Source organism: Arvicola amphibius, chromosome 6 (assembly GCF_903992535.2).
Source record: "Arvicola amphibius chromosome 6, mArvAmp1.2, whole genome shotgun sequence".
Classification (NCBI taxonomy): Eukaryota; Metazoa; Chordata; class Mammalia; order Rodentia; family Cricetidae; genus Arvicola; species Arvicola amphibius.
The window spans coordinates 9,491,283-9,562,934 of NC_052052.2; the positions used below are offsets into that span (position 1 = coordinate 9,491,283).

Sequence of the window (71,652 nt, forward strand, 5' to 3'; positions counted from 1 at the left end):
CACCTAGTATAACTCTGTTGCCCTAGGTTCGATCCCCAGCACTGCATGAAACAGGCATTATGACACACACTTGTAATTCTAGCACTCAGGAGGTGGAGCCAAGAGGATCAGAGGTTCAAAGTCATTGTTAACTACATAGGGAGTTCCAGGATAGCCTGGGCTACATGAGAACTTATTTGAAGAAAAAAAAAATCAAGGGGTAAGAAAAAAAGGAAAGAAGGGCGAGAAAGAAGATGGGAGGAAGAGAGGGGAAAGAAGAGAAACTGTGAACAATTTTGTCTACCCGAGGAATGAGAAGCTGCGGACAGCCGTGAACACGCGCGTCGAAACAGGGAACCCAGAAAAGCTGTAACAGCGGTAACCAGTCACCATGCCACATTACTGACAAAGAGTGACTGTTTGGGTGACGCTTCACCCCAGCCCCTGGCATCCATTTTGAAAAGTTTGAGTGGAACTTTCCATTCCAGGCCCCTCCCCTGGGAGTTGCCACAGTTTAGACTCCACCTCCGAGAAAGCCCGCCAAAAGGTGATCCCTCCCCAGAGAGGGTCAAGACCACTCCCACAGGCTATATAAACTGCTTCTCCTCCTCCTCCTCCTCCTCCTCCCTCCTCCTCCCTCCTCCTCCTCCCCCCCCCCCCAAGGAACACATGGTCTTCCTGGTTCTCTCCCCTTTCTGTGTTTTCCCGGAGGGCCACCCGAGACTGCTGGTGTCCATTAAACCTGAGCTTTTTCTAATTTGTTTTGATTTGGTCTGATTTGGATTACTGCATTGGCGAAGAGGCTTATCGGGCCAAAACAACGTTTCATTAACCCGTCTCCAGGTAGCTTTCATGTGTTCTAGGGCTAGTCACCCGCAGTCTGGGATAAAAACCTTCAAAATATAAGGTATGACTGAGGATCACGAGTTCAAGGCCAGCCTGGGGTACACAGTCAGACTCTGCCTCAAACTAACTAACAAACACTAATGGAATACAAGCAAATACATCACAGCTAATACAAAATCAACCCATATCCCTCACTTCTGTCATAGGTGGGGTGTTGTGGGAACACAATTTGCTCCTTCAGCCAATAGCTTTTAAGATACCAGCCTGCTTGGGTGTGGTCTCTTATGCTATAAAACATGTGCTCACTCTCTTGCTTCTGACTCTCTTTTCTGGCTGCGGGATTCTGTTGCTGTTCCCTGTTCCAGCAGAGGATTGTTATCTGTGAGACTACCCCTAAATAAGTAACCCTTCATTATTCATTAAAAAAAATTAAAACAAGCAATAGAACTTCCCTCAAGGGACTGGCAAAATGGCTCACGGGTAAAGATGCTTGCTGCCAAGCCTGACCAACCTGAGTTCAATCTCCAAGACCCTGTGGTGAAAGGAGAGACTTTGGAAAGTTGCCCTCTGATCTCCACAAGCATCCTGTGGCACATGAATACCAATTGCAGATAAATAAGTAAACAAACAAATAGTACATAAAGTTGTATGAAATCTGGTTAGATTGGCTGTGTTGTGTGTCTTTTTTTAAAAAAATTTCTTACTGTTTTTTATGTGTATCATACATGTCTTCACACATGTACAGGCAATGCTCAAAGAGGCCTGAAGAGGGTGACATTGGACTCCTTGGAACTGGAGTCACACACAGTTGTGACCTGTTGTGTTGGTGCTGGGAACTGAACCTGGGTCCTCTGGTAGAGCAGCCAAGGCTCTCACTCACTGAACCACCTCTCCAGTCCAAGTTTTTTGTTTTGTTTTGTTTTTGTTTTTGTTTGTTTTTGTTTTGTTTGTTTTGTGTTTTGAGATAGGGTTTCTCCGTAGATCAGGCTGGCCTTGAATTTACAGAGATCCACCTGTGTCTGCCTCTCAAGTGCTGGGATTAAAGGCGTGTGCCACTACCACTTGACTCCAGTTCATGTCTTTTGTATCTTAACCTGATCAAATGTATATAACTTTATCTTTTTTTAAAGATTTATTTATTGGTTATATACAGCATGTTTTCCTGCACACCAGTAGAGGGCATCAGATCTCATTACAGATGGTTGTGAGCCACCATGTGATTGCTGGGAATTGAACTCAGGACCTCTGGAAAAGCAGCCAGTGCTCTTAACCTCTGAGCCATCTCTCCAGCCCATCCATTATTCTGTGCAGCATCACAAGACTGTGGCTTGCCAGCTAAAGTTCTGGCGTCTGTCTTCAGTGGGGCTACATGGCTTCTCCCTGACTCTGCCTCCTTTCTCCCAGCATTCAGTTTAGCTTTCCCTGCTTACCTCTGTGCTGCCCTGCCCTGCTATAGGCGCAAAGCAGTTTCTTTATTCACCAATGGTATTCAGAGCATACAGGGGGGAATCCTACATCACAGAGGGATTTTAACTTCAAGGTCAGTGTGGGCTACAATAGGGAAATCAGAAAGACTTTTGAGCTGGCATCTTGGAACATTAAAGACAGCACAAGCCCTTCTAAGCCCAGAGCCCCAAAAGATGGCTTGTGAGATGCACAGTGAGGAAGAAACACCAGAAGAAGGACTCATTAAAGACCCAGAGCCCCGAGACTTGTATAGTTCTAGAAAGCCCTGGAACTAGAGAAACAGTGTGTGTGGAAGGTGGAGGGCAGGAGACATGGTCAGAATGTTGTGTGGTGGGGAGATGTGCGCTAGGGGAAAGGGGTAAATTGTTGATATGGCCGTGCCAGACCCAAGGGAAAATGTAGGCTGTCCCAAGCTAGAAAGCATCTCCCCATTTATTTCCCGGAGTGAGGCTCAGAGGCAACTGGCAAAACCTGCTTGGGGGTCTAAGTATGAATTTGATAGTGTGTGCAGAAGATGTCCTCCATGGCTTTCTCCCCCGAGATATTTATGGCCTGAAAACTGACCCCCTATAGAGACTGCTTCTACTGAGATTGGCTAAACCTGTATACCATAAGCCCACCTTCCTGGTTGAATCACCATGGAAACAAACCTCTGGGCGTGTCATCAAGAGGGGGCTTCTGCACCAGCATCCATCCCTCCTCTCCTCTAACTGTGGATGTGACCAGCTGTCTCCAGCGTCTGCCACCAAGCCCTCTCTGCTGGGAAGGACCGGACCCTTCCGCTGTGAGCCCAAACAGACCCTTCCTCTCTTCCCTCTGTAAGCTGTTTCTGTCAGCAATGGGAAAAGTAACTGTTGCGGGCACACCCTACCCCCTTGCTTCTTTCCTTTAATTGTTTTTTTGTGGGGGGGGGGGGACACACAGCATCTCGCGTAGTCCTGCTGAGCCTCAGACCTGATAGGTAGGTGGGGATGACTGGACTCTCAGTCTCACCTGCCCCTAGCATCCATCTCTCTCTGCTTCCTCACTTCCAGACCCAGTGTGAGCAGCTGCTTTAGACTTCTGCTACCATGGTGGACTGTCACCTCGAGCCACGAGTCAACCCTTCTTCCTTAACTAATCTCTGTTGATATTTGTTCAGCAGGAAACAAAAGTAACGAACAGAGTATGGAAAATAGAACACTTGACTGCCTGCCGCTCCTGATGTCCACCTCAGGGTCCTCGCTCACACCCTCCTCTCCTTCATCCCTTCCTTCCTCCCCTCCATCCTCCCCTCTGAGGTACTGGGCATCTTGGACCTTCACTTTGTGCACTCCGTCTCATTCTGCATCCCTACCTGAAGGACCACAGCTCCTCCCAAGTATCCATCTCCCCAGCTCTGAGTCCACTCTCTTCCCTGTGGCCCACAGAGTGTCTACCACATGGTGATGGTAGTCACATAGCTGTCATAAAATGAAGACATTTGTCAACTCCAGCCAAAAAAACGGGGCTCTGCTCCAGCCGTGCAGATCTGAGCCTAGACCTTGACCTGGAAAAGGAAAGTGTATTTCTAAACAACCAGCGCCTTTCCCTCTCATTAAATGTTTAAAAAAGAAGAAGAAGAAGAAGAGAGAGAGTCACAAAAAGAAAGAGCAGAAGCTGACATCCGAGGCTGTGGCACCCAAATTGTAGGCTGTAACTATTGTTTACGCTATATTTGTCCTGTCTCCTGGCATCATCCTGGGGACAGGAAGGAAAATGTCAAGCCATTGGCTTCCCTGGCCCAAGCACCACTAACTGAATGAGTCCGTGTTGCCCCCTTGTGGCCAGGATGGGAACTGCATTGACCTTCTAAGCAGAAAAAGCAGTCCGATGTGAAAGTAAATGGTTCAGTCAGAGAAGGTGAGCCGTGCTGAGAGCCTCCCTGGCTCCATTAGCCTGGACTGCTATTTACTGGCTGGGTTGCATCAAAATCCCAAGGTTGCCTACACAGTAGCTGGGAGAGACCTGTCCCAGACAGGCAGCTGGCATCTCTGGTCCAAGGACAGGAATACAGGGCCTTTTAAAACGACTTTTAATGTCCCCCTTCACAAAACGACTTTATTTACCTGCCGCATGGATGAAGCCTAAGAAAAACCCACATTTAACGTGTAATTTAGAGCTAAGTACACAACAGACGTCCGGAGTTTTAAAATTAGCCAAGTGAACTGAACGCTGGGTATTATGGTTGCTTTCAAGCGCCTGAGAGTCTGACAGGGAGACATTGCCTGGAGCAGATTCTTGATAAAATAATCAGGCTCTGTCACTCCTGGGGACGAAGGGGACACTGCTTATAAAAGGACCTGCTATCCCAAACCTTCTCCATTCGTGTCAGCGAGAAGAACTGTCTGTGTGTCCCTGCCACACACATGGGGTGCCCTGCAGTTTGCACAGATTAAAATGAGATCCAGAATGATTTCTGAAAGATTTTTGAATATCTAATTTTATGAATGTATCCCACCCACTTAGCTTCAAAGCCAGGCTCTCCATTATCCTGTCTCCACCCTACACAGGGTGAATAGAGAAAGCGTGTACAATGAAGAGGGGCTTCCCAGTGCCTACTGGTAATTCATGCTAGGCCTTCACATTAGTAGCCAAAGCAGAGGCTGTGAGGATGGTTCAGTGGGTGAATGTGCCTGTCTTGCCATCATGAGGACCTAAGATGTATCTCCTGGCATTGTGGTACACACTTTGTAATCCCAGTTCTAAGGAGGCAGAGATAGGACGGTCTCTGTGGGTTGTGGAATAGCCTATTGGTGAATTCTACAATAGTGAGAGGCTCTGTCTCACAAAATAAGCCGGACCGTTGACCTTCACACGCACACACACACATACACACACACGTACACACACACACACACACACACTAGGTTAAGTGTGAGAAGTGCTTTTCTTCTATGCTCTTCACTCTCATTAATTCATAGAATCTTTACCATATGGCTTTACAGGGCCAATATGAGCTCCATTTCCTGAAGGAAGGGGCTGAGAAATCAGGGAGGAAAAATGACTTGCGCATGATCATCATCTTAGTTTGGGTTTCTATTGCTGAGAGGAGACACCATGGCCACGGTAGCTTTTATAAAGGAAAACATTTAAACTGGGACTGGCTGACAGGTTCAGAGGTTTAGTCCATTCTTGTCAACCAACCAGAGGAAGGTTGGTGGAGTGCAGGCAAAAATGGTGCTGGAGAAAGAGTCAAGTTCTAAATCCAGATCAGCAGGCAGCAGGAAGAGACAGTGGCATTGGTCTTGGCTTGAGCATCTGAAAACCTCAAAGCCCACCCCCAACTTTCTCCAACACGGCCACACCTCCAATAATACCACTCCCTATGGTTCTATGGGGGCTATTTTCATCCAAGCCACCACAATCACAATGGAGGAAGGTGGGACCAGGATTCACAGTTGGACTTTCTCAAAAACCCTTTGCTGTTTTCTTCAAGAGCATGTAGAATCCAGGGAAGTTGTACCTCGGATCATTAGTTTGTTGACATTGTAGGGAGCCAATCAATAGCAATCCCATGGAGCTTGGACATACAGTTGAGAAATATGCACCATGTTCCTGTATCCCCAAACACGGCAGCTTCAACAACAGATGCTTATTGTCTCAGCATCCAAAGTAGGAAAATAAAAGATTAGTGGAGTAATGATGGGTAAGTGTGTTCTGAAAGACTGTGGACAAGACTCCAGCCAGGACTGCACTGAGCTCAGGGGTCCCCAGAGGCTAAGTGATTTGATGCTAAACTCACTCTCTGGACTATTGGCATGGGCTATAAACTACATGGCCTTAGCCCAGGGAAGCTCACACTTGGAGGTTGGTTTCCGCAGAGCAAGTGATGAGGAAGGGTGGAATAGAAAGGAATGGAAGGGAGAAGATTGGCAGGGAGGGAAGGAGAGGTAAGTACTCAGAAGTAATCCACTATCCCTGTTACCATGGGAACCACCTTGATACATTATGGCACTCTTTGGGGACATGAACAATTATTGGATACTATTTTGGAAAGTGCCCACTTCAGAGACAGAGAGGTTAGAAAGACAGAACAAAACTATGATTTTAAGCGGGGTGGTGGTGGCGCACGCCTTTAATCCCAGCACTTGGGAGGTAGAGGCAGGCGGATCTCTGTGAGTTCGAGACCAGCCTGGTCTACAAGAGCTAGTTCCAGGACAGGCTCCAAAGCCACAGAGAAACCCTGACTCGAAAAAAAAAAAAAAAAAACACAACAACTATGATTTTAAAATACAGTGATCCAGATATTGTGGCCTGTACCTGTTATTCTAGCACTTGGGAGGCGGAGACAAGAGGATCACCATGAGCTGAAGCCCAAGGTGGGCAATAGATTAAGGCAATGTCTCAAAATTTAAAAACAAAATAAAATAACAACAACAACAACAAAAATCCCACTAATACACACACAAGAGGCTGATACCACAAATTCAAAGCCACTGGGGAATACATACCAAGTACAAAACTAGCCAGGACTATGTGGTGGAACTCATTTTGCTGGTTTTTGTTTTTCAAGACAGGGCTTCTCTATGTAGCCCTGGCTATCCTGGAACTTAACTCTGTAGACCAGGCTGGCCTCGAATTCAGAGATCTGTCTGCCTCTGCCTCTTAAGTGCTGGAATTAAGGCATAGTAGGATCCCCATCTCAACAAAAATAAATACTGAAAATTAGCAACAAAGGATATGGCTCAAGACGTTGGGCCACAAGGACTCCTTCGGGGCTATCCATGACACAGACATATCTAGCCACCTGGTCACAGGTGACTCTGGAAGGCAAAGGAGCCAGGTAGGCTTTATGAATTTGAAAAGTGGAAGAGGCTTACTGAAGGTATAGTGACGGTGCCCCTGGCATAGGGACTTAACAACCCAAAGTTTTTTTTCAGGGTCCCCAAAGATGCCATTTGCCCCAAGACAGCAGCAAGTAAATTTAAGAACACTATTCCCACATTCCCAAGAGGTGGGGTGGGTGGTTTTTGATCATTCGATGGGTTATGGGTAATTGTCATTGTTTAGGGTGGTTGACTGTAAGTTGTTATCAGTAACAGTTAAAAGTTTTGTTTTTTTTTTAATGACAATGAGACAGTAGCACCAATCTACTTCAGAGAAGACCAAAGAAATTCCACATGGAATTTACTTTCTTTGTGGCAAAAGTTAGCCATTGGGCAAGAAAGTGCTTTTGCCTTGATAGCTGGCAGAATGTTGTCCTAATTGAACAAGCAGGACACAAAAGAAAGGACTGCTGAACTTTGCCAAGACAAGGTAGGACAGCCCTTCGGAATAAACCTGCTTCACAGAATACTCTGTCAGATATGCTAGGCCTATAGGCCAAAGTCGGATGCCCACAACATTGGTCAGGTACCTTGGCAGCGCAAGTTTACTTCTACCGGTTTTGCCGCATTAAAAACACCAAGGATGATGGGAACAGGGAGGCATGCGCCAAGGCTCCAGAGAGCTGGTGAGGCCAGGCAATGGATGACAACGGTCAGATTCCTGGCAAGGAGGAAAGGGAAAGCCATTGTATGAAAATATGAACATGAAACCTAAATTGCAAGCGGATGTTAGAAATGCCAGGACCGTGGGGTATCTGACACAGGAGAGTTGCAGACACAGGTGGGAGGTAGCCAGGGGAGAAGAAGACCTGGAAGGCAGGCCTGTCTAAGGCCACTGGGTTGTGACTGATTCTTGATGAATAGACCAGCAAGGCCATTGGTCCTCTTATTCCAAGCCATGTGTGTGGTAGCCTTTTGTGGCTGCTGTTTCTCAGCTCTGCTGGTGGTTTCTGGTCATGAGGTCTGAAGCCTTCCTGCCCTTCTATCAGGGAACACTGGCTCCTCTCACAATCCCTTCCCTGCTACTTCAAGGTGCTAGGAAAGTCTTCTCTGTAGAGCAGTTACCTATGTTACTTCAGGGTCTCCTTTAGGGACCCCTCCATATACTGAGCCACTGCTATATGACCACACACTGCTCTGCGTGCAGGCTGTTAGGTGGGGGTGTCTGTATAGCAGGACCACCTGCCTTTGCCATGTTCTTGAGATTTATCTTCTTTCCCCACCCCCAAGCCTTGGGCTAGCAGCTCCCAGATCAAGCATCCCAACCTCCCCACTTTGTTCACTTTGTCACCCCTTCCTAGAAGACAGTGCCACATACCACATGTCACATATGGATTCTCTCTAAGCAAAACCCCTGTGAGACAAGCTTACCGGGTTTGGCTATTTATTGTAAAAAGGATGCTTGAGTCTGTTGGACATTCTCAGTTTGACTTGATTATTTCAGCCTGTTTTATTGCTGAGGATTTTGGAAGCCCATTTTGAAAACCAAATACTGGGTACCAAGCCCTTTCTCTATATAATCTTATGTCCCCCAAACTAATCTTCCCAAAGGAGATACTCTGACTGACTGGTTTGCAAAATGAGGGTCAACAGGGGAATTTTATTGTTTAGGTAATCTCAAGTTTTATCATTACATGGGGTAAACGGGTATATACCACCAGCACCTGGTGAATTGATTCCATGGATGTCCCTAAATATCTTATAATGCCCAGGGCATGACTTCATAAAAAGGGATTACCAGGTCCCAACTATCAATAGTGCCAAGGTTCAGAAGCCGAGCTGTGGCTGAGCAGTGGGAACATCCCAGATAAGCCTTTTCAAACCCCGTCATCCGTCAGCAGTCACACAGTGGATGTCTGTAGCTCCCTGCGTCTCCACTCAGCTCCTGTGGCCCCTTCTCACCTCTCCTCCAGTGGAACAACACTCCTCTGACTGTCCTTCCTGCTTGTTTCTTCCTACATGTTCCTCTTTCTGCTCGCCAGGCTCTCTGGTCTTGCATCAGTCAGCAGTCAGCTGAAGGTGACTGTCTCCTCTTCAAAGACTGCCTTCCTTCCTTCCTTCCTTCACAAAGCTCTCTGCCACTACACTGTCCTTCAGGTTTTGAGGGATGGGTCGTCTGTTTAATTGATTTTGGTTTTTTGAGACAGGGTTTCTCTGTGCAGCCCTGCCTATCCCGGAACTCACTCTGTAGACCAGGCTGGCCTCAAACTCAGACATTCCCCTGCCTCTGCCTCCCGAGTTCTGGGATTAACGGTGTGTGCCACCACATCTAGCTTGGGTTTTGTTTTGCCAAGAAACCTTTCAAGCAACTTGTAAATGTTACATACCCTCTGTGCACACTTTAAAATCCTTAGAGATGCTTTGGGGCTGTGACAGTTATTTTCCTGCAATGCAACAAAATAACAAACACACACACACACACAGGAGAGAGAGAGAGAGAGGAGAGAGAGAGAGAGAGAGAGAGAGAGAGAGAGAGAGAGAGAGAGAGAGAGAGTCCTGACCTATGTTCTCAAGGCCCTTCAGGAAACATGGAGTTATTCCTTTGGCCACAGATGTATGAGAGGAGAGGAGTCACATTATAGACATCAGGGGAATTCACGCTGTTCAAAAAGGAACACCCATGAGTGTCACCATGGCAAACTTGGAAGAGTCTGCAGTGTCCACTCCGCATGCTGACGGTGTTGTAAACAAGCAAGTTAAAGGCAAAATTCTTGCCAGGAGAATTAATGTGCAGATGGAGCCTGTTAAGGCCTCCAAGAGCCGAGACAGCCTCCATAAATGGAAGGAGAACAATCTGAGAAAAGTGAAGCCAAGGAGAAGGCACCCAAGTTCAGCTGAAGCGCCGGCCCGCTTCTCACAGAGAGGCAGCCTTTGTGACAAGGGAAGAACCCTGAGCAGCTGGAGCCCATCCCTGCGAATTCACGGCTCAGTGCACAAAAACAGCCCTTCAGATCGGCAGAACCACAGACTCTGGCGATGGCAGATACCTGGAATCCCAGCACCTCCTCAGATAGTAGAGGCAGGAGGGTCGGAAGCTCAAGGTCATCCTCTGCTAGGAGTTAGACTCTGTCTCAAAGATGGACAGATAGATGAACAGAAAGTGAATCGTTCATCACAAGCTTAGTAGCTGCAAAGATGGAACTCCCAGCCCGGGCATATATCTCAGGTTAGTCAGCTTCAAGTCTCCAACACAGCAGCAACCCATTACTGATGCCTGCAGCTGCCTGCTCAGCTCTACAAAAGATATGAGTATGTCTGTGTGTATTCGTGTGTATGTATATGTGTATGCATATAAATGCAGACACTTTAAAATAACCTCTTTCAGATTGTCCTGTGACTCCACACGTGTGCTATGGCACATGAATACTGATAGCAAACAAATAAATAAATTTAATTTTAAAGTTTAAAAAGCACGCCGGGTGGTGGTGGTGCACGCCTTTAATCCCAGCACTCGGGAGGCAGAGGGAGGCGGATCTCTGTGAGTTCGAGACCAGCCTGGTCTACAAGAGCTAGCTCCAGGACAGGCTCTAAAGCTGCAGAGAAACCCTGTCTCGAAAAAACCAAAAAAAAAAAAAAATTTAAAAAGCACAGAACTCCTTAAAGGTAGTCCCAAAAGTTAGTGATAAGTTTTAACTGTTATTCTGCTTAGAACATTTTTTTTTTTTTTTTGGTTTTTCGAGACAGGGTTTCCCTGTAGTTTCTAGAGCCTGTCCTGGAACTAGCTCTTGTAGACCAGGCTGGCCTCGAACTCAGAGATCCGCCTGCCTCTGCCTCCCGAGTGCTGGGATTAAAGGCATGCACCACCACCGCCCGGCTCTGCTTAGAACATTTTAAGCAGATACACTCAACATGGGAAAATAAAATCTTTCATAAGACCCATGCACATAAACTGGTTTGCTCTCCCCACCCCACTCCCCACTTTATACTTAACTTAGTTTTCCATTTAATCATAGATTGTGTTGAATGAATCAGTAGAAAATTTCTCTTCCTAACACTCTGCTGGTAAAGCAGTCTTCCTTATCAAACGGGTTATCAGATCAGACAGTCTTGTCAGTCTGCCTTTGTTTCCTGTCTGACGTGACATGTTGTCACACCTGTCTTGAGACAGCTGACAAGATAGAGAGGTTAGGCGGAGCAGTACTGTGTGCTTGTTCTTGTGTAGAGCCAGGCTGTTCCACCCGTTGTGTGATGTTTTACATTTTGGACTCTTTTGGGGAGCCCACCGCCCAGCTCCCAAGTAAATCACACACAGAGGCTTATTCTTAGTTATGAATGCCCGGCCTTAGCATGGTTTGTTTCTTGCCAGCTTTTCTTATCTTAAATTATCTCGACTTCCTTTTGCCTCTGGGCTCTTATCTTTCTTTTTGTTGTTGTTGTTTTTGTTTTTTGAGACAGGTTTTCTCTGTAGCTTTGGAGCCTGTCCTGGATGGAACTAGCTCTTGTAGACCAGGCTGGTCTCAAACTCACAGAGATCCGCCTGCCTCTGCCTCCCAAGTGCTGGGATTAAAGGCATGCGCCACCACCGCTGGGCTATCATTCTTGCTTCTGTGTATCTTACTCTCCTTCTTACTCCATGGCTGGCTGGGTGACTGGGTGGCTGACCCCTGATGTTCTCCTGTCCTTGTTCTCTTGCTCCTCATTCTCCCTTCTCTCAGAGTGCTCCTTCTATTTATCCTCTCTGCCTGCCAGCCCCGCCTATCCTTGCTCCTGCCTCATTATTGGCCATTCATCTTTTTATTAGTACTATCAGGTGTTGTAGACAGGCACAGTAACACAGCTTCACAGAGTTAAACAAATGCAGCGTAAACAAAAGTTACACACCTGAAAATAATATCCCCCCAAATTCATTCTTTCCTTGACCCTTGTCATCCTTTCTGCTTTGGCCGCCAGGGCACTGGAGGCAATTATGAAATTCCAGAGCCAAGACACAGAAGAGGCGAAGACACAAAATGAAAATTATAGACACTCTTGCCATCTGCATTGAAAATAACACAACCGCTGGGTGGTGGTGGTGCACACCTTTAATTCCAGCACTCGGGAGGTAGAGGCAAGCCGGATCTCTGTGAGTTCGAGGCCAGCCTGGTCTACAAGAGCTAGTTCCAGAACAGGCTCCAAAGCTACAGAGAAACCCTGTTTGTGCGGGGGGGGGGGGAGGAGGAACACAACCACCAGGCCATAGTGGTGCATACCTTTAATCCCAGCACTTGGGAGGCAGAGGCAGGCAGATCTCTGTGAGTTCAAGACCAGTCTGGTCTATAAAGTGAGTTCCAGGACAGCCAGGACTTTCATAGAGAAACCCTGTCTCGAAAAACAAAATAAAAACCCACAAAAAACAAAACAAACAAAAAGAATGATACAACCTTGGTAAAAAAAATTCCCTGTTTTAAAGCTGAATTTCACACTTAGCAGAGACATCTACTTGCCAAGAAAGACACAGCCCACCCCACCCCACTCCCTAAGCCTATAGAGGCTGTTCAAACGCTGTGTTCCATTGCCAACAACAGGCAGTTCCTCAGCCCAGGTAAGCTTTAGGGAAATGGAGTTTAGTCAAGGGCTGTATCTAGTGATAGCTTTCTTAATATCAGAATTCCAAGGTGGTACATGACCTGCAAAAAGACAAGAGATTCAAGGGTGTGCTGGTGTGCACATGTGTGCTCAGATAACTGTGTATGTGACTGTGTGCATGTGTGGTGTGTGAGTCTGTGTGTGTGCACGCACACCAGTGTGGTATTGTGGGATATGTGTGCATGCCTGTGTATGTGCACACCTATGTGTTGAGAATGTGTGTGTGTAGTATGTGTGCAGTCCTGTGTGTGCCCGCATATGTGGTATGTGTGCACATCTGTATGGTATGTGTGTGGTGTATGTGGTACACGTAGTACCTGTGTGTGTGTACACACCTGTGTTGTGAGTCAGTATGTGGTGCCTGTGTGTGTGTGGTGTTTGTCTTTCTGTGTGTGCACACCTGCATTGTGAGTGTTTGTATTGTGTGTGTGGTGTCTATCTTTCTCTGTGTACACCTGTATGACGAATGTGTATATGATGTGTCTGTCTCTCTCTCTCTGTGTGCACACCTGTGTTGTAAATGTGTGTATTGCGTGTCTGTCTCTGTCTCTGTATACACCTGTGTGGCAAGTGTGTGTAGGTGTACATGTCTGTAGCATGTGTGTCTCTGTGTGCATGGTTGTGTGTGGTATGTGTGATGTCTGCATATGTGCCTGTACATGTGTGTGTGTGTGTATTCATGTGTGTGTGTTCTAGGTTGTCTTTGTTCTGAAATCGCCAGGACTCCATCAAGAGGTCCCGACCCTGACAAGCACATCTGAACTACCTTCCAAAGGTCCCACCTCTAAATGATACAATCCGATGGTTTATCCTTTCCACACCTCACAGAGGAGATTAATTTTCAACACAGGAATCCTTTGGGGACAATTTCCAAACCACAGCACACAACAATTTCTCAAATTGTACTTTTGGTGTCCCGAGTGGGATCTGCATGCCCGGGGCAACACTCTGTCCTAGGATTAGGCATAGCTGAAGGCTTTGTGTTTCTATAGCAAAGCCCAGAGGAAAAAACCAGAGAACAGGGAAGTAGATACATGTTAGAAAAGCGAGTGTTGGTGAGCCGAGAGTCTGAAATGGATGCCCTTGGCTCTCCCTGCCTGTGAGTCCCTTTAGAGGGTCAGTGCTCCTCTAGGGATTCCGTACCACTCAGAAGAAAGCTGATATCCTCCACTGATGCATTTCTTCAAGATATTATTTTCTATTATTTCTGTTATTTTTATATTTATCAATTTTACTTATCTTTTCTCTTTCTGACCCCATCATCTGTCTCTTTGAAACACAAGGTTCAGAAACGGGAACCTGAAAATATGGCCCCCGGCACATCCTGGGAGCCCAGTACCTTGCTGCATACACTCCTCATTTGTGTAGCACATGCTGACCTTACCCTAGAAATGACTAGGTGACCACAGTCCCTGCACCAGGGAAGGAAAACAGAAAAAAAAAAAAATCACTTGAATAACATCTCCCAGAAGCCCCCTGGTGCTGTGTGACACTGGGGCCTTGCAGAGCAAGAAGAGGCCTGGCTCACTTTAGGGCCTGCAGGCAGTTGGGCAGCAAGGACCCTGCTCACACAAAGCCCTTTTCTCCCAGCTTTATTAACTTCTAAGCCTTTTCCTGTTTGCCTGTCATGGCCAAACCCACCTCTTGGCAGACAGTGAGTCTGAGTATTTGAATTAGATTCCTGAGCAGTGATTAAAACAGAGTCGGGCCCTTAACAAAAGAGGTTCTAAAACAGCAGCAGCAGGGTCCGGGCTATACTGTAGGGCCTTCACACCAGCCTGTGGGCCTATGACCAGATCTCTGGGCAAGACGCTGGGTGCACCAGGGAGGACGGACCGTCCAGGGTGGGATGCGGTCTGTGATACTGGCACTCAGCTGTCTTTGTGACAGCCAGCTGCTGGCCAGAGCAGCCTGTGTGAAGCCCGTGCAATGTGTCCCGCCTCGAGGATCAAGGGCTTCCCCACTGCACAAACAGTACAGAGGCCTGTTGATCTGGATTTGAATAATTTCCTCATCATTCCAAGAAGATAGCAAACTCTTTAAATAGATCATAGAAAGACCACACAATATTCCTTGTCTTATGAAAGCCACGGGGACCCACCTCAATCACCAAAGACTGTCTCGAATACTCTGTCACAGGGTGGGAGAAGTAACAGAGTTGGTAGAGGGCTTGTCTAGCAAGCAGGAGGCCCTGCATTTAGTCCCCAGTTCCAGATAAAAATGGGGTGTGGTATGGAGTGCTAGTGTTTCCAGCACATGGGAGATAAATAAGGGGAGATCATGAATTCAAGGTTAACCTTGTCCACATTTGTAAGTTCAAGACTACCCTGGGTTACCTGGAACCCTGCCTTCCCAAAAGAAAACACACCCTCAAAGTGAATGATCCTGTGTGTGGATCAAATGATCAACCATGCCTTCCCCACCCATGGACTCTGCCCCTCCGGAACTGTAAGTTAAGCCCTTTCCTCTAAACTGCTTTAGGCTGTGGTATTTTATCACAGCCACAGCAGTTAATGCAGGCTGTTGGGATGGGCTGATGAATCAGATGTTTCAGGGTTCTAACTTTTCCTTCTCGAGCTGTTGCAAGAACACCAACCTTCACAAGAATCCATCTTACTCTAGAAAGGAAAGCAAGTCTCCTGTCTAAAACAAACACTTGCTTTTCTTTCTATAGCCTAGGCTGGCCTTGAACTTGCTATGTAGACAATGATGACCTTGAACTTCTGATTCTCCTGCCCTCACCTCTCAAGCGCTGGCTGGATTTACAGATGTGCACTGTAAACCAGCTTCTTAAATGCTGGGAATCCAACCTGGGGCTTTATGTTTTCTAGACAGGCACTCTGCCAACCCAGCTACAGAGTCCCAGGAACAAGGTCAAACTGTTATCCCTAACATCTTACCTAGCATTCCTGGGATGGATACAAAGGCACCGGGAGTGGGACTGTGTGGTTTAATGACTGAGCACTACCACACCACAGCTGGAAAAACAAAAAAGGAACTTTAGTCCAGGGTGCCAATGGGAAGGGCATACTGTTAAGGGCAGAGGTCCACCCAAGTAGGGTGTTCTAAATTCAAAAGCCTTGACTAAAGGCTCAGAGGTGGCACTCAATAGGTGATGCATAAGAAAGATGCCAGGGCACTCCTGTGCCCAGCAGCTAGGAGGGCTCATCTACATCCAGTCATCAGGAAACATCCCAGACTCCTGTCAGGGGCATCCTACAAATACTTAGTCTGCCATCTTCATGAAGTGCCAAGTTCATGAAAGACAAGGAAAGACTCAGTCTTCTGGAATCTTTGGAAGACAGGACAGCAATTATGGACCAGGGGCAAAACAAAAGCAATTTTTAAGTTGTTTAGAGATGGGGTCTTGTTACCCTGACCAGGCTGATCTCAAATTCTTTGGCTCAAGTGGTCCTCCTACCTCAGCCTTGTGATCCAGCTCGGACTTCAGGTGACCACCACCGTGCCTGGCATGCTGAGGCTCAAACCCAGGATTTTCTCCATGCCAGACAAGCCCTCACTCCCCAATCAAGAGCAGTGTTTTAATATTAAATTTCTTAATTTGATAATCTTGCTGTGACTATGAAGGAGGTCTTTGATTTTAGGAAATTTGCACTCAAGAATTGAGGACTAGAGGGCATAATGTCTCTATGACTCTCCCTGTGACTCAGAAATACAACAGTGCCTGTCTACACACCACAGAAGAGACTGCTGAGTCACGAGCGTGTAATAAGGCAGAACAGAAGCAGGTTGGTTAATATAGAGGAAGGGTATAAGGGAGTTCTGGAATATTCCTTCAAACTCTTTTTTTTGTGGGATTTTTTTTGTTTATTTGTGGGGGTTGATTTTTAGAGTTTCTTTGTATAGTCCTGTTATGCCCAGATCCACGAAGTCCCCCAATACCAACAAAGAGATCAAGTCCTATATGTAAAAGCAAAGAGCCTCTATTTTATACAAGTTTGCAAACTGGGTCTCTCCACATGTCCAACGTATTGAAATAATCAAAGAGCCCCGAGCTCACTTAGAGTTGGGTTTTTATAGTAGTAAAGGTGGGGGTGAGGGATTTCTAAGGTTCAGGACCCCTGATTGGCTGACATTTGTCTAGGGGTGTCCTGGTGAACGTGTGCTGGCAGGTGATCCTATCTACAATGATTGGAATGTTAGGCATTTCCTTTGGATGGTGCTTGGGTAATCTAAATTTGTGGTCCTTCCCGCAACCAGGTACTGCTTCAGGGTAAACTACTGAGACTCAGGCCTCCATTAAACTTATCGATGGCTGAGTCCTACTCTGGCAGGTGATGATGGTTGGAAGTAAAGAACTTCCTTTGGTGGTCTGTTTCTATTTAGCTTATCATGGCTGGCCCTACACCTGGCTGTTCTAGAACTCACTATATAGACTAAGCTGACCTCAGATTCAGAGATCCACCTGCCTCTGCCTTTCTAATGGTGACTAAAGGCACGAGCCACCATGACTAGGCTCAAACTCCCCCTCCCTCCACTTCCTTCCTCTCCTCTTTGAGACAGGGCTTCCTCTGATTTACTACATAGCTGAGAATGAAGTTGAGCTTCTGATCCTCCTGCCCCCACTTTACAAACACTAGGATCACACCGCAGGTATGAGGGTACCACACACACCCAGTTTATGTAGCAATGGGGTTGAAAACCAGGGCTTTGTATATGTTAAGCAAGAACCTCTCCCTTCGAGCAACAACTCCCCCTCCTCTTTTCCCCTCTCCTCTCCTTTTCTCTCCTCCCTTCTCCTCTCTTCCCTTCCCCTTTTCTCCCCTCCCCTCTTCTCCCCTCTCTCTTCTCTGTTCTCCTCTCCTCTTCTTTTTGGTGCTGAGGACCGAATCCAGGCTCTTGCATATTCCAGGCAAGCCAAAACTTTGAAATTATGACAGAAAAAAAAAAAAAGCTGAGAGGCTGAACATGTAGCTCACCGGAAGAGCATTTGTCTACTATGAGGCCCCAAGTTCAGTCCATGGCACCAAATAAATGAACGAATTAGTTAAGAGATAAATAAATAAATAAAACAAAGGCAAAAGAAACCTAAAAAAGAGTCTTGTATCAAAATTATCAGCATATATGTAAAACAATCCACTGATAAAATTCTTTACAACTTTTAATGGTCAGTTTTATCAAATCAGGTCAAAAAACATTTTTCAATTACAGTCAATATTCACTGTATTGTTGTTTATTCTTAAATTTCTTAATATGTATAGTGTGGGAGCCTCTTTTGGAGTTGGGTGTATAAAGCCTATGAGACAATAAAGGCCAGGCGAATCTCAGTAATTTCTGGATGCCTCCCAACTCTATCAGCTGTCTCTAGTCTCTTTCTTAATCCTCACACTTCCCTCCAAGCACAGACAAATACCTGGGCAGGACTGATGTTGTTGCCCGATGTGGGATATGACAAATGTCCCTCAACCATGAGTCATATGGCAAGTATATTGCCAGCAGGTATGTCTGTGCACTACATGTGTGCAGTGTCTGCAGACATCAGAAGAGGGCAAGCTGGGTGGTGGGGGTGCACCACCATTAACCTAGCACTCAGGAGGCAGAGGGCAGGAGGCTCTGAGTTCGAGGCCAGCCTGGTCTACTAAGTGAGTTCTAGGACAACCAAGGCTACACAGAGAAACCCGGTTTCCTGTTTCAAAAAAAGAAGGAGAAGAAGGAGAAGGAGGAGAGAAAGAGGAAGCTGAGGAGAAGGAGAAGGAGAAGGAGAAGGAGAAGGATAAGAAGAAGAAGAAGAAGAAGAAAGAAGAAGAAGAGAAGAGAAGAAGAAGAAGAAGAAGAAGATCCTCCATTGGATGTTCCTCCATTGGATGCTCCTCCTTTGGATACTGGGAAATGAACTTAGGTCCTCTGGAAAGCAGCAAACACTCTTCACTGACAAGCTCCAGTCCCACCTTATTTCTTTTTCTGAAATGCTTAACATGTTTCACATCTTGTTCAATCAGTCTCCTAGATCCATGAGTTCACTAATTACGGAATAATATTTAGAGAGGCTGGACATAGTGGCACACCCCTGTAATCCCTTGGTAAAGGAAACAGAAGTAGGCAAACCTCAATTATCTCAGGACCAGACTGGTCTACTTAGGAAGGTTCCAAGCCTAGGCAGAGCTCTAGTGAGACTGTCTCAATACCTAGGAGTGGGCATTGAACATACACAGGCGTTTTCCTCTTCCCCTTTGCCTCTAAACAATATAGCACAGTAGCTATTCATTACACATAGTACTGGTATCAGCATTGGTTATTATGAGTGACCTAGCTGTGCGTTAAGCTCATGGAAGGATGTGTTAACATAAACCTGCAAATACAACCCCTGTTGTTTTGCATTCGATACAGTGGCGGAACCCTAAGCAACTGCTGTCCCAGCTGGCAAGCAAGTCTGTAGCTATTAGCAGAGGTTTGGGCAGGATAGAGCAAGACAGAAATTCTGTTCTGTCAGGCACCCGCTCTATTACAGCCACCAAGGGAAACTTTATCTAAAAGTCTATCTTTTTTTTTTTTTTCTTTTTGAGAGAGGGTTTCTCTGTGTAACAGCCCTAGCTGTCCTGGAACTAGCTCTGTAGACCAGGCTGGCCTCGAACTCACAGAGATCCGCCTGCCTCTGCCTCCTGTGGTTGGGATAACGGTATGCACCACCAACCCAGCTCTATCCTTCATAGAGTTTGGGATTCAAAGGCTGAGGTAAAATCCTGCTAGCTCAGAGAAGCTGAATAGCAAACAGCTCACCTTCTCTCCTTGCTCTCATCTCCTGAGAAAAAGGGGTGATCCTTCTGTTCAGGCCCCCACTAAAACAACCCTCATTTTCCACATAGTGACCTCCTTACCACTTCCTGTCCGCTAGTTGCTGAACTCAGCCTCCTGACTCTCCTGATCAATAAAATTTGATTCGTTAACAAAGCAACAGAAGCAAATGTAACACACCTCTCTACAGTTGAAATAATATTCCGCAACAAGCCCCACTGTCCTTAGGGACTTGAGCATCCATAGATTATGACATCCCTGGAACCAGCTCCGCACACAGTGAAGAATGACTGTGTTACCAACTCTGTGATGGAGAATAGGCACCTACCTAGTTCTTCAACAATTCTTGGGGGACTTTGGGACTGAAATTGCTGTACGGTCCCACTGGAACAGAGGGCCTGGATGACTCTGACAGCTGGAGGGGCAGTTGGCATCAGGGAGATCGCTCGGGAGCAATGGGGACTCTGGCACTTAGAGGATACCCGTGGGTCAGAATTTAAGCCGGTCCCCACTCATGGAACAGCAGAAGCTGGGGTTCCTGGTTGGGGGGGGTCTCCATGTTGAGTACCAGTGCATCAGTGGAACTGTGAATAAATCCAGTTTCTGGAGTGCACAGATTGGGGGGCCCCTCATAATCAGGCTCAGGTGAAGGTCGGCCAAGAAGAGAGAATGACCCCAACGCTTACCTTCGTTTCAGGTAGAAATCCATGCCCTAAGTCAAAGAAAAACGGTCCCCTTAGAGCCGTTTCAAACACTTCTTCCTAGACACTAGTGTTTAGTGACCGTTTCCTGATGAGCACAAACAGTACCAGGAGAAGAAAGAGACTGGGAACTCAGCGGGCCCCTGGTAGAAACAGCCGCCACCAGGCTCAGATCCTAGCTGTATGCAGAGTTTCTCGGCAGCGGGAATCAGAATCTCTGCTTGGCTAGAATGCAGGATTCTGGGGTTCATGTGGCCCCCCGGCTCTTTCCAGCAAACCGAGGTGTTGTGAGTTCACAGCCTCACGTTATCCCTGGTCCAGCCCCAGCCCTAAAAAATGACTATTCAGGAGTCACAGAAATGCTTCGTGTCTTGGGGGAGTCAGCTGGAGGAGTTTCAGTCCCAGAACGCTCTGTGTCTTCCCAGGCACCCTGCAAAAGTTCAGTCAGCTGCTCTCCAGACTGGGCAGAGGCCTCAAAGAATGCTTTCCAAATTCTTCCAGCGTCAGACCCCAACACTACCTTCAGCATCTCCCAGGACAAAACGGTCCCATCCCATCTGTGCCATCTTAGCTCTGTCTATTTTATTCAAGACCCAAGAGTAACAATAGGCTCCAGCCCTTATCAGCCACAGAAAAGACAGGTCTTTTCCCTACCCATTCATTTCGTGTAGGACTCGACATGGTTGTGGTATGTTCTAAACGAGTGGTTCTCAATGTGGGACCCCCGCTCATCCTTCGTTTAATGATGAGGACTTTGGAGTGACCCCATGACCCATGTGTTAGGCAGCCCTCCAGGTGAATCAGCGCTAAGCCATTTTCCTTGAATGCTGTGATCCTAGTTGAAGGTTAACGGAAGAGCATGATGAGATAGCAAGGAGAGATTTTCAAATGGTGGGGCTGTGGGCGTCTTCTCAAGGTGCCTTCTCTACCTCTTTGTTCCTTCAGTCTTCACACTAGCTGAGTGAGCCACAGGCAGGAAAGACCCCTGTGGTGCCAAGCTGGATTTCACCTTTTAGGCTTTTATGGCTCTGTACTCTCCTGGGCATCTTCTGCCCAGGGCTAAAGGTGATCTTTAACTTGCTGTTTGCCTTGTTGTGGAATGTAACCCCCTCCCCCACCTTGTCCTTCAGTGACCCTTCTAGGGGCCCACCCCACACACCTGGTTATTCAGAAGGCCAACATGAAGACTTATTTCAGACTCTTCCAGTTCTCTCTCTGTTCCCAGAACCCCAACATGATTCTGTTTCCACTTTTGGACCCTCCTCCATCCTCTACAAGAAGGGTGGGAGACCAGCCTTCTACAACCTAGACACATCCCTAGGACGCAGGGAGCGAGGAGCAGGGGGGTAAGATTCCCTGGATCCTTCATCTACTCCTAGAGCTTGACTTTCTGAACCTCACTCTGTAACCAGGCTGTCCTCAACTCACAGAGATCTACCTGCCTCTGCCTCCTACTGGACTAAAAGTGTGTGCCCCCACCATCTGAGCTGTTAAATAATCTTGGTTCAGGAAATAAAAGGGCTTCCCTGGCAGCCTGAGCTTGAGCCTTAGAACCCACATGTGAAGGTAGGAGTGAGCCAGCTCCACAGAGCTGTCCTCCGATCTCACACACACAGACCTGTCATGGGTCCCTACACACATCATATACACACATGTGCATATGCGTGCACACACATACACACACATGTACCTAAATAATTTTAAAAACGTCTATTCTTGAAATTCTTAAAATGAAGGTCTATGCCAGGCAGTGGGGGCACACGCCTTTAATCCCAGCACTCAGGAGGGCAGAAGGGAGGCGGATCTCTGTGAGTTCGAGGCCAGCCTGGTCTATGAGAGCTAGTGCGAGGATAAGCTCTAAAGCTACACAGAGAAACCCTGTCTCAAAAAAAAAAAAAAAAAAAGATGAAGTCTATTTAGAACTAGGTCACAGACCAAAGGATGAAAATAGCCCATTGTCACCCTCATTGGGATACTTTGAGGACATTCATCCTTAAGTTGTTTTTAATTTATTTTCGTGTGTGTGTGTGTGTGTGTGTGTGTGTGTGTGTGTGTGTGTAACTGTCTAGTCAGAAGCATCCTTTGGGGGGTCATTTCTTTCCATTCATCATTATGGGTCACCAGGTTTGGGGGCTGAGCCTTCTTAGGGCCCATCTTCAGATGCTTTTGTTGAGTGGAATTTATAGCATCTGGGCGTGGAGTCAAGACCACCTCCCCAGCCCAGTTCTTAAATTCCAGCAGGTTAGAAGGGGGATAAAGAAGAGCTCTCTTGCTGATACCCACTCCCTGAGACCAAGGAGAGATTGTTTAAACCAAGAAAGGGGGATTACTGGTTAAATCCTGGGATTAAAATGGATAACTGGAACTCTTAGTTCCAGGTGAGTGGCCACCCATTAGATGACACAGCTGCTCACGTCTCCAGGTGAAGCCACAATGTCCCCAGTATCAGGAGGGGTCACGTGCTCTGCCATTCAAAACTGTGTAAGTCACTAGGGCCAAGCACCCTAGCAGGCCAAGCGCCCCAGCCAGACCAGTACCCCTCCTAGACAGGTACCCACAAGGCCAAGTACCACACTGGAAGCCAGTTGTGGGGGGACAGGCACCCACCACCACCCGCACATCCATGTGCCTTGGATGAGGGTTCAGTTAGTTAGCACGAACTGCCTCTGACTTACCCAAACGACTGCCGTTTTTTTTCCTAACCATCACATTCAGTATTTACAGAAAAAAAATTAAAAATCCTATGTGTGATTCTAAAACCAAGGAATGGGCCACACGGGCTACTGTGTGAGTCTCCCTTTAGCCCAGTAAAAAGGAAAACGTTGGTTTTGTGCTTTCCCCTTCAAAAACAGAATAATAAGTACAGTAGAAAAATAAATGAAAAATTATAAAGCAGAACTGTTTACTGCCTGTGTCCCCTCTTTCTCCTGTGTTGGGAACAGTCAAAAGCTTTTTTTTTTTTCTTTTTTGGCCTGGGGTTGGGCCCCAGTGGCTGAGGCCCTGTAACTTTAAACCTGGCCTGAGGTCATCTTGTGATGCTGGCCAAACAGAGTCCGGGGGCGGTCCTAGATCTCTGGGCTGGGACCACCTGACGCCCACCCGCTCCCGCCCCGGGTTGAGAGACTTAAATGCTGTCTACGCCGAGAAGTTGCCAGCTGCCAAGTTTGCTGTTCTTGCTGCTGCCGCGAGCCAAGGAAGCCCGGGCACTCTCCGGGACTTTTGCTCACCGCCCTCCAGCCTCCTGCAGAGTTCTTCCCGGCTGGGCCTGTAGTTGCGAAGCCTTTTTTCCATCTTTTCACAACCACAAAAACCACTAGCTGCTGAGGCTCCAAAGAGATCAAGATGTGGACGGCGCCAGTGTTGTTCTGGGTTTTGGGGAGCGCGTGGTGCTGGCACTTTGCGCAGGGAGGTAAGTGTCCCGGCCTGAGTGGCTACCAGCACTTGCTGGTGGGAGATGAAGGGAGGCAGGGGTTGCCTGGGATCGGAGAGTGCCCGGGAGAAAGCTGGGGCAATTTAGATGGGGCCAAGTCCCCAGGAACAGTCAGTGGGTGCGGAAGTAGTCCGGATCCACAGGTGGTAGGGGTGCGGAATGTCTCCCTCCTCCCGGGGGCGCGGGGTGGGGGAGGACTAATGTCGTGGAGCTGGAGGGTGATGCCAAAGGAGACTGTACTGGCCCAAAGAGCGGGGTATTAGAGGAATAATTAATGTCTCTGGAAGAGAGGAACAGGCGGAAGGACAGGCTGGAACCAGGGGTCCCATCCTTGGGGACAGACCGGATGGATGGTAGCGTGGGTGAGAGGCGAAACAACTCGGAGTAGAGGAGGGGAACCAAGGGCTGCTGTCTTTCGAGCAGCCTTGTCTCTGCCTCCTTCCTCTTTTGACTCCAGCGCTGGGAATGGATGGAACTCTGGGCGCCCAGCATCTAAAGCTGTACCTTTAGCTCCAGGTAAAGATGTATCTGGAGCTTCGCTGTGAGCATTGAGGTGTAAGTGTGGTTGAGGCCAAGGACTCAGTGGCGTTAGTAAAAGACCAGTGGAGCTTAGATGCGCTCAGTTGGCAAAGTCCTTGCCTTGCAGGCCCGATGCTCTGGGTTCCATCCCCAGCAAGGTGCAAAAACCAGCGTAGTGATGTTCACCTGTTGATCTCAGCGGGGAAACAGAGGCAGGAGGATGAGCGTTTTCAAGGTCATCCTGGGGGCTACACAGCGAGTCTGAAAGCAGCCTGGGCTTTAGGAGCAAACTTACCCTGTTTTACTTCTTGCCTTGCGTTTTTAGTTGTGTCTGTTTCCCTGGGGAATCTATGCTCTAACTTTGATCCAAAACATCACCTGCTCCTCAGCAAGCTAGTGATCTTCAGAGATGGAGCCCTGTCCTTCCCGGGAAGGAAGTGGTCTGTGTGAGACGGGTGAGCCTATCCTCGGCTTCTATAATTCTCCACCGACAACACCTACCTAGTCTTCGGGAAATTATACAGCACGCACCGGGCGGGGCTGTCTGCTTCAAAGAGGCGAAGCTACTCTTTATGGTGCTCAGGGCTATTCCTGGCAGTCCTATCTTTGAAACTTCTCCTTGCACTAGGATGATATATACAGTTCTGTAGTTCAGTTCTATTTCTGGTTTGGCGAGACAATGCGTGCAAACGGCATGGCTTTTCATTCGCTCTAACCACATCCGAGGAAAGCCAGAGACTGGCTAGCATCCTCTCAGGCAAGGGTAGGCTGCAACTCTCAGAAGCCAGTTCCCAAGGTGCTCCTAAAATGTAGCTGCTGTTCGGTCTCGTCTAGAAAGAGTCTTCGTTGTGCTATATTAGAAACTGTACAACCAAAGAAAGAGGCCTGGTAAAGAAAGGGGTGGCCATGTGGCCAATGATATGCAGGCTGTTCTGCTGCAAGATTGAAGCCTATAGGGGTTTTGTCTGGGAATAATGAATATGGATGAGCAACACCATTGAGCTGAGGTATTATTGGAGAGCCAGACTGGAGGTGATTGTGGTGTGCTAATTCTATTAGGGTCATGTGCCATGATTTAGTATTATAATCCAACCCCCTTTGCCATCTCTAAAGTCTTCGTGGATTCTAAAGAGGCCTGTTGTCCTCACATCTGGCATCTTCTTCCATTGCCAGGCCCCACCCTCGCTCTACATTCATCCAAAGCTTGTACCCGAGGGCCTGTCCGTTAGGCAATTAATTTTTGTAAGATTCTGAAAGTCGCTGTTTGCTGCTAACCCATGTGTGCTCTTCCGGGACCAGTCCAAACAGGATTAATCATGTGGCAAAGAAATCATCCTGTGATTTCCCTGAAGTTCTTGCCAGTTTGGGGGAGGTGGGGAGCTGGAATCCTCATGGGTTGCTGAGGGTTTTTGGTGCAGAGGCTTTGAATAAAGCTCCTTCTCTTAGAGATTCTGCGGGGGAAGCTTGGGCTTATGATCCCAACCTAGGTTCAGAAGGGAAAAGCACATTTGAAGATACATGTTCGGCCACAGAAGGCTGAGTGTCCCCGTAACCAACAGTACTAAACTCAGTTCCCCACTTACTGACTCAGTGCTGGCACAGATAGAGACACCCAAATCTTGGCATGAGTGAGGATGGCCCTACCTAGTGGGCAGGACACCACTTCGTTGCATTCCCATCCCCCACTACATTCTAGGAATGTCACCAGACTACCTCGTTTAATCCCCGACAACTCCTGTAAATTATACACTATTATCTCAGAAGCTGCCAGAACAAAGATTCAAAAGCAAAGTCAAACTCCTCACTACTTTTGAACTAAAAAGAAAAAGAAAAAGAGACAGTTGAACTTGACACCAAAGGCGGACTTCGCTTTCAGTCCCTTAAACGTGAATACAGACTTTCCCAGACTTCTTTCAGTTATACGCTCCCCACACTGGAATCGGTGCATCAAAATAGATTGCATACGCTCCCCACACTGGAATCGGTGCATCAAAATAGATTGCCTTAATTCCATCCTGCTCACAGGTACTAAATACCTCCCAAGAGGGTGCGGCAGGTTGCTGGGTGCAGAAAAGCCGAACGTGAGCTCGGCCGTCCTCGCCAACCAAGAATGAACCTGTGCTCCGGATTGCACTGGCTTATCTGAATTTTTGTCATAGTTCTGGCTTCTGAGAACAGGCATTCCAGGTTACAACTTGTGGAAGTATTTCGGGGGAGGCTGAGAAGGGAGCAAACTCAATACCAGTCTTTCCTGGAACCTTGCAGAGGTTCCTCAGCCCACCATCTCATCGCTCAAGGGAACCCTGCTTATCCTGAAACCTCTCACTCAGGGAAGAAATCGATGGGGTCTTGTTAGAGGAGGGTCCATGACTGGAGAGGCTGAGATACTCTCAAAGCTGATGAGGATGCTCACAGAATTCTCGCGGGGTACACAACAGATTAAGCTCCCTTGGCCTGCAATTCTGAGTACTTTGTCAATAGATGTCTTGAAATGTGTGTGTGTGTGTGTGTGTGTGTATGTTTGTGTAGGCCAAATCTTCCTCAATGACTCTGCACCCTATTTTAGAGACACTGTCTCATTGAACCTGGGGTTCACCAATTGCTAGACTGAACAATGGCCCTTAGGAATCTGGTTGCCTCTACCTCCCCAGTGTTGCGGTAACAGATGCACCCTGCTTTTTGTGTGAGTCTGGGGGTTGGAACTCAGATCCTCATGTCTCATGGAGAATACTAAATGAGCCATCTCTCCATCCCCTGGAAAGTTCTGGGAAAGGAAAGTGATCAGGCTTTTCATCCAAGATCTAATGCAGGATAGAGCCAGGTTAGGAAACAACTGGCATTCTGCCAAGTTCATCCAGGGCAGGAAATGGAGGTGTCTGTTTCCTCCCACATGTCTAACCACAGTGCCTGGCTGTCCGTCATCCCAGCCCATTCACGGCCAGCCAGGTGACGGGAAACTCGACCATTAACGGAAAGAGTAGAGCAAGGTTAGAGAGACAGCTGGGCGGATAAAATGCTGTGCTAACAAGAGAGCCTTAGTTTGGTTCTCAGAACCATTTTAAAAAGCTGGGTGTCCCAGCACTCGGGAGGCAGAGGCAGGCGGATCTCTGTGAGTTCGAGACCAGCCTGGTCTACAAGAGCTAGCTCCAGGACAGGCTCCAAAGCCACAGAGAAACCCTGTCTCGAAAAACCAAAATAAATAAATAAATAAATAAATAAATAAATAAATAAATAAATAAATAAATAAAAATAAAAAAGCTGGGTGGTAGCAGGGATTTGTAATCCCGGTGCTAGGAATGCAGTCAGCCACATCTCCAGGCTCTCTGGCCAGCCAGTCTAGCCCAATCCACAAACTCCAGGCCAGTGAGATACCCTGCCTCAAAAAATAAGATACCTAGAGAATAATACCCGAGGTTATCACTTGACTACAAACACACACACATGCACGCACGCACATATACCGGTACGTCTGTGTTTATATCTGGTCTCGTGTCTGCCTCAGACAACAGTTTGTATTTGGAGGTGAATATGGCTAAGTTCAGAGGGAGACTTTTGACCTTGGCCAGCTGATCACTTCCTTGGAGAAACAGAAGACAATCATTGTAGACGCAAGGCAAAATGAATGCAGTTTCCAAAACAAGAAACGTATGCAAAGGATGAAGGAGAGCTTGTGATTTCTGTCCAGAGGGTCAGAAATTGGAGAAATGCCTGGAGAGTATGGGCAGGTCAGCCTGCACCCCAGCGGGGCTCTGAGAGCGTCTGTTAAATTGGCAGGGCACAGGGGAACGCCAGTAGTTTGGAGTACAGTTGGAGGCCCTGGAAGCAGGGGTGCAAAACGTGTAAACAGTACTGAGGAACAGGGTATTTCCCAGAGGCCATCACTGTGTTTTCTCAGGGGGAATAAAAGACAGCAAACAAACAAGGCTGTAAAGCAGAGGGGAGTGCCCCACCCGAGGGAGAAAGGACTTAGTTTGCTTGGGTTCTCTAGAAAGGGAGAGAGAAGCAACTGCCCTGCCCAAGGAATTTGCTTATTTGGCAAATACTTACTGAGTCCTTGCTACGTGGAGCGTGGTGTTATCCTGCTTTGAGCTCCTAAGGAGAGGTCCGACCCGGCAGCCTTGGGGAGTCTGACCTCAGGGTGGGTCCTTGAGCATCAGAGATCTTGATTCCCTTAATCTGGCAACGCATTCCATCCAGTGCTTTTGTTCTACAGAAGATCAAACATCTCCGGAACCTTTGTCACTTGAGAGGGCCATGTCATTGGTAGTAAATATGTACAAAAAGTGCAGAAAAACAAGTCTTATTTGTGTGTGGAGGCGCAGATGTGGAGGCCAGAGGAAAAATCTCTATCTGGTCATCCTTTTTTAAAAAAATTATTTTAAGATTTATTTTTAAAAATTGTGAATGCATATGTGTCTGTATGGGTGTATGTGCACCTGAGTGAGGTGCCTGTAACCCCGCTTGGCGGGTCAGCTATTCAGGGTCCTCTGAAGGGGCGCTAACCTGCAAGACATGAGCTGGAGAGAAGAAGGAAACCAAGCAAGATTCTATTGTCAAGGTCTCCATTTTTTAACACTTTACTAAGATTTTTCCCTACCTTGCCCCATGTCTGGGGGTGGATTCCTGGGCTGGTTAAAATTAACCAGGGGCATTTTTCATCTATAAAACAAAAGAATTCAGCTAAATCTCTCTTTTTTAACTCTTACTCCTCTCTCCCTAAGTGACTGTTGAAATTCCTCTATGAATTTCTCTTCCTTTGGAAGCGATTGTCCCATGTCCTATAGACGACAACGAATCTGCGCCTACCTCCGTCCTGCAGACCTGTCCAAGTATCACAGCTGGTCAGGACCTTATTTTCCTTCGTCCCGGGACTGCACCTCGTCGTCCTGTTAGTTGGCCGTACTTCAGGGTCCCTGTTCAGGCGCCACTGTAACCCCCACTTGGCGGGTCAGCTATTCAGGGTCCTCTGAAGGGGCGCTAACCTGCAAGACATGGGCTGAAGAAGAGGAAGGAAACCAAGCAAGATTCTTGCTTGTCAAGGTCTCCGTTTATTGGGGTGAAAGTTACAGTTTATATACCCTTGAATGGGGTGGAGGTAGGGGTAGGCAGGAACTCTGCCAGGGTAACTGAAGGTCATCAGCCAACACCTGGTGTAAGCCGAAGCATGTGAGCCATTAACATTGGAGTAAGGGGCGGGTTCCGTTAACAGAATGTTCTCAAGATAGTTGGGATGAGGGGTGGGTTCTCTGTAAACATCCTTAGGGCAATGACCTCTGCTATCCCTGTAAGGACGGTGGTCCCTGACAAATCTATCCTTTAGGAAAATGGTCCCTGACAGGTGCCCACAGAGGCGGGAGGAGTCAGATCTCACAACAGGCGTAGTTACCGAGAATTGTGAGCAGCCAGAAGTGGGTGCTGGGAACCAAGCCCAGTTCCTTTGGCAGTGTAGTATGAGCTCTCAACCTCTGAGCTATCTCTCTCTTCAGCCTCCCTGCCTGGTTTCTCGGAGACAGGCTCTCACTGGTCTGGACCTTGTCAAGAACACCAGGTTGCGGGGGCCAGCAAGCCCCAGAGAGCCATCTTGTCTCTTCTTCCTCAGAGCTAGAGTAGAAGTCACACACCATTACAACTTTGGTTCTGGGATCCAAATGAGGTTTCCATCTGTGCTGGCTTGAATCAGAATGGCCCCCAGAGGCTATCTATGTATTTAACTGCTTGGCCCACAGTTGGTGGGATTGTTTGAGAAGATTAGGAGGTATGGTGGTGGTGGTGGAGGCTTGTCACAGGGTGGGAGTGGGCTTTGAGGTGTCAAAAGCCACACTATCCCCAGTCTCTCAGTCTCTGTGGGTGTGTGTGTGCGCGCATGCGCCGTGCGTCTGTCTGTCTGTCTGTCTCTTTCTCTCTCTGCCTCTCTGCCTTTTTCTACCTCCCTTCTACTTGAGGATAAGATACAGGCTCTCAGCTATTGTTCCGCTGCTGCCTCTCTGCGCCATGTTCTTCACTATGGTGGTCATGGGCTCGCCCTCTGAACTGTAAGCCCTAATTAAACCCTTTCTTCCAAAAGTTGCCTTGGCCGTGGTGTCTCTTTGTGGCAATGGACAAGTGCTAAGATACCAAGTTTGCAAGGCAAGTTCTTTCCTGGCTGAGCCCTCTCCCCACACTCCCGTGTCTCGTTCCTAGTAACCTTTGGTTCCTGGCATCATATAGAAAGATCAACTCGTGGAAGGCAGCCTTTTCTGAGGCTATCACTCCATAGGAAGATTAAATGTGAAGCTGCAAAGCCGCACACTAGATTCCAAATGGGAGGGACTCATAGCAATAACCACTTGGTAACGTTTACCAGTTTGCTGGGCTAGACTGTCTCAGCCACTCGCGAACCCTGTTTTACTCAGTCCTCACAGCACAACGACAAGGCAGGAACTATTTACATCTTATAGACGAGCTCATCCAGGTTTAGGCACAAAGCCAGCAGACAACAGCAATGAGCTGGAACTCAAGTACTGGAACATAACAAGAGAGCACAAACCCTGGGCACACATCCCTGGCCGCTCAGCTAAATGGCCACCAGGGCTTGGAGTCGTTGTCCCAGAAGACACCTAGAAAAGTCAGCCCTGTGATCCCTCCAAGGACTTAGAAAGCAGCAACACCCTGGGTTACGGGGATACTCACCAAGTTGTTTTAATCAAATTTTGTTTGTTACACACATGATTTTAATTATGTATGTGATGTCACGAGCACTCTGCTGGGTCATTTTCATTTTCAACTTGACACAACTAAGAGTCATCTGGGACGAAAGAGGGGACACCTCAGTTACAGAATTGCCCAGAATTGCCCAATCTGTGGGATATTGTGGTAATTGATGAGGGAAGGCCCTCCCTACTGTGGGCCACACCTCCTACTGTAGGGAGGTGATCTTGGGCTGTCTAGAAAAATCTAGCTGGCATGAGCCAGAGAGCCAGCCCATAAATGGCGCTCCTCCAGGCTCACTGCTTTAGTTCATGCCTTGAGGTCTGCCCTGATGCCCCTCAGGGATGGATGATTACCTCAAGTGTGGCTTTTGGTTGTGGTGTTGATCGCAGCAACAGAAAGCAATTAAGAACGAGTACCAAGCTAAAAATGCTGTCCCTGTCACCTTAAGTGTTTGCAGGGCACATATTATGAGGGATTAGAGGATGTGCTGGTTTTAAGTGAGAATGGCCCCTGTAGGCTCATCTGTTTCCATGCTTGGTCCCCAGTTCGTGGAACTGTTTGGGAAGGACTAGGAGGTGTGACTTTGTTGGAGGAGGTGTGCCACTGAGGGGTGGACTTTGACGTTTCAGAAGCCCATGCCAGGCCCAGTCTCCATCTCTCTCTGACTCATGCTTGTGGATCAAGATATAAGCTCTCAACTACTGCACCAGCCCCACCCACGGCTGCCTGCTTGCTGCCATGCCCCCTCGCCATTAAGACTCTGAGCCTCTGAAATGATGAGTCCCTAAAGTAACTGCTTTGTTTTAGAAATCGCCTTGGTTATGGTGTTTTGTGGCAATGATAGGAAAGTAACCAAGACAGAGGGGAAGAGAGGATGGATGGTTAATAGGTGCACCCGAGTGTAATTCCTACCCGTGAGTTCTAGTGTCCTATCGCGTGAGTTCTAGTGTCCTGTCATCAACGCTCAGCGGGGTAGTTATGATTGACAGTGAACTACTGTGTTTGTTGATGTAGCCGGAGGATTTTGAGTGTTCCTGACAACTGATACATGTTTGAAATGATGGAAGCCAGCAGTCCCGCTCTGATCTTTACATACTATAGAAAAGTATTGAAATATTGTATTGTACCCCATAAATATATTTACCTGTATCCGCACTTTTTTTTTTATTTCCAAGCCTTTTTCTTTGATTTTGTTATTGTTTTCAAAATATTGCTTCCCAAATTTTACTTTTAAAAAGAATTTCAGGAACTGGAGAGATGACTCAGAGAGGCTAAGATCATTGGCTGCTCTTCCAGAGGTCCTGAGTTCAATTCCCAATGACCACATGGTGGCTCACTACCATCTATAATAGGATCTGACTGCCTCTTCTTGTGAGCATGAAGACAGATCACACAAATACTTGATTATAGGTGTGTCCCACCATGACTGGTTTATGAGGTGCTGGGGTTGGAACCTGGGGTTTTGTGTATGCTGGACAAGCACTTTGCCACCTGAGAAAGATCTTCACCCCTATTTTTTCTTAAATTTAAAAACAAATGTCTGCACACATGTTCTCTCTCTCTATTCTAATGAGCAGGGGTATCTCATAATAGTTCTGAACTGTCTTTCCTTCACTAACGACAAATGAACTTGAATACCTTTTCATGCTGAACATCTTGGCTGTTGAAGTCTTCAGGTGATGGAGGATTCTCATTGGCTAATAAACAAACTGCCTTGGCCAGCCCTTAGGTGGGTGGAGTAGACAGAACAGGAAGAAGGAAGTGACTGCCTGCACTCACTTTTTTTTTTTAAATGGTTGGTCATAAAGCACACTTTAACAATTTTAGATAGTGGACAGGATGGTGGCATATGCTTTTAATCCCAGCTCTTGAGAGGCAGAAACAGACGTGGAGATCTCTGTGAGTTCAAAACTAGCCACCAGGTCTGGTCTATATAGTGAATTGCAAACCAGCCAGGGCAACTTAGTGAGACCCCCATCGCAAAAAAAAAAAAAAAAAAAAAATTAAAGATACTGGACTATTATTGGATAGCTAGAGACATTTCTTCCATTCTATGAGTTGTGCTATTTGTTATTATTTTTTTTGATAGTGTTCATTAAAGCCCAAATCGTTAAGAACGTGAAGTCTGGCTTGTCCCCTCTCCTTTTCTGTTCTTGCCGTTGGAACCAGAGTTGGAGGTTGCGGAGGTTGACTCTGACATTGTATGGCTTAATTCCGGCAGTCGGGTGTTGATGCCTTTGCAATGAACTTTTGTGTGCCCATGTAGTGACCCAGCTCCATTCTTTACCACGGGACCATTCAGTTGTCCCAGCACCGTCTGGGATGAAAAGATGACTCTACCCCACTGAAGTATCTTGGTGCCTTTACGCAAAATCAGCTGCCTGTGAGAAGAAAGGCTTATGCCTGGACTCGCCATTCTAGTCTGTGGGTTTACATGCTTACCCTTACCCAGAGTCTGCAGTCATTTGTGAAACCGTTTCCCCGTTGCTGGGAATTAAACACGGGGCCTCTGCAGGCTACACGAGTGCTCTGCTTCTGAGCTCTGCCCCAAGCCTATTTCTATTTTATTATTTTTCTGAGATAGGGCTCCCTCTGTGCTGCATGCGCTGGCCTTGAATTCCTGGGCTTGATGAGATGCTCCTGCTGGGCCTACAGGGACACCGTGTCCAGTTATAATCAGCCTTGGTTTCTGCAGATCTGCTTCATGTGTTTGAAATCAGAATACACGCGTTCTTCCACTTTGTCCTTCATCAGGATTGCTTTGTCTCTTCTCGTCACTATATTTTATTTATTTAAATATATATTTTGTTTATTTTATAACCCGACCACTGTTGTCCCTCCTTCCTCTCTCCCCATCTCCTCTGTGCCCCTCCCCCATCCACTCTTCCTCTGTTTCTATTCAGAGGAGGGCAGGCCTCCCATGGCTATCAGCCAAACATGGCATATCAAGTTGAGCACTGGGCGCAACCCAGTATGATGATAAAGGTCCCAAAAGCTGGCAAAATGTCGGCGACAGCCCCTGCTCTCACTGTTAGGAGCCCCACAAGAAGACCAAGCTCCACGACTGTAACATAGACGCAGAGGGTCTAGGTCAATCTCAGGCAGACTCTGATTGTCAGTTCGGTCTCTGTGAGCCTCTAGGAGCCCAGGTTTCATCTCTGGATTTTAAGTGTTTGCGGACCGATCTTGCCTCTTAGCGGAATCTGTAAAAGAACGCTGGGGCTGGGGGGTAGCTCAGTGGTAGGCCCCTTGCCTGGCCTGGAGGCCCCGTAAAAGCGTCTGTTCAGACTGTAGTCACCATCTGTCGATGAAGAGCAAGGGAGTGGTGTTGCCCAAACCTATCGGTAGTCAAGGCAATGAGGACAGTGTGGAGTGGGATGGCTCAGCAGTTAAGTGCACTTCCTGCTTCTACAGAGGACCGGATTCACTTCTCAGAAACCCCACGGGGGGCTCACAACCACCTATACTAATTTTGGGGGATCTGATGTCCTCTTTTGACCTCCGACAGCACCATCTGTGTGTGGTAGTCCATATACATGCATGTAGGCAGCCACTCACGTACACAAAATCAAAACAAATCTATTTTAAAAGAAGGCAGGTGCAGTGATTAGCTTTTCATCACTTCGAGCAAATACCTGATGGAAAGCAACGTAGGGGAGAAAGGCTTTGGTTTGGCTCATCGTATGAGGGGCGTGGGGCACATCATGGGAGGGAAGAGGTGGGGACAGGGTGTGAGGAAGCTGGCCACATGGATAGTCAGGGAGCCCAGGGAGAGAGATGAATGCTGATCCTCAGCTTGCTTCTTCCCTTGACCCTTCTTATTCAGTCTGGACCCCCAGCCCACAGGGTGCCGCCACTCTCATTCAGAGTGCCTGTTCCCTCCTGGGCCATACCTCTCTATAAACACAGGTATATCTCCTGGCTGACTCCACATCCAGTCAGATTGACAATGAACCCATCACAAGATCTGTGAAAATCAGGTAGGGGAGGTGAGAGGCGAGGGACGAGTTGGTGAGAATGGCAGGTGTTTGCTCTTCAGTGTTAAGACTATGAGGGGATGGAAGAGATCCATCAAGATACATCTTGTGGGCATGTGGGGGCCTGTGTTCTAAGAGGGTCTGAGCAGTGAACCTGGAGATGGGGCTGGATGCATGAACTTCCCATGGGCCAGGACGAAGGGAGAGAGATGGCAAGGGAAATTCAGAAGACATCCTACTGGCCAAAGCAGCTTAATTTTTAATCTACCACAGGTTGAGATGAGATGGAAGTTCAGTCATAGACGGTTGCCTAGCACACACGCAAGGCCCTGGGTTTGATTCCCCGGTGCTATGAAAACAAAACCAAGATTATCCTAATGCAAAATAAAAATCTCCTGAGAAACAGCTCCCAGACGAGGCTGAGGATCAAGGCCAAGGGCAGCCACGGTCTGCACATTCTCTCCCTGTGCTCACAGCTGGAATGTCTACCCTGCAGGTCTGATCTGAAGGGGCTCTTCTTCCACTCTTTCGAAATCCCAGCCACTCAGCTGAGAGCTCTGAGTAACCAGAGCTCAGAGTCTAGCTCAGTTCCTGGCAGATGGCAAGTGCCCTCACCCCACTGTGATGTGCTCTGGGCAGCACCCTTAAAACATCCGATGAGGTCACCGCTCAACTATCTTCCCTAGAAGGTGGCCCTTCGTGCGTGCATCCAGCTCCTGCTGGGTTCCAGAAAACCTCTTAGGAGGTATGATTCCTGCCCACAAAACTGAGAGTTCATTTCCCCCTTTACAGGAAAACCGCTTGCTATTAGTCAAGAGAGCAAAGTGGTCTCCCCGAGTTGAGTAATCAACTGAAAGCTGGAGTCAGCTGTCTCTTGTTTTTGCTGCTGAGGAGTTTAGGGGTGAGCTGTATACTGATTCACATCCTGGAGCCCCCTCCCTCAAAAAAAAAACGTAACCACCGCTCACCTAGTCATTCTGTGTCCTCAGGCTATGACACTGACTGGGCAACAAACTCAGCAGAATGGCAGATTGCTTAAAAGAAGGTTCTAGAACTACGAAGGGAGAAAATAGCGAACGGCCCAGTGTAGCCAAGACCTGGACTGCCATGGAGACACTGCCTCCCAGCTTCCCTGTGGAGAGAGGGGCTTCTCCTGGGGCAGTGGGTGTGGTGAAGCCTTGAATGGACAGCAATGGGCCTTGGCAGCCCAGCCTCAAGCTCCTGTGATCCTTGGTTAGCTGTGTACCCCAGCCTTTTCCTTAAAAGGCAGAGGCTCAGGGCTGAGGAGATGGCTGAGCTGGTAAAGTGTGTTAGCCTTGCAAGCATGAGGACCTAAGTTCAGTTCCCAGCACCCACACAAAAAGCCAGACACGGTGACAACTGCTTTGAATCTTAGCGCTGGAGAGACTGAGACAGAAGGATTCCCTGGAGCTCACCGGCCAGCCAATTGGGCCTACTCCGCAAGCCCTGTGTCCTCAGAAAACAAGGTGGGTAGTTTCTAGGAAGTACACCCGAGGTTGACCTCTGGCTTCCGTGTGTGTGCACACACCTGCTCATACACCTGCCCATAGTGCTCACACGTGTCTGCACAGCCGAGGAGGACACACAGAGACACACTCACACCCACAGAATACAAGCCTGTAAGAGGGAGCGAGGTGAGAGTGACCCGCAGACACACTGGTTCCAGATGGCTTTGCACTCTGCTGGACGCTGACATCCAGTCCGCCATAACCACTTGCTCACTGAGTCGGTGGTTCACTAACTCTCTCCCTCACCATCCTCCCGAAAAGCAGGGATGCTCCTTGTGGCAGGGGGTGGGGGGGCAGCAGTAGAAAGACCGTGGGGAAGCTCAGGGCAGCAGCTTTTGTTCATTCTCTGTAAACTCAGTCAGAAGGAGCCATCATCAGAATTGCCCCTCCTGGACAGTCCTGTCCCCTGTTCCCTTTCTGAGGGGAGAGGACCAGGTCTGCTTGGGTGGCCCGGAGTTAGGCCCTCCCCCTTCCACCTGCCCAGTGACTTCTTGCTCTCAGAATGAAAATGAGAGTCCTTAATGGCCATTGGCCTCTTGTCTTCTCTACTTTCTTTCCGTTTTCCTCCTCTTCTTCATTAGAGTCTTCCTGTAACCCAGACATACCTCATACTCCTGCTTCGGTCCCTCAAGTGCTGAGATTACTACAGGGGTGCATCGTTACCATCTACTCTTCCCCCTCCTCCCCCTCCCCTCCTATCCCCGACCTCCCACCCCCACCACAAACTATGTTGGTTTTTCTTTTCCTTTCTCTCTCCTTGTCTTTCATTGTCCCTCTCTGTGACTCTGGAGATTGATCCCAGGGCCGCCTTATGCCACACACTCTACCACTGAGCCACACCCCGGTGCTTCCCTCATTGCCCTTGCTCAAGATACAGAAACGTTCCAAAGCCGCTTCCAATTTTTAGGAGGTGACCCACAGGGACCAGCCAGCCTGAAGCACAAGAAACCTTTGGAGCCACGCATCACCCATATCCACAACAAGGTCAAGGGAACAGGCTCCTGACGCTAGTGTGTAGGATTTCCTCAGAGGACCTAGGAGCACACCTAAGCTCTGATATCCTTCTGTTCAATGCCATGGAAGAGGGGCTCATCCTATCTGTCAGCAGCAGCATGCAGGCCGACGGTCGTGTCCTATCTCATCAGCCAGACTCGGTCTGCAGGCTTGACAAAAACCTGTGACAGCGAGTGACAGGCAGGGCAACGGAGTTGAGCCTCACAGGTGAATTGTTCCGTCCTCTTCCCTGCTGCCCTATAGTGGGGAAAGGCGCTCACCAACTCTGCAGTGAAGGCCAGTGCACATTTCCAAGGAATAACTCAAAAGGAACCAGTTCCTTGACTGTTCGTATACTTATCCGTCCGTCACTCAGCAGACACCTGCCAGGAACCTGCCGTGACTCCAGAGCCTGGTAATGTGTTAGGTGGCACCATGCTCTCCCAGAGGGAAATAAGTGAAGGCATTTCTGTGGGTGCCCAGGGTGACGGGGCCAAGCCTTCCAGGGGTTGTCTAGATTAATGGAGTTGTTTAACCCAGGTATGCTGGTGCGCATGTCTTTAATCCCGGTCTCCGAAGTGACAGGAGGATCATGAATTCAAGACCAGCCTGTGTTACAACACAGTGAGACCTTGTCTCAAAAAGGCACAGAGAGGGCTGGCGAGATAGCTCAGTCAGTAGCGTGATTGGTGTGCAAGGATGAGAACCCAAGTTCGAGCCCCAGAATTTGTGGGAAAAATAAAAACTGCCAAGCAGGGTGATGTGCTTTTAGAATCCCAGAGTTGGGGACGAAGAAACAGGCAGATCTCTAGGGCTTCCTGGCTAGCCAACTTAGTGGAATTGGCAAGTTTCCACCCATTGGGGGACCCTGTCTCAAAAAATAGGGTGAGCATATCCTGAAGTGTGATGCTGAGGTTGATCTCTGATACGCACACGCACGCGCGCGCACACACACACACACACACACACACACACACACGTGCGCGCGCGCATGCATGCATGCATTCCCACGCACGTGAACATGACACACATATAGACACTCAAGGCAGAGAGGAGGAGATTTTCCAGATGAATAGTTTGCCAAGATGTGTGGAAAGAGTGAAGAGAAAAAAAAAAAAAAAAAAAAAAAAAAATCCTTGGCCACACCAGGGCTGATTCTGGCTTCATCCAGCAAACTTCCCGGTGTTGTGTTGAGGAATGGCTTCTGGAGAACGGCTCTTCATATCAGAGGAGCCCTATAAATATTTGCCGCTGCATCCATATCCAAAGAATGACTTCCTCGGAAGGCCAGGAGCAGGACCAGCCCTCAGTGCACCGAAAAGAACATCAGACCCGTTAAGCAGAGGAGAGTTCTAGGCTCTCGCCCTGGCTGCAGAAACCCACTTCGGGGTAGCTGGGGGAAGAGGCAGGAGCTCCTGGGAACCCCAGTGAGAGGTCAGCAGGGTTGATACCATCTACCGTGTGAGGTATGTTTGAGACTTGTGGTCACACTCTTGAGATACGATGGGGAAATGAGATGCAAAAACCTTCATGGGGGTAAAGGAACAGAAGAGAGTTTGGTTTTCCAAATGGATTCTCTGTGTGAGACATATGTAAGTGTAAATGCATCTGTGTGCTGTACACACAGGTGGAGGCCAAACATGCACGTCCATTGTCTTTCTGGGACATTCTCCAGTTTTTTAAAAAGGATGTTGCAGGTGAGCGAAGGTGTCCAGAGTGAGAGCCCCCGGAGCTGGAGTTTCGGGTGTTTATGAGTTGTCTAACCTGGATGCTGAGAATCGAACTCAGGTCCTCTGCAAGAACAACACGCTCGCTTAACCACTGAGCCACCTCCCGAGCCCCTCTACCTCACTTTTTGAGATGGGGTCTCTTATTGAAGCTCACCGATTGGCTAGACCGGTGCTGGGATTGTAAACACACTTCCACACTGGCTTTTCACATGGGTCCTGCGCAGCAAGCACTTTACTGACTGAGACATCTCTTCAGGTCTGGACTTAAGTTTTTATTTTGTTTGTTTGTTTGTTTTCTCTGTGTAGCCCTGGCTGTCCTGGAACTCACTCTGTAGAACAGGCTGGCCTGGAACTCAGACATCTGCCTGCCTCTGCTTCCCAAGTACTGAGGATTGAAGGTGTGCACCACCGCCGCCCAGTTTAGACTTCCTTTTTAAAACATTGATTTATTTACTGGGGGAGGGGCACATGCATGCCACAGTGTATATGTGGAAGTCATAGAATGACTTTTGGGAGCCAGTTCTCGTCTTCACTATATGGTCCTAGCGATTATACTCAGGTCGTGGCTTGGCCACAAAGTTTCTTTATCCACTGAGCCGTCTCACTAGGCCAGGGCCCTTGTTTTTCCTAATTAAAAATTTCAGGTCAGCAGAGGAAGCCATGGGCGTCACTGTGGCATCTGCGAGCGTAAATGACATTTTGCTTTGTTCTCATGCTCCTCTCTACTGTCCCTCCCACCCCTTCCAGCTGGTTCCCTTTCTTCCCCCAGTTACTTCCTCTTTTGCTTTCCTAGTACACTTGTTTCTTTGCTGAAACAAGTACACTTGTTTCTTTGTTTCTCTTAGGGTCTCCTCTTCCCCTTATCTTTCTAGTTTTGTGACCTAAACACACATGCAAACACACATGTAAACACACGCAAATACATGCATAAACACAAACACATAGATACAAACACACACACACACACAGAGAATTTTACATTTAGGTTTATTTAGCCTATGAGAGCAAACACGCTGTGCGTCTTTCTGAGGTTGATTTATTGCACTAAACAGAATGATTTCCAGTTGAAAATGAACTTTTAGTTTTATTGTTTGGGGATTTTGCGGGGGAGGTGGTTTTGGTTTGATTTGTCTTGTTTAGGACAGGCTCTTCCTGTGTAGCCCAGACGACTCAAAATCAGGATCCTCTTGCCTTTGCCTCCTGAATGCCCCTTGCTCAACAGCAGACACAGTCTGCTGTGGGCCAAGACAGACACCTAGCTTTGTGGGAAAACCTGGCTTGTCGTTCCCACAGATTTAGACCACATATCCCTTCCAGTCTTCACCCAAAGCATCGGCAGCCACTTCTGTGGCCACTTATTTTATCATAGAAAGTATGAACTGTGTGTTCATCTTCCGCTTCAAGGAGTCTCTGACAGCCGTGGCTGGGATGGAGAGATTCGGCTTCATCTTGACACAGCTGTCAGTCCAGGAGGCACCCCGGAAAGAGCCCTGACACAGCTATTTTCATTGTTTGCTTTGAGACAGGATTTCACATTGTGGCTCGGGCTGATCCCGAACTCACAAGTTTCCTGCTTCAGCCTCCTAACCACTTGTGAGATTATTGGCATCAGCCAACCCCCCCCCCCAAAAAAAGTTCCTTTTTGTTTTTGTTTATGCATGCATGCAAGCATTGTTGGTTTATTTCATGTGATACTGGGGTGTGAACCCAGACATGCTGGATAAGCACTCGCTCTACGGATGAGCTACATTTCTAGTCCCATGGGCTCCTGTCTTCATGGTGATGCTGCCTTCACTTGAGCAGAGAACAAAGGACTGTCTTTCTAAGACAGACACACTTTTAGGATAAATAACGTCTTCTCTCTAAGCCGCCTGCCACAGATGCAGAGTAATGCGTGGCACCATGATGTATGGACAGCTATGGTGCCCTGTTTTGAGCACCATTCATTATAAGCTCACGAGCAAAGGTTGTTGTGCACCGATGGACTCTTGTTAGGTAAGGTATACCTGAATATTCCTGTTTGATGGACCACATCGAGTAAACATAGACAGTCAAACTATTAAGTATACAAACTAAACTGAGACAGGGGAAATAGGCATGAATATTTGCATAACCCGAAGAAGGCTTGGTGAGTGGTGTCAGAGAAAATAAGATGTTTGATTACTGGCTGGGCTTGCCTTTTGCAAAAGAGATGCAAATTCCAACTAGCAGAAAAGCAGGCTATAGCATCTAATATAAAGAGTGTATCGTGTGTGTGTGTACCTGTATATTTGTACACACATAAGGCTGATATTGGTTTCTTCTCTACAGGAGCCTTAAAAAGGTTTTCACCTTTACTGCTCCCTTCCAGGGTTCAGTTAAAGACGCCACGGACAGCTAAAAGGGGCTAAGGATCTGAGGGTAAAGAAGTTTACTCACAACGGGAACTGTCTGTCCACGTTTCTCTGTTCTTCTCGCTTCAATCCGTCATTTCTCATTGCTCCATCCTTTACTTATTCTCCTGTTCTACATTGTTCCTTAGTCTACATCATTCCTCCTTGTCGTTAGTTCTACCCGTTACCAATGTTTCCAGTCATATATACCCTTAAAAAATGGCAATTCCCCAGCCCTAGCAAGGCTGCAATTCTTTTGCTCCAGATAAAATCAGATAAGAGTTTTCACACACACAGGGGGGGGGGGAGGAAGGGAGGGAGTGAGGGAGGGAGCGAGCGAGCGATCCATCCATGGGAGTGGCTAGTACACGTCTGTGAACTCCTTAATGGAGAAAGTTAAGAAAGGAATTAAATCACCAGGAATTCTATAGAGGAAGGCTGGTGTGCTACACTACATTTTTAGGTGGTTAGTAAAGAGCTAAGGAATTTATTTTCAGTAAAGTTATGACTAGGGCACGGATTGTTTAAATCAGCGCAAACTGCAACTGGAAAGATCTTTTCTTCCAGTGGGCATAGAGGCTACGAGGTAACTAGGTAACCTAGGGGACGCTGATGGCTCTTGATCAGGTATCACATGCACCAGACACTGTACTTTCTATGGGCCTAGGTCTGGAGGTAGACTCACTGCTCTAGGCGGTGGGAACAAAGAAGGGATCCAGGCCTCTAAATTTGCTTTATCAGCCATTCCGGTTGTGGGGTAAAACCAAGCAGCAGCTTGGGCAGGTAGTAATTCTATGCCCTTGGAGATCTGTGAATACCCTAGGTGGGGATGCGCTATGCCTGGACCCAAATGCCTGCTGATAAAGATAATTGCAGGAAGGCAGATTCCTGCACTTACCTAGGAGAGAGGAACAAGGCCTGGCAGTGGGAAACTGTTCTGAACCGTGGGAATTAATTCCCAAATATGTAACAGAAAAGGAAGTCAGCTACAGCGAAAAAATCTACAGCAAAGGACAGCTACAAGGCAATAATACGCCAAAAAGCCTTGCCTTTTAGTTTAGCCTTTATCAGATCCCTTGGTTCTGATAAGTTACTCATGGAAAGATGGCTAGGCAATTACTATATAATGTTGCGGCTTGCAGCACTTTGCCATCTATTTTTGAGACAGGGTCTCTCACTGAGCATGGAGCATTCGGGTTCTGTTAGACTGGCTGGCTGGTAAGCTCCAGAGATCCTCCTGTCTCTGCCTTCCACCAGCACTGGGGTTACATACAGATGTGTATTACCATATCAGCTTTTAAAAGATGTATTTATTTTATGTGGATGTGTGTGCGTTTATGTGAGGTGTATGTGTATGTGAGTGCAATACCCATGGAGGCCAGAAGTGGGCACCAGATCCCCCTAGAACTGGAATTAACAGGCAGTTGTAAGCTGTCATGTAGGTGCTGAGAACTGAACCAGGGTTCTCGTCAAGAGCAGCCAGCACTCTTAACCTCTGAGTCACCTGCGCAGCCTCCATTTTTAGCTTTTATATGGGTGCCAGGTATCAGTGCTCAAGTCCCCCCCATACTTTCACAACAAGCAATTTACCAACTGAGTCTCCTCCCCAGATCCCTAAAGAATGTCTTCATAAGGCATGAAGTATGTGAGAAAACTCAAAGGAGATGGAATACCATAAGAGGAAAATGTCACTGAAGAGGGCATCCCTGATGGCTAGCAGCTAGATGGGACCACTCGCCACCACATATTAAATATATACTAATAAAATCAAAAGACTGAAAATACAGTCAAAAGATTTTTATTAAAAATTTGTGGCTGCAACATTGTACCTATTACAATATCCAATTTGACATATCATCAAATTCTATCGCATTTAAAACAAATATCAGAGCCAGGTTTGGTGATAACCTGCAATCCAGCACTTCAAAGACTGAGGCAGGAGGATTTCTAGGAGTTTAAGGCCAGCCTGAACTACATAGTGAGATCCTGTCCCCAAGCAAACAGAAGGCTGAAGAAATGCTGCCCACAAATGTGTCCTTATTTGAATCATTTCATTAAGATGTATCTCTTAGGGGCTGGAGAGATGACTCAGAGATTAAGAGCATTGCCTGCTCTTCCAAAGGTCCTGAGTTCAATTCCCAGCAACCACATGGTGGCTCACAACCATCTGTAATGAGGTCTGGTGCCCTCTTCTGGCCTGCAGGCATACACACAGACAGAATATTGTATACATAATAAATAAATAAATTTAAAAAAAGATGTATCTCTTAGGATTTTTATTAATGCATATGTGTGTGAATGAATGCCATGTGTATGCAGATGCCCTCAGGACAGAAGAGGATGTGGGATCCCCAGGAATTTTAAATTGCAGGTAGTTGTGAGCTGCCCGATACAGGTGCTGGGAGGTGAACCTGGATCCTCTGCATGAGCAGCAAACACTCTTAACTGCTGAGCTATCTCTCTAGCTCCTTAAATAACTTATTAAAAATCCTTTTATGTTTATTTATTTATTTTTGTTTGTTACGGGGACCTCATAGGCCATAGCAGGCATATGGAGGCCAGAGGACACCTTGAAAAGGTAGGCTCTCTTCTTCCACCATGTGGGCTCCAGGGGCAGAACTCCCAATTGCCAGGCTTGGCAGCAAGCACCTTTACCAGCTGACTCATCTTGGCAGCCCGTAAACTTGAAATTTGACTTTGTAGTATTAGAATTAGATATTAAGATAAAACCATTCAGAAGGTCTGCTGAGGTTGTTCAGTGGTTGTTCTGTTCTTGCAGAGGACCTGGGTTTGGCTCCCAGGACCCATGTAGTCGCTCATAACAGTCTGCGAACTGTACAGTAGTCTGGGGCACAGTTCAAGTTCTTGGCTTCCAAACTTAAAAGCCTCAATGTAAAAATCATTATTAGTTCTGTTATCTCCTCTTAAAGAGTTCAAACTTTGCCCTAGCTTTTTAAAAATAGTTTTTAAGACTTGTTTATTTAATGTGTGTGGATGTTTGTGATTAAGAACCTGCAGAAGACCAGAAAAGGGCATCACAATCCTTTGGAACTGAAGTTACGGACAGTTGTGAGCTGTCACATGTGGGTGTTGGGAATTGAACCCGAGTCCTCTGAAAGAGCAGTCAGGGATGTTACGCCATCTCTCCAGCCCCTGACCTAGCTTCTTAAAAAAATAACTGAAAATGGCAAGGGGTGGGATTTTCCTCATGTGGAGAAGCTCAGTTGATTCTCACTCCCATGTTAGCTGCAGCTGAGTGTGTCAGGGAAGTGTACTCAGGCGACCAGGAAGGGATACAGATGTTTCCAGAACTTTCCTGGCACGCCAGGCTGTGAGCATTGTTGTGATTGTGGGTTCTTCACTCTGCACTTGCATGAGCATTTGTACGCAAGCACGGATGTGCAACCCTGCATGTGTGTGTGCTGGTATGTGTACCCTAGGAGGACATGTGAGTGCAAAGACATCAATCCATGGCTTGAAGGTCACCAGCAAAGAGAAAAGGAGATGTCAGCTGCTGGCTAGAAACTCGGCAGCTGGCGGACACTCTCCACCAGGGAAAGCCTTCTGCCAAAATAATTGAGAATCTTGTAAAGATAACTTTCCCATGGAGCCAACAGGAATGCTGGGCCAGAGAGACAAAAGGCACGCATCGTAATCTTGATGGTCATTCATAAAACGCCCTTTGTCTATTCAGGGAGGCTTCAGTACTTGGCCGTGTGGGCCAAGGGAAAGAAAGAACAAGGAGGAATTTTTATCGAGTTACTCTTTCAGTGAACTGGGCTTTCTATGAAAGGATTGAAGCCAGCTTCATTCAGTACTTTTGTTTTGAAAGCAAGGCTTGTTTTAAGTTAGAGACACCGTATGGAAAATTATTTTGATGAATGGTTCCTAGGAACTCTTTAACAACTGATGGGTTTGAAAACTGAATTCAATCCAGGGATAAAGAATTTTTTGTTGTTGCTATTTTAATGTTTTCTATTAGTATTGTATTAGTATTCTGTTAGCTTGTATTACGTGTACATGATACTAGGTTTCATTATGATTTTTCATACATGTAGTGTGTTCTGGCCATATTCACCTGGTCCCTCTTACCGTTCTTCTAGTCTCCATTCTCTTCCAAACTAACAAAACTATTCCCTTTCTGATTTCATATCTTCTCTCTCTCTCTCTCTCTCTCTCTCTCTCTCTCTCTCTCTCTCTCTCTGTGTGTGTGTGTGTGTGTGTGTGTGTGTGTGTGTGTGGTGGGGGGAGAGGGAGGAGGAAGGAGAGAGGGAAGGAGGAAGGGAGGGAGGGAGGGAGGGGGAGGAAGGAAGGAAGGAGGGGGAAGGGAGGGAGGGAGAGAGAAGAGACGAGACCCAGTGAGTTTCACTAGGGTTTCACCCTACAGGAGCATGGGTGGGGGTTTGCTTATGGGAATGTGGGGTACCTTACCAGTGGCTGCGCCGCTGAAGACAATGTCTGTTCAATGGAATGCTTAGCTTTTAGATAGGAATTACTTCTCTGGAAAAGGGACATTAAACATTAAACATCTCTACTCCATGGCCATAATCCCTGCCTTCAGCCATAGCAGCAAATGACCACGGGAGGAGGCCTACCATTTGTATGCACTGAGTTTTAAGGATTTTCCTGAGCTTTTAAAATTAAATTTATATGATTTTTTTAAGTAAATGTGTTTATACATTTTACCTCCTGGCCACCATTTCTCCTTCCCTTCCTTACCCCCATCTCCCTTCTGCTTCTGTTAGAAAGGGCAGACATCCTGTGGGTATCAACAAAACATGGCGTATCAAGCTGCAGTAGGACTAAGCACCTCCCTGTATTAAGGCAGAACAAAGCAACCCAGCATAAGAAATAGGTTCCCTAAAGCCAGTGTTAGGGACAACCCCTGCTCCCATTGTTAGGAATCCCACAAGTAGACCAAGCTACACAACTGTCACATATATGTAGAGGGGCTAGGTCATTCCCATGCAGGCTCCATTGCTGGTAGGAATGCAAAATTGGACAACCATGTTGGAAATCAGTATGGTGGTTTCTCAGAAAATTGGGAATCAGTCCATCTCAAGATTGTTTGTTTTGTTTTGTTTTTGTTTTTGTTGTTTTGGTTTTTTAAGGATTTATATGCTAGGTAGGTCATCTAAAGCTATCCATCAGCATCTGGAATAGGGCCAGCTGCAAAGAGAAGGCTCCAGAACTTAGCAGCATTCCTCCAGAGGCCTCCCACCCTGTTGGCATCAGCAGTGGAGTTCCGATAAAATATTTATGAGCCACGCTTCTGGCTGGGCTGTCTCAACAGAGGGAAAATCAAGTGTCGAAGGAAGGGTTGCTCATCAGAACAACATCCTAGGCGTGGATGAACATCTGGTCTTTAATTACACCGGGCACTTTCCAACACCCCTCCCTCCTGCATGACCCTTCTTTCCTAACTGCATCTGGTCATGGCATTTCCAGAACCGCTCCATCCAGGGAGGAGGCCCACAGCCAGTGAGTCAGATCTGTAACTTGTGGAAAGGATTACGTGAATTAAGAGCAGATGCCCTAGTGCAGTTAGTCCCGAGGCAGTTAGAGGACCCTGTCATCTCTCACACCATTTGAGTCTATTTTCTGTTGCTGTAACAAAATACCCCAAACCATGTAATTTATAAAGAATAAGTGTTTATTCTCCCCCATGGCTCGGGGGCTGGGAAGTTCAAGAGCGTGGTGCCCGTATCTGCTAGCACCTTTGAAGACATCACAGTGAGGATGCATACCTCAGTTCAGATCTATCTTCTTCCTCTTTCTAACCCACCAGTCACCTCTTGGGGACCCCATCCTGATGACCTCATTCAGTCCTCATAACCCACCAAAAGCCCCAGCTTCAAACACCATTGACTTATGCATGTGGGCAGTCAGTTTCTAGCCCAGAGGATCTGGCAGAGATAGATGCAAGGTGTGGCATCCCACCACAACGGGATTCAACCTGCTACTGCCTCATCTGTCCTTCCTCCGAGTGTGAGTGCAGGAAGTCAGGGTCAGGGCTGGCGGGATGACTCAGTGTGTAAAGCGCTTGCCACGTGTCTTAGTTTGACTCTCTGCAGCTGTGATAAAACATTGACCAAAATACAGTCTGGAGAGGAAAGGGTTTATTTGCTTTACAGATTATAACCATCATCAAAGGATGCTTCAAGGCAGAGCCTAGAGGCTGGAACTGAAGCAGAGACAGGAACACTGCTTCACTGCTGACTGGCTGGCTCTCCAAGACTCTCCTTCTCCTCCTCCTTCCTTTCTTTTTGTTTTTTTTTAATATTTATTTATTTATTTGCTATGCATACAATATTCTGTCTGTGTGTATGTCTGCAGGACAGAAGAGGGCACCAGACCTCATTACAGATGGTTGTGAGCCACCATGTGTTTGCTGGGAATTGAACTCAGGACCTTTGGAAGAGCAGGCAATGCTCTTAACCACTGAGCCATCTCTCCAGCCCCCTTTTTAGTTTTTTGAGACAATTTCTCTGTGTAGCTTTTGGAGCCTGTCCTGGAACTCACTCTGTAGCTTAGACTGGGCCTCAAACTCATGTAAATCCATCTGCCTCTGCCTCCCGAGTGCTGGGATTAAGGTCGTGAGCCGCCACCACTGCCTGGTCGGTCCCTCTTCTAAAACAGGATTTCTGGGCAGTGGTGGCACACATCTTTAATTCCAGCACTTAGGGGGCAGAGGCAGGCATATCTCTGTGAGTTCAAAGATAGCCAGGGCTACACAGAGAAACCCTTTCTTGAAAACAAACAAGACAGTCTGACTGTGTAGCCCTGACTAGCCCAGAACTCACTATGTAGGCCTTAGTCGGCCTTCTTATTCAGTCCACAACTGCTGCCCAGGGACGGCACCACCCACAGTATACTGGCATCTCACATCAATCTTTAACCAAGAAACTCCCTACGGACATGCACACAGGCCAGTCTGACAGAGGCGATTCCCAGCTCGAGATTCCCTCTTCCTGGGTGACTCTAGTTTGTGTCAGATTGACAGGAACTAGCTGGTGTGTCATGGCAGCATGCCGACCTGAGTGTGAAGCTCCAGAACCCACAGAAAGCCGGATGCAGAGGTGCACATCTTTGACTCCAGTGCTTCCATGAAGAGATGGGAGGTGGAGACAGGAGAATTCACAATTCACAGGTCAGCTGGCCTGACTCATACAGTGGCAAACAATAAGACACCCTGTCTCAAGCAATGTGGAAGCAGAGACCTGGCCCCTGAGGTTGTTCTCTGACCTCTACAACATAGCATATAGCTGCCTACACTTACACACACACACACACACACACACACACACACACACAAACACACACATACACGAGCTAGGCAGTGGGGCCAATAAGTTTAGCATTTGGTACTAAGCATCCTGTTGGCATTTCAACATCTTTTAAGTGTACTGCTTACTCCATATGTAATCTGGTGATGCATACATTTAACCCCAACACTCAGGAGGCAGAGGCATGTGGATCTCTGCGAGCTCAAGGTCAGCCTGGTCTATAGAGTGAGTTCCAAGACAACCAGGGATACATAGTGAGACCCTGGTTCAAAAAAGAAGTTGAAATCAATCTATGAGGTCAGTGGGTCAGTCATCTTAATTCTCAAAGTGAGCAGCAATCTCAATTAAATAGTAGTGGAGATTGGGTTTATTGTTGTTGTTTTAAATTTTATTATATCTTATTTACTTATTTATGGGGGCAGGGTTTGTGCCATGGCATAACCATCAGAGGACAAGCTTCAAAAGTTAGTTCTCTCTTTCCACCACATGGGTCCCAGATTTGATCTCAGATTATCAGGCTTAGCAGCAAGCACCTTTACCTTCTCAGCCATCTTTCCAGCCACGTTTCTTTTCTTTTCTTTTCTTTTTTTTTTTTTTTTTTGACTACTTAGTTAATGCTTTGGTGCTGGGGATTGAGACCAGTACCTTGGGCATACCAAGCATGCGTTTTGCTGCGGGGCTACCGTTAGCCCTGAAAGTTTGATTGTAAAAAGTGAACGAACACTCATTTTTTTTGGACCTTGTAGGCTTGCACAGAGCATGGACCCAGGTATGTTTAGAAAACTTTTCAGATGATTCTACAGAGTTTTTCTGGTCTGTGTAATACTCTGCCCGTCTGAATGCACCAGCCAGGAAGACACTGACTCTTTACTAGGAAGGGAAAGGTAGGCAGGTTCTTGTCCAGCCGTACCTGGCGGTGTCGGCCAAGTGTTTCCATTGTCCTTTGCTTCTCTATGGAGACCAGACCATGGTGTGTGTCAGTGGCACCATAAGGTAGTGGTGCAGGCTCTGGTACTGTGACAGGGCAGAAAGGACCACAATTTACAGTATAGGAAGCAATCGTGACTGGAGGTGGCCAATTGGCTTCGCCCACATCATCTGCGTACCGCATCCCTGACTGACCTTTCTTTTTCAGCACCTGTAGGTGGACTAGAAGATGATATTGTGACCCCAGGTACAGGAGGTGGCATGGTGAACCCAGGTCTGGAAGACAGAATAGCAACCACGGGTGCTACTGGAGGACTGAATGAACCTACTGGCAAGGTACTCGGGGAGTGTCCAGGCAAGGGGGGAGTTGGCTCCCAAGACAGGCTGTCACATGCCGGGGGATGACGTATGCTTAGATGTGAAATCAACTGCCATACAATGAAATAGTGGTATATCTTACCACAGAAGGCACGTAGAAGTCTCATCTAGGGACAAGGGAGCTGGTGCAGTGGACACCGGCAGTTTGAGAGCAATAGACCACGTCTTCGCAAAATAATATGAAATCAGCTTAGTATTTGCCAGCCTGAGCGGAGGCCAGGTGTAGTGGCACATGCCTGTAATTCCGGTACCCAGGAGGCAGAAGCAGGCAGGTCTCTGGTGCAAAGTGAGCTATCAGTGACAGTGAGCTCCGCTCCTCCACACAGTTCTGCCGAGTCAGTGTTAGGAGAGGAAAGTGCTATTCCAGTTTGAGAGAGAGAGAGACTTAGGTGTGAGTGAGCCAGTGTTTTTTTTTTTTTAAATATTTATTTATTATGTACACAATATTCTGTCTGCGTGTATGCCTGCAGGCCAGAAGAGGGCACCAGACCTCATTACAGATGGTTGTGAGCCACCATGTGGTTGCTGGGAATTGAACTCAGGACCTTTGGAAGAGCAGGCAATGCTCTTAACCACTGAGCCATCTCTCCAGCCCTGAGGCAGTGTTTTTGAAAGAGCTAAGGGACAGGAAGTCTGCATGCTGAACATTTGAAGTTCACTTCTGGACTGAACCTGGTTTTATCCCCATCTCCACTCTTGTTTATTTTTTGTTTTGTTTTCTGTTTCTTTGTGTCCATCTGGATTTTATACTGGCGTTTGTGAAATGTTTGCTACCTTAAAGTCTTTCCTGCAGGACGTCAGACGCTGTCCATTCCAAACCTCAGGCTCTGTGTCCTCTTTTGCCTCACCCACTTCTAACAGGTACCAACACACACAGAGACTCCCTTTGAGGAACTGCCAACCCCAGAAATCCCAGACCACGATCACGAAGAACATAAGGGTACAACCACTGTCAAAATGGTGACTAGCCATTCTGTGGATCGGTCAACAAGTCACCCCAACAAAGGTGGGTCCACTCTTGCATCACCCACGAAGCTCTCTCAACCTGGAGTGATGACTAGTCGCAACCCCCTCTAAGGACCCGTCACTAGCTCCCAGTGTTGCATTGCAGACCCCGTGTTAGAGCCTTGTGCTGGCTGCTGAAGAGAAGGCTCAGTGGCTAAGAGCACACTTCAGAGTTCAGTTTCCAGCATCTCAGGGCCTCCTGTGGCTCCAACACCCTTGTCTTCTTAAGGTGCCACGCACAAATACATACATATAATGAAAATAAGATAAATATTTAAAAAGGAAAAATATCTGTGTAAGACGGGTCATATGACTCAGTAGGTCAGCAGGTTAAGGTGCTGGCTGACAAGCTTAACTGCCCGAGTTCAATCCCTGGGGCGTACATGAAGGAGCAAATCAAAGGCTGAAAATTGTCTTCTGCAGGGCACCACAGCACGGTGCTCACATCCATACAGATACATAAATCAATCAATCAATCAATAATAATACTTGTAAAAGAATCTTGCATTGACCCTCAAGGGCAGCAATTCTACACCGATGTTTCCTGGTTTGCCTTATGGCTATTCTAAGTCAGACCCGCCAGGACTGTATGTTGTATGCATCATCCAGGTTGGTGCCTGTGTCCTGAACTGACCTTGTAGCTGAGGCTAGCTTTGAACTCCTGATTCTCCTGACTTTACTTTCCAAGTGCTGGGACTACATATGGCATGGAGCCTGACTGACTGTTGTATGTTATTCTTTAGTGCTTACTTCCAGGTCCAGTTGTCAGTTGAGATTTAAGGACTCTATAGTACTTCTAAGGACTTATCAAATGATTTTAGATCCAGGTGTGGTGGTACATAAACACTCACATTCTAAGGCACAGGGATTGCAAATCAGAGGCTAGCCTGGGCTACATAGTAAGACTTTATTTGACAAAACAATAACGTGCTGTCTCAAGAACAAAGCAAAATCTTTCACAACTGTTTGCCTGTGTACACACCATAATCCACAATATTAACACATGGAAGCAACTCAGTAGTCACAACCAAATGAATGGATAAAAACCATAATATGTACACACAGTAGAATATGACTTAGCTTTAAAAGAGAAATAAATGCTTACACATGCCACAATGCATATTAGGCACATTCAGCCAGGCACAAAGGATAATACAATATGGTTCCACTTGCACGAGGCACCCAGAGGTGCTGAAATCAATAGATGTAGACAGCAGAATGGTGGCTTCTAGGAGCTGGGGGAGGGGAAAATGAAGAGCTACTGTTTACTATGTATGTTTCCATCTTGCATAATGGGAAGGATCCATGTTTGGGAAATGTGGTTCAGAAGCAGAATACTTGCCTACCATGGCCAAGGTTCTGGGTCTGAGCCCTGGCACGCACACCCACACACACCACAGAGTTCAGTAAATGGATGGAGGTAATGGTTGGATGTGATAAGTGTACTTCATCCCTCTGAGCTGCACACTTACAAGAATTAATGTTGCTCAGGCATGGTAGTACACAGCTGTGATCCAGGCACTCAGGTGGCAGAGGCAGCTGAAGCTCTGTGAACCTGAGGGCAACCTGGTCTACAAAGTGAGTTCCAGGCAATCCAGGTCTGTACAGCATGATCCTGTCTCAAAACAAAACAAACACAAAATAGTAATTAATGTCATAATTTTCTTGCCACGTATATTTTGTTCCTATTGTTTTTATCAGGTGGGGTGGGGGCTCGTTTATATGTATGGTTGGTTGGTTGGTTGGGTATTTTGGGGTGCTCTGGATCTAATCTAGCGCCTTCCTCATGGCTAGGCAAGTACTCTCCCACCGAGCTGCATCTTTGAAGTTATAGAAAGTCTTGCTGCACGCTGCTAAGAAAACACTAACAGTAATTGCCAGGCAGAACCAAGTCAGCCTCAGTGAGGAAATAATAAGACCAGGCTGGCCTCAATCTCACAGAGATCCGCTTGTCACTGCCTCCCAAGTGCTGGGATTAAAGGCATTCGCCACCACTGCCCAGCTAAGAACACATCTCAAAACTGTAGAGGACTTCTCATGTTTGATGTGGTTCAGCAGCCAATTAGCAGAAAGTGCAGCCCTCCCATGTGTTGAACATTCCTGCTATCAAGTCAGTTTTTGGGTGCTGGAGACTTGGCTCGGTGTTTGAGAACACTTGCTTTTTTTGTAGAGAGGACCCAAGTTCGGGTCCTAGCAACCACGTAGCTGTGACTATCACTAACTCCAGTTCCTGGAGATACATACCCTCTTCTGGTCGCAGGCACATGGTACACACACACACACCTGATCTTTCTGTCTCCTCCTCCCAGTGCTGGGATTACAAGTGTATACCACTATGCGTAACTTTTTTTTAAAGGTTTATTTATTGTGTGTATGTGTGTGTGTGTGCATGCACACACTCGTGCTCACACACTCAGCTGCATAGTGAGTTCGAAGCTAGCCTGGGCTACGGGTAGAGATAACTAACTTCTATATCCTCTTCTGAGTATATGCCCTCCAGGGCCGTCCATGTGTTCAGCTATCTAGAAGCTCTCCAAACTCCCTTGGGTTTTGTGGCGATTGCATTGCAGAGGTATGATTAAAATATGGACAGCCATGTTGAGCTGTGATTGAACAAGCAGTCTGATATATGCTCTCAGACCAGGCAGGGACCCTGTAGACCTGCCTATTATGACTCTTCTCAGCTCCTCTGTACAGCATTTGTATCCCCAGAGTCCAGCATAAGGCAGGACCCTCTGGAATAATGAAGGTCTTTAAACTTACTGTGGCACAGCGGGGTGGTGGTGGCGCAAGCCTTTGTTTCCAGCACTCGGGATGTGGAGGCAGGTCGATCTCTGGGAGTTGGAGTCCAGCCTGTTCTTAAGAAAGTGAGTTTCAGGAAAGCCAGAACTGATACACTAAGAAACCTTATATCAGAAAACCAAAACAAAACCTACTGGGGCACAAAAGAAGAGAGAATTTCTTTATGGTCTGTTCCAACATAGAAAAACTGTCGGGGAAGATTGGAGTGTTAATTACTTTTCTCAGTGCTGGCTCAAAATATCTGATGAGAAACAGCCTAAGGGAGGAAGGGTTTATTTTTATTTACCCATCAAGGTGATTTGGTAAGCAGTGGCAGGCAAAGGCATGGAGGTGGGGGGGGGGGGGTAGGGTGCTGGTCACATTGCATCTGCAGGTAAGAGAGAGTGTAGACAGGAAGTGAAGCGGGGTTAGAAATCTCAAGCCTGCCCTTAGTGGCCAACTTCCTCCAGCATAGCCTTGCCTTCTAAAGATTTCACAACTTCCCTAACAATGCCACCAGTGGTGGAGGTAGGGCTGTCAAACTCCTCAGCGTACTGGGGACATTTCACACCCAAACCTCTACGGTTCCTTAGGAAGTTTTTCTCATGAGGTAGTGGGGATCAAGTCTGCCATGCATTTGGCATGTTAGGGTTAGGGTTAGAATGTAAGGGGTTAGGGTTAGGATGTAAAGGGTTAGGGTTGGGATATAAAGGGTTAGGGTTGGGATATAAGAGGTTAGGGTTAGGATGTAAGGGGTTAGGGTTGGGATATAAGGGGTTAGGGTTAGATTAATAGGGGTTAGGGTTGGGTTGGGATATAAGGGGTTAGGGTTAGGATGTAAGAGGTTAGGTTAGGATGTTAAGTTGGTACTCTATCTTTGGCCCATGAGTAAAGCTTTCCTAGTGCCTTGGAGAAGAATTCTAGTTTATATGGCTTGTTTTGGGGTGGGTTTAATGAGCCAAGAACCTCAAATGAAAGCCCCCTCCCTCCATACACATCACATCACAGCCAGTTTTACTTTTGGAACCTGTTGACTCTAGGGCCGTGATTTTTCAACCTTCCTCAGGCTGCTTCCCTTTAGTACAGGTCCTCCTGTTGTAGGGACCCCCAACCATTAAATTATTTCATTGCTACTTTATAACTGTTAACTTGCTACTGTTATGAATTGTAATGTAAATATCCGATATGAGACCCTCAAGGTGGTAGCGACCCACGGGTTTAGAACCGTTGCTCCAGGGTGGTTTTGAAAGTGGTGAGCTGAGATTCCAAGGAAAGTCTGATCTTCCCTTCTCTTCATTGTCTTCAGTAGACCTTGGGCCTCGTCCACAGCCGAGGCAGATAGCCACCCTCAACTCCAGAATTAAGGACTCTCTGTAAAATGGGTAGTGGGAGAAACTAAGTAAAGGACTTTTATTCTAAAGTAGAAGTTGTGGGAAACTAACTTTCCACGAGGAAGTCAGGTGGAGAGTGTGTATTGTGGCCACCTGTCTGGACTAGGACGCTGGTGGACACCATGTAGAAGTCACAAAGGACCAGTTTTCATTCAGCCTAGCAGGTTAGGTACATTTTCATTCAACCAAGTACAGGTCAGACCAAGAACAGAGGAAAAGGTGTCAGGAGATGACCTACAGTCCTGGCCACCTCCTCCCAGCCTGCTGTGAAAATGCTTAGAACCTTAGCACTGCCCTGTTTGCCAGGATCTTGATGAAAAGCGAAGTGGCCACACCTGAATTCCTCTGCTCCCCAGCAGCAGCTCAGATTTCCCAACCATTTACTTCACAGCTCAGGAGCCTTGACTCTTAAAATCAGATGAGATAAAAATCCACTGGGTGCAAAAGTACGAGGATCTGTGGGTGGGCTGTAAAGTCGCAAACTGGTGATAATGCAAAGGGATGGTACCAGACTGTCCGTGCTGGCTTCTGAAGCCCCAGTCAGGTTTGTGGAGGGAATTACGCTCTTTGCATAGGTTTTTGTTACATTCCACTTCAAGTAAATTCAGCTGCCAACTGTTCAATAATAGCCATTAAATCCTAATAGTTCTCTATCTTTGCATTTTTCTCTTTCCAGATAGTACAACTGAGGAAACACAGACTACAGATAAGAGAGGTAAATGAGATTTTTGGTCTTCCTTTGGGAGATAAAAAGAAAGTTTCTTTGAATCCAGTTTTTGGGAGGAATTCCATTCATTCTCAGATCTCTGTCAAACAAGAACAGAAAGGACCATCTTCCAAAACAGAGATGATGGGTTTCCTCCCTCCCTTCCTCTTCCTTCTTTTCCTCCTTTCTTTTCTTCCTCCTTTTCTCCCTTGCATTTTGAAGTGCTAGGAATTGAACCCGGCACCTTGTGCATACTAAGCTAATGGTCCACCACTAAGCAACATCCCCAGCCCGCTTTCAACTTTTTTTACTTTGAGACAGAATATCACTAAGTTTTGCCCATGATGACACTGAATATAATTCCCCTGCCTCATCTTTGCAGGTCTCTCTCTCTCTCACACACACACACACAGTGTATTTACTTAATGACAGCTGTGGAGAATGACAACATATCACAGTTTACTATAACTGTATTATATTGAATAAGCTGGCATCCTTGTTCTTGTAATGGACATAATTTGTGGTTTTCCCACTTAAATAATGTTGCCTGTAGGTTTGTCATACAGAGCCTTTATTATGTTGAAATAGGTTCCTTCTGTTCTGAGTTTTCTGGGACTTTTGTCATGGACCAGCCATAAAGAAGCATGCCCATCAACGATGAAGCCAGCGTGTTATGTGTGATAAATTCAGAGACTCAGAAATCTCTTGATTCACAAGATAGGATTAGAGCAGAGCTGGGGCTGGCGCTTGGTGGCACGGTGCTTGACTAGCACACTCAAGGTCTGGGTTTGATCTCTGGCACCAAGAAGAGGAAAATGGCTCAGTGCTTCCACGCTTGACTCAGGCTCCGCTGTGCTTGATAGAAGAGCAGAGCGCACTCTCTGTTGAGAGCTGCAGGACAATGCCATCTCTTGCATCTGCTCTTCCCAGGTCTCATGGTTCTTTTCTCTTCATTCAGATGGCTTGGCAGTAGTGACCCTGGTTGGAATCATAGTTGGCGTCCTGTTAGCCATCGGCTTCATTGGAGGGATCATCATTGTGGTTATGAGGAAAGTTTCTGGAAGGTTCTCGTAAGTAATCTCTTATCCCCATGTGATATTGAATGTTGACAGTCCTGCTCACCACTCAAACCTCTGCATGCATAGAACTGCTGCCTCGTCGCCTCCACAGGGGCAGATGTCAGCGTTGGCTGTAGATGTTTCTAAAAACACGAGCAGAGCCCAAGACTGACTTCCTCTGTGGTCTGAGCAGATTGGATCTCTCGTCTTAGTTTTCCAACTACCCACACTTGAAAGAAAATCCAAACCAAGTTTTAACTTGTTCCCTAATCAATCTCCTTGCCCTCCAGCAATCAAAGGCAGGTGTGCTGAGGGGGGAAGCACCTATTGCAGAGCCAGGCCTTCCTTCTGATGAGGACCTGCACTGTGTGTGCTGTGTGCACTGTGTGTACACTGTGTGCGCTGTGTGTGCACTGTGTGCTGCGTGTGTGGGTCTTTTGTAATTATCACTCCCTCGCACCTGTCCTGCACACCCATCACATAGGTGGTCAGGTCATTCTATCTTCCTGGCATTGGCTTTAGGAAGAAAGAGCTTTTCTCCTGGCTAAGCTTCTTTCACAGTGTTCCAACTCAGCATCAGAGAAAAACCAGAGAAATCTGATGGGTGGGGAGGGGAGAGGATGAGTCATCCATGATTGGGAAGGGCAGTGATATACAGTGTCAGTGCATCATGTTGGAAATGTCTGGAGTTCTGACCCCGCCTGCCTAAGGATTAGGTGTGGAGGGGAATACCTGGGAACTAAGGGCACAGGGTTCTGGGACTGAAACCACAGCAAAGGATAATAGGCTCAATGACTGTGGGGCAGGAAGTGACTGCTCCCAATAGTTAAAGAAGTAATAATTCGTTTATTTTCACAGGCCCTAATGAGCTGAACAGGTCAGCTTGTTCTCCCAACATATCTGAAAATAAGGGAGCTTCCAGCGTCCCCTGTTCCCCATCCTCTGCTTGTGGAGGAAGATGACCCATGGAATGCCCACCCCACTCACAGCCATGGTGACTCCTCCGCTTGCCAGAAGTACCGAAGGAAAGATACATGACAAGCCACGGTCCCTCGAAGCATATGCCTTTGGAAAACAAACATTCTTAATATAAATTTTATAATAAATGATTCAAAACACAACATGGGTGGAAAATGAAGCGAAGCTACGTAAACTGACTTGTTGACCAAGACAGCATCACCAGTTGGCGTTAGCAACTGTAACCATGACTTCATCCTGGCCATTCCCTGCTACTGCTGGGATGCAAGGGAATCTGGAAATGTTTATTGAATCTGCAGAGCCGTTGGCTCAGTCTTACTTACGTCAAAGAGGCACGGGCCTGCTGATATGTACACATTCCAGCCTGGAGGGGTGGTCTGTTTAAATATGTTTGAGTCATTGAGCTGCAAGTGTAAATTTATAATCGGGCATGGTGAGCAGCCCCTTAACGGAGCCTGGTGGACCGTTTCAAAAGCATCCATTGTGGCTTCAGGTCCAGGAGGGTACTTTGCTGGTTACAGTTCTCTAAACCATCTCTAAGCCATGGTGACTTGAGGATGCATGTCCTCACCTCCCTACACTCAAACCTTTGGATGATTTGATTCTTTCCGTACTGTGAAGGCCTTATTCCAGATGTTGAGAAAGCTCTTGGATGTCACAGGATGCCAGAGGCTCAGCAGCTGTAGAACCAAGCAGGGAACTTGGTCCTTAAGCAGAAGAGACTCCTGTGTGTGCTTTGGTATAGAAGATAAACAGACCAGTTTCTAACAGCTGCCTTCTGTCTCTGAAGAAAGACAGGGAAAGCAAAAAAGAATCTCATATAATCTTAGTTGCTCTTATGTGGATGGGTGTAACAGTCTGAGTTTAAAATAAAAGATACTTCTAGTCTTCATGACATACCACATCTTTCCGTGGGCTCAATCAAGAAGATCAAAATGAGGAGTCCACAGGGGTGTCCTGCCTCTACCACTCAGCTCGGTACTTCTCCTGTGGTTGTAATGAGTTCTTCTGCCCAGTATTTAACACTGGCCTGGCCAGATGCTCTGTTAAGACTGTGATTATATAATCCTTATGTTCTCTAGCCTAGGAAGAGTTCGCAAGATTGGGAGAAAAGTAACCCAATGTGCCTGTGTGTTGACCCAACCCAGCTGGCCCAGCAGGCTGCCTACTCTCACATCAGCCAGTAGGGCTGGTTAGATGAGTCCTGTGAGTTGAATCATAGTGTGAGTCGTCCTCCTTCTTATCTGTCAGATTCCAAACTGGAGCTAGGAACAGTGCCCTTTTCTTCTTTCTATTATTTTCCTTCCCACCTCCACCCCACCACCTTCACCCTGGAAAATAACAGCCCAACTCAAACTAAACCCCAAGTCAGTGCCTGCTGGGACAGGGCTGTGGTATCTTGGTCACCTGTGTTGGTACTCAATACAGTGTCGACATCTTTTCAAATAAAACATGGTTGTGTACAAACATGAGTCCAACCTCTGACTGGACACTTCCGCCGAGAATGGATGTTATTTCTGCTAATGTTATACAACATTTATTTACTCGTTTTTGGTTTGGTTTGGATTTTCAAGACAGGGTTTCTCTGTAGCCCTGCCTGTCCTAGAAGTTGCTTTATAGACCAGGCTGACTTCAAACTGTCACACGCCTTTTAAACCCAGCTACCTTTTGACTTAATGGAAAGAGAGTATCCGTGGTCACAGGAAGTTTGTCCCCAGGAAAGAAATGCGACCATAGTGTTCACCAATCTCTGCTAAAGATGAGAGGCCAAGGCCAACAGGACGAAAACTAGGTGGCCTCTTGAGTCTTCTACTCTTCTGATCTCAGGGTTAGCGAGGTCTTGCCTGATCTTCCTTTCTCTGCATTGTAAAGAAAAGCCAGGTGAGGAGCAATTTTATCTTGCCCTTGAAACTCCAGGCCTCCCTATGAACCCAACTGTACATCCAGAACTCAGCTGTCCAGGAACAGAAGGTGACAGAAGGGAAGGGCCACAGACCTGGGCAGCAGTGCCCCTGTCCAGAACCCACTTCTCACTCATTCCCCCGACCTGGAGACGGCCCCAGTCAAGGGACTGGTCCCTGTCATCTGTCCCTCTGCACCCTGCCATTCTGCTAGGATCCTGTTGTTGCACTGTTGACCTCTACAAGCCTATGGTCACTTGTAAGAGTTGAGGATGAGCAGTAGTTACATTCTGCCCCTTTCAAAATAGGTGATGCTTGGGGCTGGTGAGATGGCTCCATGTGCAAAGGCATATTCTACACAAGCCTGAGGATGTGAGTTTGGTCCACTGGACCCAGGGGAAGAGGAGAGACCTGATTTCTCACTTCCACTCATTTTCAAGTATCACACGTAAATAAACATTTAAATTAGTAAAAGTAGGAATTGGCTATCCCTTATATATGGAATGCCTAGGATCGTAAGTATTCAGACATTTTTTGGGGGTGATGTGTTTTGAGGAAAAACTCGTTTTAAAAATCATATTTTGTAGCCGGGCGGTGGTGGCGCACGCCTTTAATCCCAGCACTCAGGAGGCAGAGGCAGGCGGATCTCTGTGAGTTCGAGACCAGCCTGGTCTACAAGAGCTAGTTCCAGGACAGGCTCCAAAGCCACAGAGAAACCCTGTCTCGAAAAACCAAAAAAAAAAAAAAAAAATCATATTTTGTGTGTATATGTGTTTTGCGGCATGTCTATTTGCAGTACCACTGCATGGAGCCCGTGGAGGCCTGAAGAGAGCATGAGATCCCCTAGAACTGGAACTTTACAGATGGCTGGTGGACTATCATATTGGTGTTGAGGGTTGAATCCAGGTCCTCTGGAAGAGCAGCCAGTGCTCTTAACTGCTGAGCCACTTCTTCAGCCCCCTTGAGATAGATTCTTGTCTCATGACTTAGGTTGCGCTTGAACTCAATCCTCCCACCTCAGCTTTCCCAGTTCTGAGATTATGCCTGGCTCCAGACATTAGAAAATGGAATATTTCATAGTCCCCCTAATCTGAAACTCTGATATCTATGGCATTACAAAGTCTTGAATGGAGCATCATGTCAACTCAAAATATTTTTGTATTATTTTTAAGCATTTCTGATTTCAACGTCTGAAATGCTTGACCTGGCCTCAGGTTTTATTCAATTGGGTTTGTTGAATTTGCAGAACATCAGAATCCTGGGTGCCTGGTTCCCTAGAGAAGACAGATTTTGGTCCATTGATTGCTTTTTTTGTTTGTTTTGTTTTGTTTTAATAGCTGCAAGGTTAATCTTGGGTGGGGCCACTTAAAAACTTTTGGGGTTCATTTGTAGTTACTTCTGGAGACTAGAGAAAGCTTCTCTTGTCTCATGGAAGACTAGCCACACTTCCTAGTCTCACACCCCCAAAGGGAAAGTGGGCCCTCCTGTTGGTCTCGTGCACATTTGTCTTCCAGTATAAACGCGCCCAGGAATGCTGGAAAGCAGAGCAACGGTCTGCCAAGGGTGTGGGATGTTTAAGAAAACAGCTTTGTCTACTCCTCCATCCCAGACATCTGGGCTGGCAGTAGTGATGAAGTTCACTGCTATTTCTCTATCAGTCCGTTGTTCGGCTGTTCATGCCTGTACTCCCCGAGCCCAGAAAACTGAGGCAGGAGGAGCATGAGTTTGAGGTCAGCCTGGGCTTTATACTGAGACCCTGGATCGATTCTCTGCTTCCTATTCCTCGAGCTCCTGTCTTGAAGTTTGTCCTCTCCAGCAAACTTAAGGTTCACTTCTGGAGTTGCTCAACTCGGATGCTCTCCAGCTGAGCAGGTGTCTACTCAGTTGCCAGCTCTCCCTTCAGCCCCCGAAGCAGTGGGTAGCACTTAGCTAGTAAACAGTCCTCCCGCTCTTTGCAAGCATTCTGCCCCTCTTCCTGGTCAGATCTTCAATAGAAGCTTATCATGACTGTAAAGTTAAATGTCCCCATCCCCCTCCAGTTTGAACTGCCTGTGCCAGTGATCCTGAGCTAGGATATCTCTGAACATACCACCACCACATTCCAAAAATACTCCAGTGGTTCTAAAACAACCAGAGGGAGGGAGTCCTATATGAGACCATGGTACCTATATCACAGGCACCTATACAACATATTGCAGTAAAAGCTGCATGGTTCTAGGTCTAGGTCCATCCAGCTTGGGTGCCAGGTTCTCACACCTCCAATACGGAGGAAACTGCTGATTTTGTGTCCTTGGACTTTATTATTTTATTTATTTATAATTTGGGTTTTTTGAGGTAGGGTCTTTCTGTACACCCCCAGCTGTTCTCCACAAAGAAATTAAAGTGAGTTTATTTATCAACTACTTTACATTTTATTTTTAAGTATGTGCACATCCATGTACATGTGTTTTAGTGCCTACAGAAACCAGAAGGGAGTGTTGGATTCCCAGGTGGTTGTGGACAGCCCAGCAGAGGTGTCAGGAGCTAAGCTCAGGCTCTCTGTAAAAGCAAAAAGTGCACCTAAGTGCTGAGTCATCTCTCCAGCACCTGCTACCCAACTATTTAGGTTTTTAAATATTTATATATTCGGCACCTTTCTTGTAGGCTTGCTCCTAAGGTATGAATTAATTGGATAATAATAATAATTCAATAACTTCATAATGATCATTTCCTCTTTCTCTTTCCCTTCATGTGAATATCTGTGTGACTTCATTTCTATATGAAATTATTTGGATAAAACATGCTTATTATTGCATTCAAAATGATAGAAATGTCTCATCTACATTCATAAAAATTTATTTGGGGGTGGGAATTTAATATAATTACAGTTTAGTGAAATTGAAGAACTGCATTTGCTTTTAAAGTATAATTTATCAAAAAGTAGGAGAGATTTTCTTTGGTTTTGCAGGGATTGTGTGAGTGTGTGTGGTGTATACACACATGCTTTGTGTGTGTTTGTATGTGTGTGTGGTGTATACACACATGCTTGGGTGTGTGGTTTTGTGTGTATGTGTGTCAGTGTGAATTTGTGTGGTGTATACATACATGCATTGCCGACATCTCAGTGGGAACCTCCAATCGCCGTGCACCGCGTCCCCGTGTCTGCGTTTGATGCGCTTTTACCCAGTTATTGAGCTTCAGGCAAGGGGCTGGAGGTTAAAATACACAGACAGACAGCGACACGGGTCATCTTTGAATTCCTCAAGAATGCCCCCTTTATTGTGTTCAGGGGCAGATTATATAGAGTTAGCCACGCCCCAGCCAAACCCACCAGAAACCACTCTCCTGCCATCAGGAACTCCTGAAGGTCTCGTGCTCAGAGCAGCTGTAGGCACTGAGATCAGGGGATTACAAGAAATTCAGGATCTGGGGTCTCACTGCTCCCAACAATGCATGGTATGTGTTTGTATGTGTGTGGTGTATATACACATGCTTGTGTGTGTGGTGTTGTGTGTGTGTGTGAATTTGTGTGGTATATACACATATGCTTAGTGTATGTGTGTGTGAATTTATGTGGTGTATACACACACATGCATAGTGTGTGTATGTGTGTGTGGTGTTGTATACACATGTGTGCGAGGCATGGGAAACCTTCCTTCCAGTTATTGGTCAAAGTGATTAAAGAGACCCCCAACACAATACAGGATATTGACATTGCATGTTGTCTTGGTTGTTTCCTATTTCAGAAGACCCCATTGTTAAAGTACCACACACTAGAGACACAGGACACAGGGGAATCAAGCTGGAACTGACCCAGAAGCCTCCTTTCTGAAGGCTAAACCTCAGGGAACCAGAAAGTGCCATGCAAGCTGCCAAGGGAGAAAAGCCAGCTGTAGTCCCATCCAGCTGTAAAACCTACAGACCACAGCAACGACTGACCTAGCAAGACAGCTCCAGTGGTGCAGTAGTGGCATTCCTGTTTGTGGTGTAACAAACCGCTATCTAAGTGAACTTAAGCCTCACTCAATGGGAGCAAATTCATGCCTGGTACAGTAAACCTGACCAATTGATTACCCATGGCTACAGAGGTCATAGACACTAAAGGAGGAAATACGACTGCCATTTTCCTAAGTCAATACAGCCTTTAAATGTGTTTTAAATATTTAAATATTTGTCCACATTCTAACAGGTAGCTTTCCTCCCAGGGATAAGTCCCCTGATAGGCTGTCTAATCCCAAATCGTCAACCCTAAATAATACATACAACACTAAATGGACTCTCCAGGTAATACGTATAAATATAACAATAATAATTACAGAAGAAGAGGTCATGATTTTAAAAGGGAGCAGCGTTGAGCACAGGAGAAGTGAGAGAGGGGAGAGAGGGGTGGGAACGATGTAAATACAGTACTCATATATGAAAACAAGCAAACAAAAAAGTCAGGCATAGTAGTGGGCACCTGTAATGACAGCAGGGTGAGGAGGGGTAAAAGGGGCCGGTGAAGATTCCTGCGGCTTGTTGGCTCCAGGTTGAGCAGGAGACCTTGTCTCCAGTTATTAAGAGAATAGGGAAGGATCAAAGCTAGCACAAGCTAACTCTTGCCTGGAGTCACCAGAAGCTAGAGGAGGCTGGACCACTTCCCTAGAGCTCTTGCTCTGGATTGCAGGTGCGAATCCTCCGGAAACGGGAGAGAAAAAAAAATTCTTGCTGTTTCCGCCCACCCAGTCTGTTGCCATCTGTCAGAGATGCCCTGGGAAGTTAACGCCCCTGTGAGTAACCCCCTCAAGGGAGGAAGCTCCCCACTCCTGTCCAGCCCATCCCAGATGGAAAGCCACCCTAACCTCTTCACCTCTGACCTTGAGCCATCCACCTGATGCTTCCAAACAATGGGCTGGCAGGCTTCAACGTACTTCCTTTGTGACCGACAGTTGTTGACTAGGCTTCACCGGACTGTCATTCCAATTTATTGTTAATGATGAAGAATCCATGCTGAAAGACATATGTCCTAGAACAATAGGCATAGCCAACGCTGGAATGGGTCGTAGAATTCAGGGCAGACCAAACTGCGGCCAGTTTCTATACTTGTCATGGTTACTGGCCTTCACACATCTTCCCTGCTCAAAACTCAATCTCAATGTATGATTCACACCATGAAACAGTCAGATGTAAGTAAAATCCCAACATCTACTCAACAAGCACTCAACAGATACTGCCTGTGTGTCTCCTGTCAGTGACTGCCTATGTCCAAGGTGTCATGACAGAATGGCATTATTCTAATCAAAGTATGTGGGACCCATTTTCCTTTGGGTCTGTGGCTAACAGGGCAAGTTTCTCAGGGAGGAGGGAATTCTTCATTCACAAAGCCTCAAGCCTACTAACTTATAAAGTGTTTGCTGACTGCCCCGGGGCATGGAGCATAGAGTTGAATGTAGGTAAGCACCCTGTCAAGCAGACAGCTAGAGAAAGAGACCAAGGGTAAACAACTTGACAATATTCTAACTTCTTCACTCAAAACTAAGTGCCACTGGCAGGGTCCTCCTTCCTCCCAATGAGCCACAAGATCAGCCCAGGAGAGTCTTAGCTCACATAAAACTGCAGGCCTTTTCTTTAAGTTGACCAATCCAAATTAAGAGGGGGGGGGGAGGAGGACTTGCCTTATACCTTATACCAAAAGGCACTTAAAAGACCTAGGCCCTTTAGACGGACTTGGCTTTGGGTTTCTGAAACCCTTGTCCACTTGTCGGGACTCTCTCTCTCTCTCTCTCTCTCTCTCTCTCTCTCTCTCTCTCTCTCTCTCTCTGTGTGTGTGTGTGTGCGCGCACGCGTGCGTGCACACATGAGAGCTTCCTCACTTTTAATACTTTGTCACCTCCTGTGCCTAGGTTCTTCCTGCCTTTTATGCCTTAATTGGGAGAGAAAAACAAAGCCACCCAGGGTGCCTAGACAGTTAACGCAACGATCATCTGCAAAGGTGGCTCTGGGAAACCAAGAAGAACTTCCTCGCTGCCTTCCTCTCTGCCTGTTTGGTCCCTCCTGTCGTCAGACTCCTGGTGTTGCCTGCCAATGGATCCTGCTAAAGGGAGAGTAAGCAGAGAGAGCACGAATTGGGTATGGGTGTTGTCGGAGGCTGCTCATTCACTCCTGGCTGCCCAGACTCAAAAATCACCATGCAAAAACTGTATTAATTGCAATACTGTTTGGCCAATAGCTTAAGCGTATTTCTGGCTAATTCATATCTTAAACTGCCCCATTTTTATTATTTTATATTTTACCATGAGGCTCGTGGTTTACCGTCAAGGTTCCAGCAGGTCTATCTCCTGCAGTAACTACATGGCATGGCATCCCACTGACTCCGCCAATTCTCTCTCTCCGTTTCTGTTTGGATTTCCTGCATGGCTTTACTCTATTAAGCCATTGGCCAAAAGCAACTTTATTCATTAACCAATAAAAGCAACACATATACAGAAGGACCTCCCACACCATACAGGCAGACACGAGTTCTGCTTAGGTACAGCTAGTATTTCTGGCTTTTGTTTGCTTGTTTGTTTCTTTTGTTTTTCTGTTAGTATCCCTGAAAACTACAGACTCAGGAATTTAAAAAGAGGAGAGATTCCTTTGGTCCATGGTCGTGGAGACTGGGAAGTTCATGAGCATGGTGCCAGTATCTTGGGAGGTCTTCTTGTCGCATTGTAACACGGTGGAGGACAACACATACGGAAACAGAGCAAGTGTAAGCGGAGACTGCTCCTTTGCTTTCCGACTGCTCAGACCCGAATAATCACACAGAAACTATATTAATTACAACACTGTTCGGCCAATAGCTTAGATGTCTTTCTACCCAGCTCTTATATCTTAAATTATCCTATTTCTATTAATCTATATATCACCACAAAACTGTGGCCTACCGATAAGGTTCTGGTAAGATTCCAGCATCTGTCCGTCTCCTTCGGCAGCTACATGGCGTCTCCCTGACTCTACCTACTTTCTCTCTGTATCTCTATTAGATTTCCTACCTGGCTTTACTCTGCTAAGCCATTGACTGAAACAGCTTCTTTACTAACCAAAGGTAATGAAACATATTCACAGCATACAGAGGGGAGTCTCCACCAAGCAAGTATGCCAGAGAGTTTGACTGCATGACAAACCCACTCTGGTGATACCTCATTAATTCATTTATGAAGGCAGAGTCCATACAACAAGTAACTTTCCCAACAGTACCAGGCTGGGGACCAAGTTGGCTCTGAAGGACATCAAGCTACATGCTGTAGTTTGACAACAACCCACCTCCCCTGACGCAACTGTTTGAATACTTGGTCCCCAGTTGTAGTGTTGTTTGGGAAGATTGTGTAATCTCTGCAAGGAGCCTTAGTGGGTTTTGACACTTTACAGCCCATCCTTGCTTCCTGTCTACTCTCTACCTCCTGAGTTCAGATGCAAAGCCACCAGCCAACCAGCTTTCAACTCCTGTCACTATGCCTTCCCTGCCCACTGCCATGTCTGCCCTGCCTTCCCTGCCCACTGCCATGTCTTTCCTGTCCACTGCCTGGCCTTCCCTGCCCATTGCCCTACCCACTGCCCTGCCTTCCCTGCCTACTGCCATGCCTTCCCTGACCACCGCCCTGCCTTCCCTGCCCACTGTCTGACCTTCCCTGCCCACTGCCCTGCCTTCAATGCTTTGGTGCATTTCTTTTGGGAATTGTAAGCCAAAATAATATCTTTCTCCCTTAAGTTACTTTTGTAACTTAGCAACAAGAAAATAACTAAGACAGCATAGTAGCTAAATACACAACATATGGAACCTCTCCCCCGACTCCCATCAAAGAGAAGCCTCAACGAAATTCGTACATTCCAGGGTAGAAGCATGAGGATTAGAATCATCGAGCAAAAGAAACAGAGATCTGAGAGAAATACAAGACAGAGAAACTGAATTGTATCAGGAGGCACATTCAGTGAATACTGAAACCGCGTTTCTTTTCCATACACTTACATACTTCACTCCCAAAGGGGAGTGGGGAGGCAACAGATTTCATTAACATGATAGAAGGAATAGACTTGAATTCTCCAACCTTTGGTCCAGGTGGAGTGGATTCACCTCTATCTCCAAAATACTAATTAACCACACTGGAGGTCAGGATCTCTTGTTTGTAGCCACATCTGTTGTCAACAACTTTGAAAGAACAAGAATAAGCTGAAACTCTCTGACCTCCAGTCAAGATGGACCAGGCCCTCACACCCCCTTTCTTTGTCTCCATTATCATTGTCCCTGAGGGATGTTTCTCTGGGAGTTAATGACCAAGCTCACCCCTCGATGAACCACACTGTCATCTGTAAAGGTCCTTAGGTCCTAGGAGAAAAACTCATTCAGAGCTACCCACATCCGAGCAAGAACACAGGGGATGGGGCTCATCTGTGGCTTAACCCTCTACATCCAGGAAGCCTTTATGATAAACAAAGACCCTCACTTCATAATAAGAGCACTGGAGTATCAGAGTAGCCAAAGTGAAGCAGTTTATTTTAGACCTGGCTCAGTCGGACATCCAGCCTAGAGCAACAGGTATGCTGCCTGAGGTAGAGTGAATCCAACCCTGGTGGCACGGTCCTGCCTCCCTGTCTGAACAATCAAGAGCGTACAATATTCCAGCCATCTCGGTCTCATCTTTCCCTCTGTTGCTTATGTTATTCTTTTTTTCCTCAACAAAAACCAAGCATGATTCATCTCTACGTTTTACATCCTGTTTATTTTCAAGCTTGTTAGATGAGAGTGCCCTTGCGAGGCCAGCTCAGCTGTGGGTGATTTCTTCCTCTCTATACTGTGTGTGTGTGTGGGGGGGGGGGTATCCTTAGCAGATTTGGGGTAGGAGGGGAATAGCTAGACGAGCAAGTGTTGGCAGGGCTCTTTCTGGTGTTTTCTTTTCATCTGTAGCTGAACTGAAATTGGAGAGAGGCACCTTTGAAAACGAGCCATTAGATTTTATTCCTAACTCTTCTTGGAAACGGTGGAGTTCAAGGTACACTGGTGTGGCTCCTAGATCTGCTGTGTAGTTAGACTGACAACAGCCCTGTGATGGATCCCATTGGATTCTGTCAGACTTGGATCTGGCTTCCTCCCGGCTCCACCCCTCTTCCCTCCCACTGCCTTCCCCATGGTTGCTCTAGGCTGTCTGTCAGCAAACTGCAGTATCATCTTCACATCTCTCTTGTAGTTTTCAACATCACATCTCACTTTAAAAAAACTCACAAGCGAGGGGGCTGGAGAGAGGCTTGGCAGTGAAGACCCGGCTTCTGCAGGGTATCTGAGGTCACCTCACATCAACTGCTAACAACCCCATAAAATTCCAGCTCTCGGGGATCTGATGCCTCTGGCCTTAGTGGGCATCGGCACTGGTGTGCCCATGGGCATGTGTGTGACTGTGCGCCTGTGCAAGTGCACATACACATGCACACACAGAGAAATTACAATAAAAAAAATCTTTCAACATGCCTAAATAAGAATGAGCAGCCCACACATACACATAATTCCCCCTTGCAGCATTTCCACGGCTCTTAGGATTTTTCCTCCATGTTCCCCACCTTTGTCTCACCCTGGTTTCCATACACTCTTGACTCATATTAGAAACTGGATCAATTTTTCTGCCTGTCTCTCTGCCTGTCCTGCTCATTGCATTTGTTTGCCATCTTGGTCTGGAGCGATTTCCTACGTAATTGGGTGACGGATAGGCTCAGTCCCCTCTGCAAGAACACACCAAAGCTGCTCTGTTCGTGTGTGGGCATCCTTCCCACTGACTTCATCTTATCCAGAGGCCCACCCACGTGGGAGTGAAGCAGGTGGAGGCAGTAGAATTGCTCCCCTGTAAGTCGCAACTCTCTTGCGTGCCCTTGTTTTCGTTTCTCTGGTTCTTTTGTTTGTCTCATATAGCTCAGACTGTATTCAAACTCTCTGTGCAACTGAAACTGGCCTTGAATTTCTCATCCTCCTGCCTCCACCTCACAAGAGCTGGATTACATTCAGTCACCATCGTACCCAGCACCCATCAACTGTTATTTTTGTTATTATTATCATTATTAATTTATGCATCAGTTTAATCTTTGGACCAGTTATTCATCAAAGGAAATGATTTCATTTTTCTTACTGTTTCTTTCAGCTGGGATTCTCCTTTGATGACCGGCTTTCCCTTATTAAACAATAGGGAGGTTTAACAATGACAGTGACAGTTCACAGGGAACAGGAGGGGTCCGCTTTCATTCATTCCCTTTAACTTTCAAGCCAGGATTTGGTAGTGTTCTGTCTACCTTCAGTTGATATGATTAATGTATTTTTTGAACTGCTGTTTTTATTTTTTTCTTCTTATTTCTCCACATTTCACACAGATTATTATGAATCCATTCTAGCCATTGAAGGCCAGAAGGAGCCTGGGAAAAACAAACATATGTGAGTCTCCCATGTGGGGACTCAGCATGATATCTGGGTTTTCTGCAGGAGCAGCAAGTGCTCTTAACCATTAAGCCATCTCTTCAGGCCCCTCCGTCCTTTTTAAGAGAGAGGTGGGGGTTCTCAAGTAATCATGTCCAGCTTTGAACTTGCTGTAGCTTAAGAAGGTCTTGAACTTCTGATCCTCCTGCCTCCATCTCCTGAATGCTAGTGTTACAGGCACGTGCCATCCTGACCAGCTGTCGTCATTTTTGATGCTCAGACTGTTGGTCTTGGGCAAATGGTAGCCCCACCCCCACAGGTTGGCTCTCTGGCACATCCCTTCTCTTTTCGGTTTTATCCTGACTTTTAAAAATAGTTGTGTTTATTTTATGTGTATTTGTGAGTGTCATAATTATGTTAAGTGCACCTCATGTATGCAGCCCTCAGGGGCCAAAGCGGGCATTGGATTGTCCCAGAACTGGAGTTACTGACGGATGTGAGCTGCCTTGTGGGTGCTGGTACCTGAACCTGGGAGAGCAGCAAGGGCTTTTAATCCCTGAGCCATCTTTCCAGCTTCAACATCCTGGTTTTTTGATACAAGCAGACCTAGAAAAACCCAAAGCATTGTGTCCCTAATTGAGCCTACACCATCTCTGTAGGTGTGCTGGTCTGCTTGGGCAAGGACATTAGATTCATTGCTACCGAGTCCTTACTGCTTCCATAGACAGACTAGTTTCCAAAATACGAAAGGCCGCAGAACTCCATGATAACATTTCCTCTTCAAACCTAACATCTAACCTGAGGGCTGACTAAGTCCTTTCAACACGTTACATTTGGATGGCTTTTTCTGTGACGCTAAAGTCTCCTCCTCCTCCTTCCTATTCCTCCTTTTCCTCTGCTCCCTCCTCTTCCCTCTCTCTCCCCTCCCCCTCCCCTTCTTCTTTAGAGAAAGTGTTTCTTTGTGTAGCCCTGGCTATCCTGAAACTCACACTGTAGGCCAGGCTAGCCTCAAATTCACAGAGATCCACCTGCCCTTACCTCCCAAGCGCTGGAATTAAAGGCATGCACCAACATTGCCCGGGTGACACTAAATTCTCGATTTCTAATTATAGTTTAAATATCTGAAATGACTTATGAGCCTGCTGCATGCATACAATGAGCGCAAACATCAGCTTTGGTACCAGACTGCTGGTAGAAGTTTACATTTTCTTTGAGGCATCTCATCTGACCCTGGGATGCATTCCACTAATGATGGGCACTCTAAAGGCTGGATCTGAAAGTAACTTGAAATAAGTCTTTCATCTTAAGAGTGCACCATCAGTTTGATGCATAATTTAGTACTTGTTTCGACTCCTTTGCTGTTTTTAGGTGATACTTTCTTTTCTTCTCTTGGACTTACTTTGAAAATTTTGAATGTATAAAATATTTAAGTAATTCCGAAGTCAAAGCTTTT

General features: G+C 46.8%; 1 protein-coding gene across 2 annotated transcripts; it reads left to right on the top strand.

Moving 5' to 3' along the window:
• Positions 1 to 23,333: 23,333 nt before the first annotated feature.
• On the top strand, positions 23,334 to 56,946 carry Pdpn (podoplanin). 2 transcript variants are annotated; one of them, XM_038335491.1, is made up of 5 exons: positions 23,334 to 23,567; positions 49,820 to 49,947; positions 50,851 to 50,995; positions 55,843 to 55,881; positions 56,831 to 56,946. In XM_038335491.1, the coding sequence occupies exons 1-5, from the start codon at positions 23,501 to 23,503 to the stop codon at positions 56,944 to 56,946; spliced, it is 495 nt and encodes a 164-aa protein (XP_038191419.1). In that variant the 5' UTR covers positions 23,334 to 23,500. The 2 variants fall into 2 exon arrangements, with proteins under 2 accessions (XP_038191419.1, XP_038191420.1); XM_038335492.1 differs by lacking the exon at positions 55,843 to 55,881.
• The last annotated feature ends 14,706 nt before the right edge of the window (positions 56,947 to 71,652 follow it).

What these genes read in the sequence shown, in the direction of transcription:
- Pdpn (XM_038335491.1), top strand. Translation starts at nt 23,501, where the DNA reads ATGTGGACGGCGCCAGTGTTGTTCTGGGTTTTGGGGAGCGCGTGGTGC. An exon ending in CTGGCACTTTGCGCAGGGAG is followed by an intron (nt 23,568 to 49,819) that starts GTAAGTGTCCCG and finishes TTTCTTTTTCAG; the next exon opens with CACCTGTAGGTGGACTAGAA. An exon ending in ACAGACTACAGATAAGAGAG is followed by an intron (nt 55,882 to 56,830) that starts GTAAATGAGATT and finishes CTCTTCATTCAG; the next exon opens with ATGGCTTGGCAGTAGTGACC.